The sequence below is a fragment of the Protobothrops mucrosquamatus genome, unplaced genomic scaffold, assembly GCF_001527695.2.
Source record: "Protobothrops mucrosquamatus isolate PMUCROS unplaced genomic scaffold, P.Mucros_1.0 scaffold48, whole genome shotgun sequence".
Classification (NCBI taxonomy): Eukaryota; Metazoa; Chordata; class Lepidosauria; order Squamata; family Viperidae; genus Protobothrops; species Protobothrops mucrosquamatus.
The window spans coordinates 380,346-447,376 of record NW_015386430.1 but is presented as its reverse complement, the minus strand read 5'-3'; the positions used below and the strand labels follow the sequence as shown (position 1 = coordinate 447,376).

General features: G+C 36.0%; 1 protein-coding gene across 1 annotated transcript; it reads left to right on the top strand.

The window, feature by feature from the left end:
* The first annotated feature begins 6,298 nt into the window (after nt 1–6,298).
* Nucleotides 6,299–61,214, top strand: TRANK1 (tetratricopeptide repeat and ankyrin repeat containing 1). The gene is made up of 25 exons (XM_029283291.1): nt 6,299–6,313; nt 9,495–9,647; nt 11,576–11,705; nt 12,712–12,871; nt 15,137–15,255; nt 21,261–21,344; nt 22,069–22,207; nt 22,950–23,081; nt 24,531–24,701; nt 25,264–25,425; nt 32,607–32,861; nt 34,828–35,004; nt 36,016–38,889; nt 40,373–40,572; nt 41,085–41,222; nt 45,570–45,716; nt 47,709–47,865; nt 49,428–49,516; nt 50,847–50,950; nt 52,005–52,137; nt 52,610–52,755; nt 54,120–57,088; nt 58,406–58,504; nt 59,834–59,939; nt 61,038–61,214. The coding sequence occupies exons 2-25, from the start codon at nt 9,496–9,498 to the stop codon at nt 61,039–61,041; spliced, it is 8,847 nt and encodes a 2,948-aa protein (XP_029139124.1). The 5' UTR covers nt 6,299–6,313; nt 9,495; the 3' UTR covers nt 61,042–61,214.
* The last annotated feature ends 5,817 nt before the right edge of the window (nt 61,215–67,031 follow it).

Genomic DNA, 67,031 nt, shown 5'->3' with positions numbered 1-67,031 from the left:
GCGGGATTGGCCTAGGGAATTTTAGTGGGGTTTTTAAGGGAAATTTTAATTATTAGGCCATTACAAATATTTCCTTTTAATTTGGTTTTAAATTGATATTTATTGTAATATTGGTTTTATAAGGCTGTCAGCCGCCCTGAGTCCGGTAAGGAGAAGGGCGGGATACAAATCAAATAAATAAATAAATAAATAAATAAAACCTGAAATTAAGGAGAAACTTCCTAACAGTGAGAACAATTAACCAGTGAAACTGCTTGCCTTCAGAAATTGTGGGTGCTTTAAGAAGAGACTGGACAGTATGGAATGGTATAGGATCACCTGCTTGAATAGGGTGTTAGACTAGAAGACCTCCAAGGTCCCTTCCAACTCTTTTTTTCTATTTTGTTATATTTTTGACTATACAGTTAATCCTCAACTTATAACTAAAATTGAGCCCAACATTTCTGTTGCTAAATGAGACATTTGTTAAGTGAGTTTTGCCCCATTTTATGACCTTTCTTGCCCCAGTTATTAAGTAAATCACTGCAATTGTTAAGTTAGTAACATGGTTGTTAAGTAAATCTGGCTTCCCCATTGACTTTGCTTGTCAGAAGATTGCAAAAGGCAATCATTTGACCTCAGGACACTGCAACTGTCATAAACATGAGTCAGATGCCAATTTTGATCACGTGATCATGAGGATGCTGTCACGGTCATAAGTGTGAAAAATAGTCATAAGTAACTTTTTTCAGTGCTGTTGTAACTTTGAATGCTCATTAAATGAATTGTTGTAAGTTGAGGACTACTTGTATGCTTTGTAACCCAAAATGTTTTACCATATGTTTACTAGAAAAAGCATACTTTTTATAGGTGCTTATACTTCTAAAGCCAGAAATATAAACTCAGCTCTCTAAATCAGCCAGAACAGCGCGATTTAAATAATTCCAAAGAGTACAAATTTATCAGGTAGGGGTACAATTTCTGACTGCATAAAGACTATCTGTTATTATAGCCTGACCTACCACCAAATATAGAAATCTGATGAATAGTAAACTATTCACAAAGAGGCAAAAAGGTGAAAAGCATTGGGGAAAAATCATACAGAGTACAAATGTAAACAAGAAACAGCCATATAAACATGCATATTTTTCTCTGTCATTTTTAGTAACAAAAAAAACCACTATGAAAGTTTATGAATCATTGGTTTAATTTCAAATGTGGATTTATTGACATTAAATTAGGTTTCAGTTTCCTCAGTGGTTTTAGTTTAAATGCACAAAGGGTTATGTACACTTTACTGAAGTCACAATGGCCTTGGAACTGTAAAGTACTGTGCAGAACTAGCAATTAGACTAAAGGTTGTTTCTTTTATTTATTTATTTGTTCAACAGAACCAAGAAACAGGGGAATTCTGGGAGTTGAAGTCCACAAGTCATAAAAGAGCCAAGGTTCCCCACCCCTGGACTATATAGCACCTCAGTCTTCCACTGAATTCAACAAAAACCTGCTTTAATGTGGTATTAAAACAGATACACCTTAAGAAATCTCAATGAACCCTTTCCTCAATAAGTATCATGGGACAGCGCAGATAGACCATTATTTTCAACATAATAGCTGAGAACTGTATCTTCACCTCCCCAAATTGTCATTATTAAATAGTATCATGAATGAGAGACAGAAAAATGTTTTATTAATATACTGTTCTAGATCAAACTCTTGATGAAATAAAGGAAAAAAACCTCTTACAGTTTCATGTCTCAATCATAGCTGGCAATTTAATTGCTACTCTAAACTTATCAAGATATAATAAACAGATCCTCAAGTTACCACCACACAGAACCTAAATCTACAAAACCAAAGAAAATTTGAAAATAACCAGCCTTTTCCAGTGTCATCATTGTGTTACTGGATAGCAATTTGCAATCCCTCTGAAAGGCCAGAAGGATGAAATGTGGTCCCTGACCCCTTAAACATTGTCCAATCCTACTATAATAGGATTTCTCTTTTTTTGGTTTAATGTAATAAACCCAGATATTATATCAGATACTGGATTGGTCACCATGCTAGACTTCATGTCAGGGATGCCAACTAATCTCTGAATTTGTATACAATTTATCTAGGTTTGATACTAATTATACTTGTTTACCATGTCAGTGAAATCTGGGGTATAAGAAGTCTAATTCTTTTTATTTGTTTTGCCATCATGGATGTCATCATACAGTTGACTAAAAGGCTATTGCCCACAAATAAAATTTGGGTATCTACCCCTTCATCCCAATTGGTGGCAAGGCCTTAGCTGATCTTGATTAACCTTAAAATCTGAGTAGGCTGAGACATAATCAATACATGGAAGGGTTAGAGTTAGGGTTAGGAAAGTCTAATATTGTTAGTCAAACTGAGATGGGGGAAAAAACAGAGAACCTGTTTCCCTCCCCTTCCCATCACCAGGATCTTTGTCCTCCCAGAGCACAATCACCCAAATATGTAACAGTACACAGTATAACAACTATAGAAGTTTATTGAATCAGAGTCTGAATACAATCTTCCCTTTAATGTATTTTTCAACACAGCATAAGAAATTAGAGGTAGATCGCTGATCATGACAATTTTCCCAACTAACGCATCTAAAAGGTTACCTAAATTGGTAATTCAAACTGTCCTATAGCCCCTTAATTCTTATTTTATAACCTAAACCTGTTGCACTTTGACCAGATAGTTTTCATCAGTTTTATCATGGAATATTACTATTTAGAAGAGAATTTCAGGAGAATTTTAGGTGACTTTTGATCATAGAAGTTTAGGACCAGACTCTTGATACACTCATACATCAGTCATGCTTTAAATTATTAAATAATTTATATTTATTTAAATAATTTATATTTATTTAAATATAAATATTTAATATTTAAATATTACATATATATTAAATGTATATTTTCATAGTGCCATCCATATCTCAACAGCCATTCTGGGTGGCTAATATAAAATAAATCTCAACAGAAAACAACCAATTAACAATAAACAGCTAAGGCTAACAGTAATTACTACATTGCAATTCGTTTCACTGGCTTTGTTAAATCTCCCAAACCTATATCTGGAAAACAGCATGCTTTTAAGACTTTCTGGAATAATAGTTGAGTCAGGATCAGCCAGATCTTAGGTGATGTGATACAGAGGGCAAGTGCTGCCACAGAAAATTCTTATTTTCTTGATCCCAGCAGACTAAGTCCCGATTGATGGGACATGCAATATCATTGTAAGAGAAAGGGGAAGAAGTGCTCCACAGTTAAATGAAATAAGGATGAGGCCTATAACTCTACAACATCTGCAACCATGAGACCAACCAGTGCCATGCATACCTATCAAAATAAGTCAACAGATATTATACATGTGGGAAGTCAGAGCCCCAGAGAAGGAAATATTAAAAGGGCAGAAATATATATTTCCTCAAAAGTATTTTAAAAAGCAGAAACCAACTTTGGCTCCAAATCTCTCTGCCCCAAGCAAACCTAGCCCCATACAGATGCAGATGTAAAACCATCAGAAAGAGAAAATCTGCATGCCCCACCCAAACTCTAGGAGTCATTAGCCCCATCACCTGGGAAGCAGGATATGATAATAGGATTAAACCACAGATATCAAGGCCTAGAAAAACACTCAGAAATAGCCTCAAAGTTCATGCCACAGGAACATGAAACTATTCCAAACAGGCTAGAGGGGGGGTATAAAAACCTTCTACCCATGTGCTCAGTTTTTTTCTTCTCCTCTGCTCCTTCTTGCAAGGACCATCTTTCTTCTGCAATAAACTGTAACCTTCTTCCCAAAGCAGTCACCATGTTTGCTTATTTATTCCCGGCTTGGATGAACCAGGATGAAGACTTTACTTCTATCATACACCAGTGCTATAGTGATTCTGTAACCTCACTCAGCCATCAGTGTAGTTACCAGTATGTAAAATTTGCCCAGGTTACTATTATTTTTGCACAATGGGACTATAAATTCCAGTACGGAAATGACTGGTTTGGATCTAACCCATTGGTTCTCTCCACATCATATGGCTTATGATGAGCATATAACTCAAGGCTTATTCAAGTTTGCTGGCTTCCAACTACCACTCAACTTGAGACATTTATTAGGATAGATTTTCCCAACAGATTAGGCTGATAGTTATGATTGATTCATTTGTGTTTTGTGTAAACCCAGCCTATATAAACATCCAATCTGTCAAAGAAAAAATACATTTAGGATAGAAAGTTCTTTTCCCTTTTGTATTCCTTTGTGAAAGCAATGAAAGGGCATCAGGCTGGAAAAAGGAAGTTTGGGTTAGTTTCGTTTTTGCAAAGAAAACGCCACTTGACTTGCAGCAACGGCAGGCGAGTGCAGCAATTGATTGGAAAAGACCCGCCTGCTTCCTCAAAATGACGTTGCTATGAGTGGGGCGGCCAAGGTCAGCAGCTGGTCCTTTAATGCGCGGAAGGGAAACCTGCGCGCTTTTGGCAGTAAGTCGATGTGGAGGACGGACAGCAGCTGATTAGGGACGGCGGCTTATGCCGCGCACTTGCGGATACCTGCTCTGTATGCTGCCTCTGCGGGCAGCTTTGGTGGGGTGCTTTCAGGTAAGAAGGTTGGAGGGAGTGGATGAAGACGCTGACCCGTGTCTGGTTAGGGTCCTTAGGGAGCAGGAAACGGCAGGTAGGTTGTGCGTGTTCTTTGTAGGGGAATTCTGGCGTTTACTTTTGCTGCCTTTCTTCTTTCTTTAAAGTTTGCTGTATTAAGCGCCTCTTATTGAGAGTGGAATGCGCATTTCTGCGTTCAGTAGAGGAAGTTTGATTAAACTTGTGGAATTTACAGCTGACGCGTCTAGAATCGAGTACTGGATGCAGTGGCCACCGAAAACTATCCTGGGATTCTCTGGAGTTTTAGCTCCGCTGAGCGCAGTAATGGGGTGGGATGAGTTTCTGGAGAAAGGTGTTTAAGATAGAGTTGTATGAGGTGTATTGTCTGCTCGTGGGGTACAACTGTCTTTGAACAGATGTACCCGAATAGAGCAAAACTCCTGCGTGGGGACCAAGGATTTTCCGCGGTGTGCGGGAGAAATTTGACCAGTACAAAGCGAGTAGAGTTGCTTTTTACACAGTTTAAAAGACGGCAAATAGCACAGTGCTTTCTACAGCGAGTGGAATTGAATAGGCGTTTTGCTTTCGAACAGAAAGATACGCCCAGAAGGAAAGACAGCGGAATATTTAGCACTTACCAAGAAAAACTTCGTGGGTGACTTTTGAAAAATATGGCGTTATGTCTGCTTTTCAAACTATCCTCTTCAGAAATGTAATAATTATGGTAGGTGGGGAACCGTTAGCTTGATTGCTTTGGAAAACGTGAGTTGCAAAACCCCGATCCAAGTTTGCAGACAAGCAAATAACGAGTTCTGTAAAAATTAAAAGCTTTTCTCTTTTTGCCCGTATCCGTGTCAGACTAATTACCAAGCAAGTGACTTATGTGCACACTTTCAAGTGGCCTTGGATTTGCCATTTTGGAGAATAATTGGGTTATGCCCAATATTGAGAGCCAGTGTGTGGTTGGTTTGATTGTGGTTTAATAAAAAACGAATGTAGCATAACCTTTGCTGAGCCGGACTTTTTTTTGTTCAGACACATAACTGGTAATCTTTTATTTTATTTCTGTGACTATTTGGTATTTTAATCAAATTTAATATGAGTTTATCTCAAGCCTTCATATAATAGCCTTTTGTCGTTCTTCTAGATGTGACTTTTATTCTGCCTCGTTCTAGGAACATTACCACTTTATTTAATTTGTCAGTGTTATATCTCAATTTTTCAAAGATTTTGGTTTGAATTGCATACAGAGAATTATGCTTTCATTTATTTGTACAACCATCATCTTGTGGGTTGTTGGGCTATAAAGAAAATGACTAGTGCAAAGTCATCCAGTGACTCTATAACTGCAGAGAATCTGAATCTGAGTGTCTCAATTTGTAAGTTTTCTTTTAATTTGAATCATTATACTGTCCTTAAGAGGAAAATCCATATATGCACATATACATACCTGCATAAATACATGCATACCCTAAACTTAATGTTTTAATTATGCCACTAATGTACATTTGTAATAACATATATATATATATATTATTTTTGTGCCTTTTATTTTTAACCACAGAAAATCATTCAAGAAGGGAAAGCTAGTGCAACTGTGTATTGTTTTTTGAATGATGGTAATAGCAATACCTGGAAGAAAAATTGGCAGAGAAATCTGATCCCTATTCCCTTCTCAAGATCAAACATCATGATGTAGAAAGCCTATATAAATCTTGGTCTGTATTTAATAATGTACTTAGTATTGAAATGATAGTGACCTGGTTGCAACTGATATATAAGATTAGAAAAATGTTGGAATTTTGGGAAGCAACTCTAAAAATGTACACTGTTCACCTTCAAAACTAAGCTAAGTGTTAAGAACTTCTTTTCTAAAGGAAATTTCAAACCAAATGTTGAGTTTAACTTGGGATATATCATTTATAATTTGTAATATCAAAATAAAACCTATACTTGTTTTTTGTACAAAATTATAGTATTAATAATTATATTTGTAGTTCTTATTCAGAAGTGACAGGTGTTCTTTACATTATTTCAAACTGTAATTATTTGTTGCTTATAATTAATGCAATGAAGCCAAACAGTGTAAGTAATATTATCTAGAGTTGGATATTATCTAAAATGTCATAGAAGCCATAACTTGTACAGTTTTAAAAATTGATTGTCATGCTATAAAAACAAGAGCATTTAAAAATTTTTATACTCTTTCATTTTTAGTATTGACTGTGATAGCAGCAGGGCTTTTTTTTGTCATAGAACGCCCAGAACGTTCTAAACTAAGGTTCTAAACTAAGGTTTACAAATGATCGCATAAATCCAAGGACAAGGAGGAATTGTAGAATAAGAAAGTGAGCAATGTGTATCATATCAAAACTATATCATTTATTTGTTTATTAAATTTATGTAGTCACTCATCTCACTTCTGTGACTCTGGCAGCTTAAAAAGTTTTTTTAAAAAACCATCCCCAATTAAAAAAATAGCCAAAAAAGCTCCCTATTATATCAAGAGTAATTAAAGTATTAAACAACTATACTTAAAACAACAATAAACTTGCTTTAAGCTGCTGCCCAAAATCAGTATACAGTTATTGTATAGGCACAGCATTCAACTTCATGAAAATCTCTACTTCAAGAAAGATTGATTAACATGATTTACATCAGATAATACTTTTTTCTAATCATAGAAACCTGTTCCTTAACTTTTGCGGACTGAATTTGAGCAAACTAAATGAATCTATGATCCAAAATATAAAGAAAAACTATTATGCACAAGATTATTAATATATTAATTTCAACATTTAAAAGATTGTATGTTATCAATATTTTTACATTATTCCAAAGTGTTCTTCCTTTGCTCCTTAGGACATTTTAAACAAATCTATATATTTATAAGCAACCCATATATCAACAATTTATTGCTGTAAATATGTAGATTCCCTTTCTTAGCATTTAATTATTTCACTTAGTTCCAGTGCCTGAAAAAAACACCATAATTCCTCATTTATTGGTAGATTCCAAATATTAGGGATGTAATCAAGGAAAAAAACAACCATTTAAAATATACACTTTATAGCTAGAGTCATAGGACTGTTCTTCTTGATAATCAGCTCAATGTGTAAAATATTAGGGTTAGTTGCTGAATAATTACAAGTAAAAGACTACCTACTTACGCATGGTTTAAGGACTGAACATATCATATCAATCCCAAACAAAACTTCATAGAAGCCAAAATAAACAGCTTCAGAAATGTCCAAGTAATCATACCAAAGAGTTATTCAGCCTCTAATGGAGTTTATACTGCTGGATTTTATTATTTTGACTAACAATAGAAGATCAGCTAAAAATTTACATTATCACAAGCTTAATAGGCCTTATTATTATTAGTTAAATGCACTATGTATATGAACTTCTTTTTCCAGCTATTAAAATTAGAAGCCAAATTTTGAAGATTCCCTTGTATTTTAAAATCTGTGTTGCTTTTGTGATGTGAGCAGAATTTTCCTTGTGTAGATTTTACCTTACAACTTTATCTGGCACAGAATGTTTTTTACTGCTTTTTATTAAAATACATATTAAAATTGAGAAAAATAGCTTTGAATAGCTGAAATTTGATCAAAGGAAGCAATTCTGTGAATGTATTCAAATAGTATCCAATAATATCAGTGGATTATCTTATTGTTTAAAAATATGGAAAAAGAGATTAGCAGGACTCTATTTTTGTTAGCTTTCTTTTCAGCAAAGGTCCTTAAATTATTTATATTTAGACAAACTAGTGAAAAAATAGCTGTTCCTAGCCCAAGCCATCTGATGGCTTTGTAAGTAATATGGCCAGTTATTTTATCTTTTAATTAAATGCTGAAAATACTGGTATTTTGTAAAATCTCAAAACATTTGAGTACGTTTGGTTATATGTTTGTGTGGACTTCAGTTTTATTATAAGGAGTAATAGGGTTAGGGTTATAATAGGGTTAGGTTATCCTATTACTGAAGCATGACTTTAGGTTTTATAATTTATTCCATTTATATGGCCAGCCATCTCAAATTAGTGACATTGGATGGCTAACAATATTTAAACATTAAAAAAAAACAGAAAAACAAAGGCAACATATAAACAGCAGCTGGAATAAAAGATGCAACACTCAAGAGACTTATCAATTCAGAATATGTCTCCCTCTCTATATTTTTGAATGGGCTCCTATGTTAACATCTCCCAAAGATACTGTTAATTTTTATGTAGAGATTCACATGTGGCAGTAGTTTGATTTGGTTTTTTTAGATCAGTGTGTGAACTAAGTCCTCATTTGTTATAAAATTGCATTATTGTAGTATATGATAAAAGTTAGCTTATTATGATTTCTTCAGCAAAGTATGCAATGTGTAAACTAAGTCTTCCTTTGTAAAAATGTTTTAATATAGTGCATAATAAGACACAACTTATGGTTCCTTCAGCAAAGTATAATTAAATAAACTATGGCCTAAAACAATGTGAATAGTCAGCACATTTAGAGATAAGTCATTTAGTGACTGTATCTTTTGTAGAAATCTGTCTGTCTGCCTGCCTGCCTGCCTACCTACCTATGCCTTCTGAATAAATCAAAACTTATTTTATTTTTGAATTCAAAAATTGTCCTTATTTAAATAGACTTTTTCACATAGTTTTCAGGAGCAAATGCAATTATACTTTGATTTCAAAAGAAATTAGTTATCTAGTGCACTGATTACTGGATTCGTATTACTATTCAGTCTTATTAGGAAAGCATTGCTTTTATGTTGTATCTGGCAAATTATGTCTATATTCTGGTGCCTGTGTTGGTAATGGAATCACTTGTTAAATATAAGTGTGATGCTTATAAAAGGCTACTTCTTAACTGAAAATTGTCTTTTCCCCCTCTTTATCAGAATGGATTCTCTCAGCCCTGGAGATCCCCTCACTTATGCAGAATATCTGAAAGCTCAAGGAAATCATGATTTCAAAAGTGGAAAGTATTGCCTTGCCATCAGAAAATATGATGAAGCAATAAACATAATACTTCATTTCTTCAGTGCCACGGGGTATTTTTTTTTCTTTAAATAATTAACAGTTCTGTGCTGAGTCCTTGAGCTGATATCTCTTTTATTAATAAAATTGTATATTAGAGAGTTATTCAGATGATTGCTGTTAACTGTTTAGCTATTTGACATTTTTTACATAATCACAATAAGGTTAGATTATCCTTTTGAAAACACTCTTACCAATATATAGAAGAATTAATTAATGCATTTGTCCATTTGATATAAGCAAATCACAAGACGATTGCCAGTTGTGTAATTCCTTGAAGAGTTTTAGGCAAAGTATTTAGAAATCAGAATAGTGTCTTCTAGAAGACATTTTAGCAGGTTATGTAAGCAGGTTATATGAAATAAAATTTATTTTCTTTATTTAGATAGTTCAATATTAAAAGAAATTGCTGGAGGGCAAGTGGCATGATCCTTCTATATTATTGCCCAGGAAACTACAGAATCAGTCCATGTTAACAACAGGAGTTGACTTGAAGGAATCTTTGCTCTGTGTGTGTGTGTGTGTGTGTGTGTGTGTGTATGTGTATGTGTATGTGTATGTGTATGTGTGAACACCTGCCTGGCTAATGATTTGTATGTCCTTACACAGCATCCCACTGGAAAGCAAGGTTAACTCCCTCCTACAATGAAAGAGATAATACATGGTGCTTTAAGTGTTTGGAATTTGCTTTATGGTTATCCAAAAAAGGGGCCTTAAAGGGGCATTAGCTGAAGATTTATTTTTTCACCCATTTTGCTGAATTTGTAGTGCTGTTTTTCTTATTTGTAGTTTCTGTTACAACACTTGCTATTCTGTAAAATAATATTAGTTATAATTCTGTATATTCCCATTTTGGAATTCTTTTTTAATAATGAAAAAGTCAGGTAATATAATTTATAAATATATAATTACTTTGGTCATTCTTTGGAAATAAATCAAGTACTTTATTAAGATCTTAGACCAGAATGTATCTAGAAAGATTTTTCCAGTTGTTTGAGTTTTATGAGGCTCTATTTGAAATACATAAGGAAGATATAAAATAATTCTACTGTTTTCTTAGATTTTTTTTATGTAGAGAGTCTGGGATGCCTATGGAAAACAAATTTCCATAGTTTTTTGCAGAGCTTGTGCAGTAAGTGACTGGGCAAAAGATTTTGAACTTTGAACTTGGAAAGAAAGGCATTATAAAGATAGCACACAAAGCCTTATTTATTTTAAATGTATTACATTTAAATTATTCTTTACTCCAAAGTAAGGAGATGGAATCCGCTTCTGAGAAGTGATTTGACAGACCCTTGCAGTAGTGACTTTGTCTGCCATTTAATTTGCTGCATAGTCTGGGATGCCTCTGATGACCAATTCCCAAAGCTCTGCTTTCACAGTGACTACCATTAGAAGGGTTCTGGTATTTTACATGTATACCCTCAATTGTATATCTTCTGATACAAAGACTTGCTTCTGATGGTGCAACTTTTCCCTTCCTGGGAAAACATTTTTCCTTTATTAGATAGTCCAAGTAAATTCAAAGATTTTTTTAGAACTGAATTGATGCTCAGAGAAGTGTAATCAGTAAACTTAGTACATCCCATTTAAATGAAATATGTTATATCAGTTTATACAAATTAGTATCATATATATGTATATGGACATCCATATATATGAAAGCAACATTTATTTGCCAAATTACCTGATTGACCTTTTGACTCCATGAACCTATTTATTTATTAAATTTTAAATACAGCCCATATCATTCTCATAGTGACTTATATAGCTGAAGACATAAAAGCAGTTAATTTCCCCCCTCTTTCTTACAACAAAAATGTCTTCTAGATAGATGTGTTTTTTCCATTCCACACAATTATTGAGTGCTGTATAAACTATTACATAAAACAGTTTCCTCAAAGCAGTTGCATTTAAAATCTTCTCCCATCTCCCCTTTTAGGGTTTCGTGCAATCGAGACATAGCAGTATTGTTCTGCAACAGATCAAATGCTTTTTACAATTTGGGTAAATGGCATGAGGCGTATCACTCTGCAGAAGACTGCCTGAAATGGGATGCAACTTATATTAAGGTATATTTTAAAATCAGTGCTGAATGTTTCTTTTAAAAAGTCCAGTGTTTGAATATTGGAATAGTAAGCATTTTACAGCATATTTTGTTCTGTTTTAAAATAAAATATAAGAATAGATGAATTTCTATGATGTTTGACAAAATGGAATAAGTAAGGAGGAATTTGTGATATGTATTGGTATCTTGGATCTTAAAATAACTGGTTAAAGTAGCCTTTGACTTACAACCAGTTGCTTAACAACCATTTGGAGTTCCAACAGATCTATCTGAGAGGTGACCCAGCTTTGAAGTTCCGCCCGGTCACTTGGCTGCACTTTGGGCACTTACATTTGGGCTGCATTTACAGCTTTATACAACATCCTGCAGTCCCTTCATAGCAGTTTTGTAAAAAACTGGCATTTTCTTAACAGTTTTCGGAAAACTATGCCCACAGTGAATCATTAGTTCACTCATTGGCTTCAATGTTGGCTTAACAATTGCTGTAAAAAATGTTGCAAAATTTTAAAATTTGGTTGGTCACATGGCTGACCTCTTTACAACGATCACAAGTTACAATTGTGATGGGCAGGCTCCATTATAGTTGTAACTCTAGGGCTACCTTTAAACAGAGCTGGCACACTTTCTCATATAATTCAGAACACAGAAACTTCATAGTGGAGTTTCTTTATAACTCAAACTACTAATTATAAGGTTTAAAAATATCATAATGATACATGTGCATGTGCTACAGTATCTAAAGTTTGGCATGGGTCTGAAAATTTACAATATTATCTTGAAATTGTAGAATTGTTTTGAACAATGTAAGTTATAGAAAGTGACTTTTGACTTAACTATCTTTAACTATAGTATTTCAGTTTTACAAGCTATTGATTGGCCAAGAGCTTGTTTTTGTTATTAGTGTAATACATTGATGTGGTTTATGGGAAATTGTTCTTCCTAAATTGTTCGGATCTGTGTTACTAAAGACGAATGCTGACTTTTGAATTCTCCTTTTCCTTTCTTTCTAGGGATACTACAGAACAGGTTACTCTCTGATTAAATTGTCAAAATCCCTAAAAGCAGCAGAAAGGTTTTACCAAGGTTTGACTGTTCTCCAGACTTCATCAGATCAAATTCCAATCAATCAAATTTCTGATTTGATAATCGGTACTTTCTCAGCTATTAACAGTAAGTAATAGGAAGAATATTTTCTTTTGAGAAATGATAAAAATATCAGCTTTGGAAGGGAAAAGGTATAATAGATATTGCCTTTATTGTTAATAACAATCTAACTTTTATAATACAGCTTTGTGTCTATTCATGGAGAATAGTATGCCTTTTTTTTTAAAAAGCATACTTTATACTTTTATGCAAAACTCAAATATCCATACCAAAACTCACATATCCAGATATGGAATCTGCAGCGTTTTAGTCCAGAATGCACCAAACATCACATGTGCAATAGCACTTCCTGTTGTAGAAAATATGTTTCCATACTAACAAACAATCCCTGAAATAGCAGAATTGGCATGTTTTGGTGGGGGAAAAAAGCAGACATTATATTGGAACTTTCTGTCTCCCATACAGTGATTTTCACACACTTTTCATTTGATAATTCCGTTTCCATTGCTTTGTGAGTAACTATTTGCCTCACTTTGATTAGAAATCAAATCCTAGGTCTCAGGTTGACTGTTTACTTGACTATTTCAATCTTCTGGCTAGGGATCTATGTGCAGAAATGCTTTTTTAGGATCTGGATCAGAGAGGCTTCGTCACTCTGATCTAGCACTTCGAAAGATGCACCATTTTAATTAATAGTTTGCTTCAAAAGCTTCAGACAGCTCCTTTGAAACTTACACAGTCCTAATATTTTACCTGATCCTAGATGAGCTACCATGCAGTAGTAATTTCAAGGATGTGTATCTGCATTGGAAAGTTTTTTCAAATAGGTGACTTTGTAGATGGTTCAACTTTACATTTGGTGCATACTTAGAAATGCTGTACATTATGTACATAAGCTATATATGAAATGGAAAAACATATTTTTGCTGCTTAAGGTACTGGAGATTATATGAGCCCTAAACTCATATTTTCCATGAGTTAGTTCTGTCTCTTTTATAACTGAAGTGTTGAATGAAGTTATAGAATTGATACCATTTATGTTCATTTAAGTCCTGGACTTAAAACTGGTTGTTACCATTCAAAGTTACAACAGACTTTAATTACAACCTGTCATTAAAGTTACAACTCCTGATAATACCCTCCTTCCCACAGTCATATGGTGGCATTTGGGGCAATTGGTATCTAGGTCGCAACAAAAACAACAAAAAATGTCCATTGGATATGCTGGATTTGCTTAGCAACCAGGTGGTTTGCTTAACGGTTACATGGTTTGCTTAATGGTCATGTGGTTCACTTAATGATTACATGGTGCACTGAATAGCCATGTGGTTAACTTAACCAAATGATTAACTTAATCACCACAGAGACTTGCTTCATGACTATCATAAAAATGGTCATAAAATCAAATTCAGTCATGTGGTGCCTCAACGTATAATCGCAATGACTACTATCAAAATTCTGGGCTCCATTGTAGTCATAAGTCAAGGACTATATATAATCATGTTTTCATTGCTCTCCTACTTCAGTAATTTCTTATGATTAGAACAACAACAGACACAAACTGCAATAGATCTTGTTTCTCTATCATTGCTTGTTTCCTTGTTTGTAGCTATTTCTGTATGAGAAACATTGAACATATAACTGCCATTGTATGTTATAGTCCTTCGATCGTCACATTCCACTTTATTCTGCTATTTGTAAAGAGAATTGAAATATTAACAATTGTAACAATTAAGCAGATTTTGTTTCTGCATTAATCTATTCTACGATTAGGCCTAGTGTGAAGACACTCGCCTCCCACTCGGAGGATTGAGAGTTCAATCCTAGGTAGTGGCAGATGTTTCTTGGTGCACAAAGAAAATATCTGTTGTGAACTCCATGTAGACCAGTGTTTCTCAACCTTGACCATTTTAAGGCATGTGGACTTCAACTCCCAGAATTCCACAGCCAGCAATGCTGGCTGTGGAATTCTGGGAGTTGAAGTCCACATGCCTTAAAATGCTCAAGGTTGAGAAACACTGATGTAGACACTCAAGAAGGGCATCCGGCCAGTAAATACTCAAGTCTATTCAGTTGTTCTAACTCCACACTGCATTAAGGGATTACTTAAAAAAACCACCCAAAAAACCCACAATTTACCATGAGAATAGCAACATAAAGATTATTAGACAAAATGTGCAATCCTGTCTAAAGTCTAGCTTGTTCATACAGTATAACTTTTTTATCCTTAGTTTTTAGCATTTTCCTTCTCTCTAAATAAAACCTAAATCTACCACTTGTTTAGGTTATGCTTTTGATATGTTTAAACTTCTTTTATTTCATTTTCCATAGATGAAAGGACTATTAACCAGAAAATGGTATCTATTTGTAAAAACATTATGGATACTTTTGTCAGTCCACTGCTTTGGCAACAAGTAATTGAAAAGCTGGTAAGAAAACGTTTATGGCAGGTAGGTATATTTCTGTTGAACTATTGATATTCTTCCTTTCTCAAGTTCATGCTAAAGTGTTTCCATACATTTTCTAATCTTCAGTATAAATACTCAACCAATGTTTTATTTATTACTTGTCAAATTTATATACCCACCCATCCCACAAACAAGTTACTCTAGGTACCATACAGCAGTCCTTAAAAACCAAATTAATAAATAGTAAAACAGTTGTCGTCATCATCATCATCATCTTCATCGTTATTATTGTTTAAGTTTTAATCTTCGATTTACAGACTGGGACTGTTAAAACCGTAACAGTTTATGTTCTAACTATTAAGGTAATATCTAAGTATATAGGCAGTTCCAAATAAGATAGTTTTTTTTGCAAAGTCAGAATATTCAGGTCTGATAAGTTCAAAATTTCCATGTATCTAGGCAGCCCTTTGGGTATTGCTTCAAGGGCTCGTATTACTATTGGTACAACCATTGATTTCTTCTTCCACAATCGCTCAACTTCAATTTGCAAATCGCAGTATTTTGTTATTTTTTCCTCTGGTTGTTTCTTTTCACTTCATGCATCACCTGGTATTGCAATATCAATGAATCAGACTTTTTTCTTTTCCACAATAGGGATGTCAGACATGTTGTGGGTCAGATGTCTGTTTCTTTGGATTCAAAATTCCCACAAGATCTTAATCTATTCATTTTTAAGAACTGCCAATTTGGTGTTCCCAGTAATTTTTGCTGCATTCAAACCCAAACTTCTGGCAAAGCTTCCAATATAATTTTGGCAACTTAATCATTATATTGTAGATAATCAGTTTCTGAGGTTTTGCTGCTGCCACTGATAAGGTGATCCACTGTTTCATCTTCCTCTTGCATAGGTGGTATTTGCTTACTGATGTTGAATTTTTGCTTTCATGGAATTTGTCTGCAGGGCTTGTTCTTGGACAGCCAAAATGAAACCTTCAGTTTCTTTCTTCAGCACCTCTTATCTCAAATATCTCCATGTAGCTTTGTATCTACCTTTCCTTCAATGTCCTTCAGTTATTGACTGTGCATAGGCTTCTTTTTCCAGTTAGAGACTTGATGCTCAATTGTTTCTTTTTGATATTCTGCTTTCAATTTCTTTGTTTTCAAGAGGTTTCCCTTGTTCACCTCCCTCAGCAGAGGCTCTTTTGTTTTTTTATGTAGTCATTTAAGCTATGTTTTTCCTCTTCCACAGTTTGTTTTACCTATAAAAGTCCTCTGCCCTCCCGAGATCTAGGCAAGTACAATCAATCAATATCACTTTTTGGGTGCTGAGCATGGTGCATTGTCATTAGTTTTCTTGTCTTTTGAAACAAGTTATCAAGTTCTAACTGAGTCCAATCAATTATTCCAGCTGAGTATCATATTACAGGTACTGCCCAAGTGTTAATTACTTTTATAGTATTTCCTCCACTTAGCTTTGATCTCAAGATTTTCCGGACTCACTATGTATTTTGTTGAAGTAGCTTCCTTGACTTGGTTGTGCAATAGGTCAGAGGCTTCCAAAACTCCTCAGTAATTGTACCCTTCTTCTGGTATTTCTGCTTTTATCAACTCTTCATTATCAAGTTCAAATTCATCATTTTCAACAATTTTTCTTGCCTTAATAGCAATTGTTGCACATTTGTCAATGCCAAATTGCATTTTAATGTTTCTACTAAATTCCTCAGTGCTTTTCAGCAGTGAGCTCAATTCAGCTTTTGTGTTTTAAATCATCCATGTAGAGGAGACGGGAAATTTTCAACCCTTTGTTAGCCAATTCATAGCCACAGTTTGTTTTGTTCAAAATGCTTGTTAGTGATGCCATCGGAAGTTCAAATAACAGAGATGACAATGAGTTGCCTTGGAAGATTTCTTGTTTGATTTCAATTTCACCAAGTTCTTTTCCATAGGCTATCAACTCAGTTTACCATAGCTTTATGGAAGTCTTCAGGAATTTCTGGATGTTGCTGCTAATTCCAAAAATGTCTAAATATTTCTTAATCCAGCTGTGTGGAACAGAATCAGATGCTTTCTTATAACCAATCCAGGCATGAACAAATTTGTTTGTCTTTTCTTTGATTCTTCAAAACCAGTTTATCAATTATCAGTTGGTCTTTGGTTCCTCTTGAATTTTTGCAACACCCATTCTGTTCTATAGGCAGCAAATCCTTGTTTTCTAGATATCCATAAATTTGTTTGCAATAATGCCTGTAAGTAATTTGTATATTGTTGGCAGGCAAGTGATTGGCCTGTAATTTTCAGGTTTATTTCCCTTTTCTGCATCCTTCTGAATCAAAACTGTTCTTCCAGTTGTTGGCCATTTTTCACTTTCTGGTGTTTCCAGAACCCGATTTATCTGGTTTGCTAATCTTTTGTTACATGAGCATCTTCCATTCTAGTCACTTTTACAATGTTTTCAACCTGCTTGATCCACTTTGCATTCCCATTGTGCTTCTTGCTGTTTCCCCACAAGTTCTTCCAAAATTTCAGGGTATTTTCTTTGTTAGGTTTTTCAATTGTGGTAGCACCATGTCCACTTTCAAGGGTCTTATAGAAATGATGCTGGTTCACTTGAAATTGTGAATTTTGCTGAAACTGCATTATTCAGTTATCATTCAGTTATTTTCTCTGCAATAGCTACAACTCTTTGTTTAAGCTCTTCAACCATAACTGCAATTTCTTTGTTTTCTAGGTCATATCTTGTTGTCAGGCTAATTCTTTATTTATTCTTCAGGTTTCCTTCCTCAAATTCTTCAAATTACTTAAGTCCAATGGAATGCTCTTTATTTTTAACCCCAGATGGATTTTCCACTTTGGTTTTCCCTTCTTAATTGCTTTATTCTTTACAATTTTCAACTCTAATTCTTCGGTAGTAACATAAGCTGCTGCATACATTCGCTGGTTTGTTTGAGGTAATGTTTCTGTTGGAATAGTCTGTGCAGCTTCATTCACATTCTTCAATAATTTAGCCAACTTCTCTTACTAACTTGATTTAATTTTGGCAATAGAATTCTTTCCATGCTTTCCATCTGAGTCTTAATTTTTTCAGCTAGTTCGGCTTTGTCTGTTGGTTCTTCAAGATCTAATCCAGCTCTTGCTTCTTGTTCATCATCCACTTTTATGATTTCCTTCCTCTTCTCCACTACTTGTTGCTCCACTTCTAAATTATCTCTATTATCAGTTATACTTTGAGCTGCTTTGCTTGCAATCTCTTGTAATTCTGCATTAGTGAAGAATAACACGCCTCTGGTCCATAAGTCTTTGTTCATTGATTTCCATATCCAGATGATTCTCTTTCCAAACTTGAAAATGCACTTTTGAATTCCACATTTTGTTGGCTCGTATCTATAATAAGATTCCATAATTGAGTAATTTTCTTCCTTTGTCCAGATTTTTAGTTTTTTTCATTCGTCTTCTAGTTACCTGTCAACTCCATGCCCTGGTTGGCTAGCAGAGGGAGCTAAGCCCTGTGGCATATTTTCCTCTGAACACCCAGGAGCCATAGTATCCAATGTGAGTCTGGTTGAGCCAGGCAACACTTGATCCGGCATAGAATTGACTTGACATGTTTTCATCATAGTTAAATGGGTTTAGAGCAAATTTAGTCTGGCTCTTCAACAGAGCACACCATGACTATTATGTTTATTATTAATGCTATGGCTAAACATTAAACATTAAAAAGCTATAAAATACAAAGCTAAAAAAAGAAGAAATATTAGGCAAGGAGATGTTAATAATAGGAAAGCCACCCCAATAATTCTCCACTCTCTTGGGTTCTCCAGACCTTGAAAACCTTTAGAAGGTCAAATGTGAAGAAGCCAGCCTTACTTTGGGAGAAAGAATATTCCGTAAAGCAGGCACCACAATGGCTTGCTCTCTAGTTTAGTCCATTTTTATATAATTTGCAACTGTTCAGTTTTCTCCACTAAGCACAACCACTTAGACCTTCGGTACATTCATACTTTTCATTGTGTAATACAGTCTAATCATCATTCAAGTTTCCAGGCAACCATATTGCACTGTCTCCCTACAAAGTATGTAAAAATTTATATGCCCAGTATAGCTGTAATGTCACCATAAAATTTTTTGGGAATTACCTAGAAATACATTTTATGTATTTATGCCCCTTGAATAAATAAATACTTGATTGAAAAACTCCTGTCTTACACTTTAGTATTTATTGAATGCTAAGCATTCTGTTTATTCTGATGCACATTTTCCTCTGTTATTCACAATTGTTCTATTTGCCCATAATTTCCCAGCTCCATAAATATGCAAAATATTAATAAATCAGGCCTTTATAATATTCTGCCTCTAAATAAGCACACACATATAAACTACCTTTATCATTTATATATTTCTCACTGATCTCTACAGAGCAAAAAAATACTTATATTCTGCTTGTCAAAAAGTATTCCTAAAATGTAGTTTTGTTCCTCTTGTATGTGAATCACATTGATGTGGAGACGCAATTGCCACTGTCCTATAAATTTTTGCTTTCATAATAATCATGATACTCTAAATCACACCAAATCATACTTTCTGTTGTCTGAGCCCTTTCATTAAACTCACACCTGCATTTACTTACATATATTCATCAACTCTATTCATTCTGATCAGGCTGCGTTCAATCAGATCATATCCTTCCCATTTCTTCTTATATCACAAACAATATACTTGTTTTTATTTTATTTATTAATTCAATATGTTTAAGTTTGTACATCTCTTACATTCCAAGTTAAAAACATAGTTGATTTCAATAACCTTAATGACCTTATCATCTATCATGTTTTTAGTCAATTGAAGCCTTTCTATAACACTTTAGAAAGTTAACAAAGGATAGAAAGAGTTACCAGCTTTGGTCATACCATGTGTCATGTAGAATGTTTTTGCTAATGGTTCAGTTCCAATTAGTTTTGGCATATTTTGTCTAGTATGATTTACTGTAAGCTTAGTTAAAGCCATTTGAATTTTAAGCCTGGTCATAACATTGCTCTTTAAGGCAAGCTAGGATCTTTAATCAAGAAACTACTTTGCAAATTAATATTTTGCTCTGACAATGCAGCAACTAAGAAGTATACAGTGTACTGATACTCAAGATGTAATGTATATCATATTCTAAGGCAGGGCTTTTCAACCTTTTCACCCATTGTACCACTTTTAGGATATGGCAATATCCGAGTACCATCAGTCGCCTAGCAAGGTGTCAAAAACTTGATGACCAAAAAAAAAAAAAAAGGAAAAAAGTGATAAAGTACAGGTAGTCTTCAACTTACAACAGTTCGCATTGTAACTGTTTGAAGTTACAATGGCACTGAAAAAAGTGCCCCCCAAGCCACAGCCAAGCAAGACACCTGCCTGCCCACCCGGCGGAGTTCTTCCTCCTGTCCGAGGTTTTCATTGTTGTGAGCATTTCTGTTGAGAATTGACAGCGGGGGTGGGGTGGGGGTGTTTGGTTTTTATTCCTCCCATCTGCTGGGTGGTTGCAGCAGGTTTTGGTCACTTCACATGACCCTGGGACACTGTGACTGTCATAAATATGAATCAGTTGCCAAGCATCTGAATGTAAATCACAAGACCCTGGAAATGCTGCAACATTCCAGCTGATCAGTGCTTCTTCTGGGCTTAGCAGAAGCACCAGGATCAGCACCGAGCTCCAACTGGAGCCTGGCGCTGATCCTGGTGCTTCCGCTGAGCCCTGACAGCCCTGCAGCTCCAGCCATCTCTCGCTCAGGCTTGTGCGGTGCTGCCACCGGTTCAGCTCATTCCCCTCCCCCGTTACCACTTTTCTAGGATGGTCGCGTACCACCTGTCAGATGCCAATGTACCACAGGTGATACCTGTACCACTGGTTGAAAAGCCCTGTTCTAAGATACATAATAGCCTTGCAGAATTCTGATGGGTTCTGGGAACACTGGCATTTTAGAGAACAGGGAAAGAAACCTGTCTTTTTAATACAATTGGATGCTAATGTATAAATACCAAAAATTCACAAATTTGTTTTCTCCTAGTCCTGTCTGTGGCTGGCTACTGAGCAAGAAAAATTGCCAAGAAATCTGCAAGTTACTGATTTATCGCTGAAAGACCTCTTTGAGGTTAGTGTAACTCTTTCATCAGAAATTTTTATCTGGGCCAGAATGAGTAAAAGATAGTCCAATCCAGAAAGACAATCCAATCCGGAAATACTGGCATGCAGACTAGATCATTCCCTTACACTAGCATTTCAGTGTAACAATCAGCATTTGTGGACAGGAGCCAAAGGAGGGATTTTGCACTAGGTTTGAAGAAGTGGTTATCTTATTCTTTCTCCCTTTGTGAACAAGTGATATTTCACAATAGTTCTTGATTTACAACTGCAGTTGGGACCGGAATTATGATCATAAGTTATGATCATCATAAGTCAAGAGACCACATGGCCAGACCTGGTTTTATGACCATTTTTATGATGGTCATTAAATGAATCACATGGTCATAAGTCTGAATCAGTTGTTAAGCAAATCATGTAGTTATAAGTGCAAATCTATTTTCCTGAATTGGTGTATTTTATCCAAATTGCAGCCATGTGATTGTAAGACACTGCAACCAGTCATACAGGTGAATGCCCAAAATATGGTCCTGTGATTGCGGGGGGGGGGGACTGCGCAAGATTTTATGAGAGCCAAAAGCATTCTACAGTCTGTGAATCACCCTTTGCGAAACCATTGTAACTCTGAACGGTTGCTAAACAACTGATAGTTGGTCAAGGATTACTTGTATACTGGTGAATATAAAGTCTCTGTTGTTTATCGTTTCTGCTTCTTTCTGCTTCTCTCCAACCAGAAGCATATTTTTGAGGCCCACTTTGAAAATATACGAAGATTATCCATATTAGTGGAGTGGTTGCTCTCTATTGGAACAAAAGTAGAAAGCATTGGAGACTATCCTCTTCATGCTGTCATCATGTTTTGCATCAAAGCAAGTAAGTTCTTCTTCTTTTAGGGAGGAAAATAAAACATAACCATAAGTGATAATACATATCTTCTTAATGTGAATTTGTAATTAAAATGACTACCGTTTGATTAGAATGATGTATTGAGAATTGTATATTGCAGTTTTAAGCTTCATCTACAAGATGTGATGACAAATGTCTGGATGAGAAACATAAGTGGGTGGCAATTCTAAGTACAGAAGGTTCCACGGTATAAAACTATTTGCTAGGTTACTATGCTAGAACATCCCAAAGTGCTTTTCAAAAAGCAATTGGACTTTCTTGGTTTTTTCCTTGAAAATGTTTCACTTCTCATTCAATTATTCAATTCAACTGAAGAAGCTTCTTGCATGAAAAATAAAATGTTTTCATGAAAAAAACAAAGCTGCCTTTTGAAAAGCACCTTTGGGACAACGATAACCTGGATGATTGAGAATCTCCACAGACTTTATGCTAGTCAAATCTTTAGGAACATGAATGGAAGCGCCATAGATTTTGGACAATTCCCAGGAGACATGCTATATAATGGTCTGGACTTGACTTTTGTTGTATGAATTTAGAAGGATGGTGATTTCTATTCTGCAACCTTCTCTATTTGGCATAAAATAGGTTAATCCAAATAGGGGAAAAAAGTATAAGAAAAATACTTACTTATCATATGCAGATATTCTGTAAGTTTTGTTGGACATTTTTCCTTCTTTAAATGTGTACGCTTCTCCATTTAAATATTTAGATGAAAACAGTCTTTTCAAATGGTTACTGAATTATAAGCCTGAATTGAAGAGCCTTATTAACCAACAAAATGAAGATGGGTCCACAGTTCTTCATCTAGTAGCATCTCAGACTAGTAGATATTCATGGAAAAGTAAGTTTAAATGCACAGCTTGGAATATTCCTGCACTGTAACTCTGTTGCTTTCTGTGAAATAACACTATTTCCGTTTTTAGCCTTCTTGTCCCCAAATCCAAGATAAGAAACAGTATTTGTGGAAAAAAAATTGTCTCTAAGAAGCAGTCTTTTTCTTGTTTATTATTCTTTCAAGTCATGGGATCCTAAAAAGAATCATTTTATCTGTTCCTAAGTGGAAAGGAAAAAATAAATAACCAATAAGCATTGATTGAGGATTTTCTGATAAGCTAATTGCTGAAATAAATCTGGCCCTAGCCTGCTCAGAAAATTTATATATAAATGTACTAAAAGGCCAATCCCATTTTTTTTAGAGTAAAAGTTACCAAGAAATATTTGAGAGTCATGGGTCACTAAGGCAATGTTTAGAAGCAAATGGCAAGCAATTTGGACATGTAATATAATTTATATAAAACAAACTGTCTGTGAGGCCCAACTTGTGTCTGACCTTTGGTATACGTATATGATTTTATATTTTCTTCTGGCAGTACTGTATAGGAATATGTTCATTCATTTATTTTTAAGTGAAAATTAGATCAATCTAGTTATCTCTAAACGTGTGGACCCCTTCTCATTTCTGAGTGAACACAATCTTTGTAAGAAGAAATTTTGTAGCATTATAGGATTGCACTTGGAACAAACACTGAGTTACAACAATATGGTGAATAAATATGTCGTTACACTTTCAACACTGATTTTATTCACCTGGTTTCTCAATTCTGTAATAGTTACTTCAATTATTATTGTTCCATTTCTTTTTTAATGTTGATATAGCATTTTTCAGTGGGTTTAAATGTATGGTTTCTTGCACCTGGCATACACACTTTTGGGACTGAGATAATTATAGAATTATAATTATAGAAATAAATATCTTTGAAGAGATGAGCTTTGCATCATTTGTGCTGGGAGGAAAAGCACTAGCCCTGTTTGCACATTATGCTAAAACTATAATGAAATTCTTTGGCTTTGTAAACTATGTCTATTTGTGTTGTGTAAACTGAGTCGTTTTGGGTTTATTCAGTAGTCCATGGTTAAAAGAACCATACCACAATGCAGTGTATAAATAACTGGATTTATGTAATGTTTGAATTCATAATGAATTGGTTTGGTTTTAGTTTGTTGGAAGTGATGTAAACATAATTACAATTTTATTTTGTTATTTCCCATGAATTTTCTGAGATTTCTAAAATAAACAGTTTGCTGAAAAGTGTATGTCTGTTCCTGTTACTTATTCAACAAATGCCAAAAGTGAATTTTATATATTCCCTTATGGAGCTTTCTACAAGTTATAATTAACACTTGCAACATATTAGAGTAGATAAGAGGCTTGTGTCATGAAATGCAGATGTAATGCTGAGATAACATATTGTTGAATACTTATTACCAGTGCAACTTGTCTTTGTATTAGATCAAAAGGAATATATCATGATGCTTCTAAATGCTGGGGCAGATCCAAATATCTCTGATGCGCAATCAAGATCACCTCTGGATATCTTGAAAAAAACCAGGAAGTTCATAGCTGTAGATCTAATCAACAGCTACTCAACTAGCAGCAAATTACACCTGGAGGAATTACCAGGTACTTCCCAGATGGGCCTACTCAATCTAAGAAACAGTTTAACATTTTTAAGAATTTGAAAATCAATTGCTGCTAGTTTCCTGCAGTTGTCATTTAGGATTGTATTGGCTGTATTTTTTTTCCTCTTTTTTCTGGAGCAGTATAACTGCTATAGCATTATTGCTGTCAGCATCAGGGAGGGTATGAGTAAGGGCGATTGGACAACTAGATTTGAAACTTATGGATTCTAGTATCACTCATTTTTAAGTACTTTGAGTACAGCATTATAGAAAAGCACAAACATTTTTAAAGAAACTGCACAGCATAACTACAAAAACAAAGTCAGGTTTTCAACCTGGAAATATAAGTAAAACATAAAAGAGAAACTCAAACTGATTCCACCTTAATTCTCTGGGATATAAGACAGAGGGAAGGAAAAACACAGTTTTTCAAGATTCTATTATTATAGTTTATATCAATAATGTAGAGTGGGTTTTTTGACCTGGGCTACCTTGAATAGCTGACAAATCATGAGCTTGTCGCTCTTCTTAATAGTAACTTTTTCCTGTGCTTTCTAATGCAGGAGAGATTGGAAGTGAAGCATCTGTAGATCTAATTAATTCACTTCAAGAGGCTTTTGAACAATTTGTGGAGTTTTGCTGCTTAGTACAAGAGGAATACAGTCCCAAGATGTTGAAACATGACAAAATCCAAAGGCTTTTGAAGCTGTTGTCTGCAGTATCGGGTACAGTATGTGTTCTACTTCCCAAATGCATGGATACCGTTAGCATGTTCAGAGTGTCCTCTGCAATGCAAGGATAATTTTGAGTTTTTTTCAAGAATACATATGATTGCAAAGACTGATGCTGAAGTTGACATTATTATTAATATAAATTTATTAGCTAATCAACTCCAATGGACTCTTAATTAGCCCATGTAGATAATTGCTTGAGCTGTACATTTTCATAACACTTCATATTTGTTAACCACTTATGCTTAGCATCCAAACAGCATAACATTATCTAGGTAATCTTAGTAGCTTTTATCATATCTATATCATATCTGGAGAACTCTTACTTGAAGATTGTAAAATAGAAGCCTCTTTAGTTGAAATAATATAAGGGTTCACTAATGTGATCATGCCTACGAGTGAATCACTCTGGCAAAATGGTTAGTTTTAGGATTTAAGACCCATTTATCCCTTTGAAAGTGCTGTGTAATATTTATATTCTTCTTCTTCTTGTGCCATATCCGCTATCGGACGTTGGCGATCATGATCGCGATCCTGTTTTTATCAGCAGCCGCACGAAAAAGTGCTGCTAGGTTTTGTCCAAACCAGTCCCTTAGATTTTGAAGCCAAGATGTTCTTGTTCTGCCTGGACCTCATTTGCCTTCAATCTTTCCCTGGAGGATTAAATGGAGTATGCCGTATTTTTCTGGGTGTCGCATCACATGTCCAAAATATTCTAATTTTTGTTTTTTAAATGTTTTGATGATTTCCCTTGACTTTCCCAGGCGGCTTATCACCTCCTCATTTCTGATTTTGTCAACCCAGCTTATACGTAACAGCCACCTGTAAATCCACATTTCAAATGCTTTTAGTCTCTTCAGGTGGCTTTCTGTCAGAGACCAACTCTCTACTCCATAGAGCAGGATAGAAAAAATATAGCATCTGACAAGCCTTATTTTCAGTCTTAGGCTTATGTCGTGACTACAGAAGACCTTTTTCATTTTGAAAAATGCTGTTCGAGCTTTCTCTATCCTTGTCTTTACTTCAGTGGTCATGTCCCAGCAAGCAAAAATGGTGTCAATTTGCTTTTGGGAAGATCTCTTTAAACTCTTCTAAGTACTACCAACCATTTGTTAAATAGGCTCATCACAAGTGTTCATTTTGTTTGTGAACAACTCTTTGATAGCAAGCATTAAGGATAGCAGGGTCCAAAGGTACTGTAACCTTCTCATCTTCCTCCAATCCTTGTGAAGACTTTATCTCTTTGAAAAATCAATGAAATTTTCTGTCGGCCAAAGAGATCCTTAGTCTCTGAACTCACATTATAGGGGTAGAGAGTAAAAAGATAACCCTGGTGGAGATACATACATGGAGATTCTCAATCATCCAGGTCATGCCTGTCCCAAAGGAGCTTTTTCAAAAGGCAACTGGTCTTTCTCATTTTTTTTTCCTTGGAAATAATTTCATTTCTCATCCAAGAAGAACTGGAGAAGCTTCTTGAATGAGAAGTGAAAGGTTTTCAAGAAACAAAGAAAGGAAGTTCAGTTGCCTTTTAAAAAAGCATCTTTGGGGCTTGATGGAGATACGCAGGAATATTACCAAGGCAAAAGGATTGAATCATTTATATAGTCCAGACCAGCAAGACAACATTCTGAAGTAGCTAAGGCAGACACCTCCCTGAGTAGTAAACTATAAGGAGGAAGATGCACAACACAATCGGACTTGCAACATTCTATTGTTATAGCTAAAAGTAGGTTTAGCTCTCTTATGGAATTGATTATTTGGTCTGATCTACCTATTGAGGCTAATAATAGAGGAAATCATCCATAGGTTCAAAGTTTTCTAAAAGCTTTGTCTCATGAGCACAATTAAAAAAATGAAGAAGATGAAAGATTGTTATGTCTCCTGAATTTCTGGTCCAGAAGCCTTGAAGTCTTCTTCACAGTGGTCTTTAAATTTGGAGCCATTGATGCCAATCCTACCATTAATGGTGTTCAGTCCTCATTGACTTTTCTTTAGATTCAGTAACCAATGTCTGGAGAAGGTATTTAGGCTGGAACACCCTTGAATATGTGCTTTTAAAGTCTGGGAGAGGGGAAACTGAGATTTTCTCTTCACTTGTATCAGGCTCATCAAGAATTCAGCTGGTCACTTGATTTCTATTTCGCTTTTGAAAGCATCTCTGTTTTCAATTGATTTGAAGCTTTTTTAAGGGCAGATCAATCTTTTCATAGTGCCAATCATTGGATCCCTATTTTCTAGAAAAACTGAAGGCATACTGAAGTGATCATAAAATGTGTTGATCCACATTCGTCTCATACTTGTTGATTATATTTATAAGCTGTTTGACTTACAAATTATTCTAGGTAGTACTGTATACAATTTCAAAGCACTTCAGTACAATCTAAAAAACAGAGGCAATAGCTCCAGAGAATAAAAAATGGAAACCTAATAAAATTCCCAGAAGGCACATATTCCTAACACAGCAGCTGGAGAAACAGCCAACAATTCTTCAAGACCAATTTGAAAGAGGGCAGAGTGTTTCTGTTCCCCAAATGTCCCTTGGACTGATAATTTGACAAGAAAGCTTTTACAAGCATCATTTTTTGTCCACAGGAGTTTTCTCTAAAAGAATCTTGCATCTGAGTTCTAACTTCCTGCCTAAACATCACTGACTTCCCTTGAGTTAGGACTATATCTTCTAAAGTCCTTGATCTCAAGTTTTTGTCCAGTGGAAAACCTGCCCTGGTCACTCCTTTGGAGAACTTGTGCTAATTTTTTCAGTCTGATGATTATGCCTCTGATGTCTCCTGGTCAATTTGACATCTCTGCTACTGTTGCTGCATGGTTGAGAACCAAATGCCCAGCTCTCCTTTTGAAGGGCTTTATTCCTACAATAAACAAATAATAAAATCTTTTGGCATTGCTTTACCAGTATTCACCTCAGTGCTGCTAGTCTTGTTAAAAATAATGTAAGAGATTGCATCCAGGCTACTACGATAATTCTTTTTTCTAAGAACTTGGTATTCTCATGGAAACAACAAAGAGGAGATAAAAATCTTTGTTGCAAATACAAGTAAACTTAGCTATGATCAACATCAGTTTCTACAAAACTCATATATTTATGCCACAAGTTTGAAATCCTAAACCTCTTTCTTTCACTTTTCAGTTAGTTGCACCGGGGCCATATTTACAACTATACTGTATTTATAATATATTTAGCCTACAGCTTTGGTCCTGCATAGTATGGCATTACTTATTTCCCATTTTGATCAGCTGTAAGTCTGACCATGAGGCTTAGAACCAGTTTTCATTCCACGGACTTCTTAGTTTGTCAAGAAGGGAGGTTCTAAATCTATTGCTTAATTCTGTTAATAGCAGAGAGAGCACAAAGACCTTCATCAGCATTCTACGCCTGTCCCAAGGTGGTCAGAAAATAAATCTCAGATGCAAGTTCAATATTTTGGTAGTGCAGTCTCCCTCCCTCCCTCTATATTGCCAGTTATCAAGTATAGTTAAAAAAAATGTCAGAAAGATATTTCTACTTGAATATCATCTGCTAGAGGGCAAGAGGCAAATAGTCTCTAGATTTTTTTAGACAGACATAATATGATTTGCTATGCTGGAGTATGATTTAAGTTGAAGTCTGGCATTTCCCTGAGTTGCCATATCCAGCTCTGGGGTGTGGGATATAGCCAAAGAACTGGGGTGTGGGATTTAGTTATAGAACTGAAGGCTTCCTTTTTAGTGAGAATGGATTATTCAGCAATGACTGATACCATTCTGGACTATTACAACCATATTTCATTTCCTACCAAAACCATCTATGGTCCCAGGGACTGCCAATCTTTCAGATTAAAAGAACCATATGATTCTGTGATTACCTACATGCCTGAGCCATAGCCTTAAGATGTCAAACATTTGACCTTGGTGGTTCCAATACTGGTTAATCAGGGACACTCTAGCTGATATTCAAAGTTCATGGACTAATGTAGGTAATGATCTTTGGATTGCTTTGTTATTTCTCAGGGTAAATATATTAAATTCTTAGATAATCCTCGCCTAACAGTTTGTGGCTTTTAAGAAATCTCCAGAGCTATATGAGGAGTACAGAGTTACACAAGATGGGATCTTCACTGTCTCAATCATGTTGGAGGCTTTCTCACTTTAGAATGATATTAGCAATAGTACTTAGGCTTATATACTGCTCCATAGTGCTCTACAGCATTGTCTGTGGTTTACAAATGTCAGCCTATTGCCTCCCAGCAACCTGGGTCCTCATTTTACCAATCTCGGAAGGATGGAAGGCTGAGTCAACCTTGAACAATACTGCACCATTGTGGCTCCCATCAGTTTTCTTGTTTATTGATTGCTCCCATCAGTTTTGCTTGTTGAAGTAGAAATTGTTGTAGATTTGCAGCATACAAAGTTTCACATAGCTGTATTTCCTTATCTTTTTTTCCTTTTCCATTTAGTAATATTTTCTAACTGTATGGGATCTATCTTTCTCTACCTCCAAAGTATTATTTTGTTGCCTTATTAAGCAACCGACTTTATTTTCGTGCCAGGCTATTTTATTACATAGGTCAAGTTCTTTTGCTTCTGTATTATTATCTTGGTCTCCAAATCAGCTACAAGAAACCTTTGTACCTTCTTTTGCAGGTTATCAATATCTTTTTTATTTAGGTTTTATTTAGGATCTTCTTGTTATCTGTTATAGTCTGAAATTCCCCAGTGTTACAGAGATTTGAGGCAATGATCTATTCCATTAGTTATCAGGAATATTACAATTTCTTTATTTTTTTTTTCTTAATTTGCCTTAATTTCTTAAAAGCTATCATATTATGTATTTGAGTATAACTGTAATTTCCTTCCACATTCAATATCTGGATTTTAATTCTTAGAGAAAAAATGATGGAGTAGGTAGTTATAATTTATTCTTTTAAAAATGTTTGATTTTGTTTACTTTCTGTGACATTGATTTAACACTTTAGGGAGATAGGGACTAGGCTAATCTTCTAGTAACTGTGTCTCTATGCTACATAGCCAGCAGTTTTTCCAATTTGAATTTCTGATTATTAGAACAGCAGCAAAAAATGTGAGAGCCCTTTCACACACTAAGGGTAAGGTGAGATGTGCCTTAGATTAGGAGTCCCCAACCCCCGGTCCGTGGATCGGTACTGGACCGCAGCATGCCCACAACCGGTCCACACAAACAAGCAAAGTCCTGTCTGTGGGATGCAGGCAGCACACAAAACCACGCACTCTCCGGTCCACAGAAAAACCTTTCTCCACAGAACCAGTCCCTGGTACCCAAAATGTTAGGTTACCTTCTGCCCTAAATGATGTGATATTAGTAGGAATTACCAAGCATACGGTGATAGTGAGACAAGTATAGGATGATCAGGAGACTTTCAGGATAGCAGATTTGGGACCTTGTGCTTTCCATCTTGTAGGCTTCAGCATTATTGTAAATAATGCTTATTTTTGGCTCATATACTTTATTTGTACTCTTCACATACTAATCAAACAAATCTGTCTTTGCTGTTTTAACTATTTTCACAACATAATCCAGTCCTATCTATCTTACAAATAGGATTCCACTTTTCCCATTTTCAGGTATCAGTGGAATATTTATGGCATAAAACTGCTTTCAGCTAGTTTTAAGCTTTATTCCCACACTTCTTCCATATTTATTGTATATAGTTGTATTGTTGTTTTCATCAAGAAAGGATAGAGGAGAATTAGAACTAGAGTATTAGTCAGTTGAATAGTTACACCATGGGTATCAAACTCACCATGTCACATGACATGTCATGACGTATTGCGACTTTTTTTGCATTGCTGGAGCTGGGGTGGGCATGGCCTCCATATGATGCAACTGGCCCATGGGCTGGAAGTTTGATACCCCTGAGTTAGACACAATTTTAGGAGAAATCTCTATGTTTGCAAAGGTGATTTGCCATTTTCTGGTGACTTTTGCTTTGAGTTGGGATTCTGAAAGAAAATACCCAGTAAATAATTTCATCTAAGCTATCTATCTCTTGTAGTGTTCACAGATAGTTTTATGATTCCCATTCTTTGTCTCTACTTGTTGGGCTTATTTGTATATAGGTGATTCTTTCCTGGCGTTACTCTGTAGATCTAAGTTTCATGTATGCTGTTTATTATAGCAGTTATTTTGCTATAGTTATTGTATAGAGTAGGCCTCTAGAAATGAGAGAACGTTCTCTGTCACATCCCATTCATGGAATTCCTTCCATAGAGGATCAACTAATCCCATGTTGGCATCATTCAGCATCAACTGAAGACATTTTTATTTTCCTTAGTTTTTTAATTGACTTTTAATCATATTTCAATTCAAGTTATTCCATTTTTTTAATGACTGCTTTGTATTTGCATAATTTATATTGTGTTTTAATTTTGTTTTGATTGCATTGTATACATTATACTCAAATTGTATTTTTAATGTTCTTATTGTAAACAATCCAGAAAGCTTCAGTTGTTGGACACTTTTTAATAATAAATTTAATAATAAATTTTAATAATAAATTAATAAACATAATATTAAAAAAACTTTTGCTTCAACTATATTAACACTACATTCTCCAAGTCTGATTGGACCTGAAACTTTGGTTAAAAGGGGAAACAGGAAACATTTATTTAAAAGCCCAGTCCTAGGCAATGAAGCTTCTGTATTCTACCTTAGATTCCAGAGCAGAGTTAAACAGACAGTAGCGCCTTATTTCCAGTTCCAAATTTTCACTAGCATGAATCAGCTACATCTTGGAATTCAGATAGAGGAGGTAGGAGATGATGAAGATCCCAAGAACAGGTTTATGGGCTGATACATTTGAAACAGATACAACATCCAGCTATATTATGAAAGTGTATACTGAGCTAAACTTAAAGCTGACAGGAAAAGATAAATTGTTACTAAGGCTGACTTGTCTTCATTCGTGAAGGGAATCATGATTACATCTTCACTGTATTATTTGAACAAGTTATAGGGCTTCTGCTTTCATTGAAAAATGCTGTTCCGCAATGCATGGTAGGAATCATTAAATAAATAGCATTAAAGCTGCAACAACCCAGGATCACTATATGTGGACTAAATAGAGAATGTATATATTATGCAAGTGAGATCAAATTATCTGTGCCTGATAGTTCCTTTTTTAAACTTTAATTTATTTCAGAGATTCCTGAAAACCTTGCCTGTGAGATTTCTCCTATTTGTGCCAATGGCTTTATAAAGTTATTGTTGGAGAAGCATATGTGGCATGAAGTTTTGTTACTGTTGACCAGAAAGGCCACAGGGGAAATGACACCGGGAGATAGATTACTTAAGAACTGTTCTCTCTCAGACGTGGACATTGGAACTGTCTTGAAAAACATAAATAAGAATCATAAGCATCGAGTACAGCTCATAAGATGCTTGATAGAAAGAGGAGGTGAGCTTTTAATATATTGAAAATCTAGATTTGCATGTGAAGAAAAATAAAAAAAAAATTTTTTTAAACGATTTGATATTTTCATTTATGTATGTTGAAAAATTCTTGGTATTTTTCTTTAGAACTCCATATAATCAGGAATTGCCAAATAAAATAGTTAAGATAAAATATTTTATTTAAGGTCATACAATCAAACTAAGTTGAGTTGTATTACAGTGAGCAATTAGTATTGTTAAGAATGGATGACTTGATACTGGTAGTTAAAAGTTTTGAAAATGAAGTTAAACTAATGAGAGAAGATTACTGAGAGCACTTAATTCTAATGAATAAGATTAATCCCAAAGGAGGAATATCAGCTTTTTTCAATCTTTCCTCTTCCTCTCCATCTTTCCCATCTCCCCCAATGTTTCCTTTTCCTCTTAAGATAGAGAATAATCTTTCTTCCCTACTTGTTGTTATTATTCAAAACTTATTGTTTTGAAATTCCTTTGACACCATACCTGTACTCAGAATCAGCTGCAAGGTAGTGTATCAGCTTCTACTGTAAGTATTATTTTATAGAATTACCAGCTCTGAATTACAAAAATCTAGGCAATAACTAAATGGTAACAAAGAGTTGTGCAAAATCTGAATTCTTGCTGCCACCTAGTGGTTTTCAGTTTTGCAGCTAAGATCTGGTAGCTTTTATCTTCTGCTTGAAAAGTAACTAGGTTCTTCTGGGGAACAATCGAATTTTTTTTTACAGCTCTGTTATTTAAACTTGAGTGTGTTAGCCTAAATGTATTGGTAGCAGTTCACACTGTTGAATGTTTCCTGTCTTCATTTCAAACTTGAGTGTTAGCCTAAATGCATTGGTAGCAGTTCACACTGTTGAATGTTTCATGTCTTCTGGTTTTTGTTTTTGTTTTGCTGAAGATTTTTTTCTTAACCAGCTGAAATAATGATCTGAATTTATTTTCAGATCTCTCTGGCATTATAATGCTATGTATTATAAATAAACCAGAATAAAAAGATTTTGAGAATCTAGAAAGAGTGCAGAAAAGAGCAACAAATATGATTAGGGGGCTGGAGGCTAGCAGTCTTCCAATATTTGAGGGGTTGCCACAAAGAAGGGGGAGGTCAACCTATTCTCCAAAGCACCAGAAGGCAGGACAGGAAACTATTCAAGGAGAGAAGCAACTAAGGAGAAACCTCCTAACAGAGAGGACAATTAACCAGTGGAACAGTTTGCCACCAGAAGTTGTGGATGCTCCATCACTGGAGGTTTTCAAGAAGAGACTGGACAACATTTATCCAGAATGGTATAGGGCTTCCTGCTTGAGCAGGGGATTGGACTAGAAGGCCTCTAAGGTCTCTTCCAGCTCTGAATCTGTGATTCTATTACAATCAGTGGAATGACTTGCCACTGAGAGAGTGGGAGAGATTGCCAGTGCTGCCATGTTGCCTCCAGTCTTGCTATCCCGCGTGGGGGGGGTCTGTCCCAGTGAAAGGAAAGCCTCGTGGTTGCGAGGCTGGTGGTGCTGGTGGGGATGGTGCAACCTGGTTGCGTCCATCAAAGTCAGAACACGCTCAGACTAAGATTCACCACCTCTGCCCCGCTCCCCGGGTATGCGCACAGGAGACGGCCAGCACCAGCGTCCTGGGTGAAGTCAGCCTGCAGGACAAGATAGCCAGCAGGGACGCCGTACTCCGCTTGCGTGCACACCCAGGAAACAGAGCGGGGCTTCCCCGTGGATTTAAGGCTGAGTGCGTCTGGCTTTGATGGACGCAACCAGGTTGTAGATCAGGGCCTGGTCAGCCTGGGCTGGGCTGAGGTACGGCGGACCAGTCCTTTGCTCTTTCCAGAGCAGGTCCCTGGGCCGGACGGAACCACATATTGGGCCGGATGCGGCCCGCGGGCCTTATGTTTGACATATCTGTGTTATTCTGTTATATCATATATATGTTTATGGTATTTCTTATGCAGCCCCACCTGAAGGGATTGGAACTACTCAGGAGAAACCGCTTCTGGAATGTTTAAAAAAGAATGATTTTGAATTGGCATATTTGTTCCTGAAATCTGGCGCAGATCCTAGTTGTTTATCCATTTGGAGAAATGACACGCCTTTACATTCTGCATTGTCAATTTATCTTGATAAAAAAGGTGAGATTTTGCCTTGAGTCAAAAGAGATGGATTAGGTAACTATCAAACATATGTAACATCATCCTGTTACCATCCCCTTCATCATTCCCATCAAGATATCTCATATGACCTGTAGGAAGGGAATGTCAAAATTCTGCATTTCAATAATAAAACAATTGGCTTGCCTATAGAAGTTTCCAGGTTACCTCTCTCTCTTTTGTGTAACAAGGGGATGATAGGCAGCAGGGAGAAATATGTCTATGGAGAGTCTGGTTCATAATACTTTGGTTTATATTCCTCATAGTTTAAAGTAATTTTCCTTTCCTGGCATATTTCATATGCATTCCGTAACCCTCTCATACCCTTTGGTGCTATGTGGGGATTAAAAGATAAAAGATATTATAGTGCCATCTCCTGTGTTCTATAAATTTAATCAATCTTTTAGGAGATAGAAATTTTCCATTTCTTTTATGCCATGGTAAAATGGAAAGAAGCATCTAGAACAGGAAATAAGGCCAAATCCCATCATATAAATTGCTTGTATTTTAAGGAAGTGGGAAGCATTAATTCATATTGATTAATATTTCATGCTGATAAACATTTGTGTGAAGCATCTATTCTAATTTGTTTTCCCTCATGCTACCTGCTGCCTAAAATCTATCCCAGATTTTGGGTAGAGGAGAGATTTCAGAATAGTATGTATACCAGAAGAAGCTGTAAGACAAAAAGAATATAAAAAAAGATTTATTGCAAATTTCTAAAATGCTATTTAGCTAAATACTATGAAGCTTGAGTTTTGTTTGTTATTGTTCCTTAATCCTTATCCTGGAATAAAATCTTTGATTAGACTGGATAGTTCTAGTTGAATCCTGTAGCTAACTTAGAGGAGAGAACAGGTTATATAAGTAGTGAACTACTTTAAAAGAAATAGTTACGAACTATTGAGCATTGCATAGAAGAGAAAATAATTCTCATTTAAATATACTGTAAAAATAATAATTTAAAAAATGCTTGCCTTTTTTTTTCTCTAGATGATGCTGGGATCAGTATCCTGAGTCATCTTCTAAAATTGTACAAGTCAAATCCATCCACATTTTCACATCTTAATCCAAATACCCAAAACAAAAACGGGGACACAATATTGCACATTGTCTTTCAGAAAAATCTGACAAAGCAGATTACAAAAGTTCTAGGCTTGCTAGCAAAATTTGATATTAACTTTAATTTGAAAAATAATTTAGGCAGAGATATACGGTACAAAATAAAAAAGAATGACCCAATGCTTATTGCTTGGAATGACGCTCTAAGTGAAAACAAGAAAAGATACCGATATGATGCAATGGGACAAAAATCCACTGCAGGTTTAAACAGGTCACAAACAAAAAATTCTGCCCATTCTTCAATCACATTATCAAATGCGACATCTATAGAAATATCATTAATCAAGGAACCAAATGCAGATACAGAAAAAGAACATGATTCATTCAAGGATAGGCTACTGACACAGAAAGAATGTATTCTGCAGGAAATCACATTGCTAATGCAAAAAGTTGAATTTGGTGAATTTTCAGGAAAAATTGATTCAGAGACATTTGAGAAACCTAAGGAGTTATCTTCAGTAGCAAAAACTGAAATCAAGGAGATCAAACATAAAAAGTCCTGTGGCCAGCAGAAGATAGCTTACAGTAAAAAGGATGCTTGCCTGAGTAAAAATGACTTGAAGGAAAAAGCCCAGAAAGAACCCAGGGAATGCAAACAGGAAGGGGAAGAACCTATTCAGGACGATGATCAGTTCCAGGATGTAGAGATGTACATTCAGGACTTTGATAACATGACATGGGAAATTGAGTGTACATCTGAAATGCTAAAGAAGCTGAATGACAAAAGCATGCCTCGCCAAATAAAAAACAGAGTAATGTTTGTTATTCAGCAACTGGGAAATGGAGAATGGACTCAAAGTCTTCAAAAGCATCTGAAACATTTGAAAGGTGACATTCAGCTCTATGAAGCAAAGTTGTCCAAGGGGTCAAGGATGCTGTGGGAGTTGGCAGTAGATTTTTCTCCTCGTTGCAGTGAAAGACAAATTAAAATAACAGAAAATGATGCTTGCAGCTCAGCAGAAAAAAATGGAAGAGTTTATACAGAAATAATTCGCCTGTGGGATATTGTTCTTGATCATGACAAACTCAGCCGTGCCATTGACATTGTTTGCATTGCATACAATCGTGGGCTGGATTGTATCCTGAGAAAAAAACTGAAAGGTATAAATATAGGCTCCATATCTTCTAATCTGAAAACACAAAAGCGTATTCCTCTCATTTATGTGGAAGTCACCAAAACAGAAAAAGTGAAAGATCATGCACTTCTTGAATATTTCCACCCAGCAAGTACAGTTGAAACTGAGTACAATGTAATGAAGTTTCATAGTTTCAGTACTAACATGGCATTTAACATCCTAAATGATGTAACTTCTACTGTTGAATATCCCTTTAGAGTTGGTGAATTAGAATATGCAGTTATTGACTTGAACCTCAAACCGTTGGAGCCAATAATCTTGATTGGGCGGAGTGGAACAGGAAAAACTACATGTTGTCTATATAGACTTTGGAAAAAATTCAGTTCCTATTGGGAGAAAGCAGAGTTAGCAGGAGGCCCATTGTTAGTCAGACAGACGTGGCACAGATTAAAATACAGTACACGTCTGGGAAATGAGAACGTAGCAGACATAAATCATGATAAAAGTGAACTCGGTAGTGATCCTGATCATTTGACAGACTTGAAAACCTCTTTCAATATGCATAGTGCTAAAAAAGAAAATGAAGTTGAGTGTGACACTTTGACTTCAGTGGACTCAATGAATTCACTATGTGAATGCGATGAGGGTGAGAAACCTGTTGAGGAAGAATCTGTCAAACTAGTGCACCTGCATCAAATCTTTTTAACTAAAAATCATGTTCTGTGCCAAGAAGTTAAGAGAAACTTCACTGAGCTTAGTAAGTCTTCCAAGGCAACCTGTCACTTCAAGCCACTTGAATCGAATATCTACAGGCTTCAGGATATCAAAAATGAAAATTTTCCACTCTTCCTTACCACCAAACAGTTGTTGCTCTTACTGGATGCCTCTGTGCCTGAGCCATTTTTCCCCAGAAATGAGGATGGAAGCCTTAAACATATTGTTGATGGATGGTCTACTACAGAAGACTTGGCAATCATAAACTGGCAAGAAGAAGATGAAGACATTGATGGGGAAATAGATTATGATGAAGATGAAAAGGCTACAGAAAGTTATACAAAAGAGTGTGACCCTCGAATCTTTGTGACTTATAACATATTTGCTGATGAAATTTGGCCTAAAATGGTCAAAAGCAAATGTGCCTATAACCCAGCATTGATTTGGAAAGAAATAAAATCATTTCTGAAAGGCTCTTTTGAAGCTCTGAACAGCTACCAAGGCATACTGACGATGGAAGAATATAAAAATCTAGGACGAAAAAGGTCCCCAGATTTCAAAGAAGACCGTGGTGAAATCTACCGACTTTTTTGCCTGTATCAGCAAATAAAATCACAGGGAAATTACTTTGATGAAGAAGACTTACTGTATAAGTTGTCTCAGCAGCTTTCAAAACTTGGTGAATTGCCATGGTGCATCCATGAACTTTATGGGGATGAAATTCAGGATTTCACTCAGGCAGAAATAATGTTGCTAATGAATTGCATTGAGGATCCTAATGCAATGTTCTTGACTGGTGATACTGCTCAGGGCATTATGAAAGGAGTAGCTTTTCGTTTCAGTGATTTGAAATCACTTTTTCACTATGCCAGCCTAAGTTCTAGTGACAAGCAGTATTTGGTTAGAAAGCCAAGAAGGATATATGAGCTTTATCAGAATTACAGATCTCATTCAGGTATCATACTTTTATTGTTATCTTATTATTTGATATACACATGTCTGTATTTATGGTATGGTAATGGGGTGAGTTGGAGAGACAAAGGCCTGAAAAATTTAGTTATGGTTTTGGAGGAAAAAATAATAATTTAGACTCAGCTTACAATGGCAATTGGAGCTGCAATTGCCATTGCTAAGCAATGCAGTTGTAAAACATAATGTCATGTGATTGCACTGCTAGCAACAGCATTCTAGAATAGCAGTCATTAAGTGAAGATACATGGGGGGGGGGTACGTGAGGATCTTATGTAACCACAACTTCCAACTTCCTGCCAGCTTCCCCATTGACTTTGCTTGTGGAAGCTAGTAGGGAATATTAGAAATCATGAACACATAACCATGGCTTGCTAGAATCATAATTGAAAGCTGGGTTCTGAGCACCTGGATTGCAGTCATGACCATGGAAGGTGTAGTGGCTAAAATACTGAAGCATAGTTTAAGTATCACTCATACAGTGAATTCATAATTTTGAATGGTGCTGAATGAATGGTCATAATCTGAGAAGAATCTAGGACAGCTCATTGTAGCTAATTCACCGTGGCCAACTCACCACAGCCATCTCGCCATGGGACAACTCACCGTGGCCAACTCACCATGGAACAACTTGCCGTGGCACAAGACTTAACATTAATACCAAGAAATGGTGAAATAGAATCATTAAAGAAAGGATGCCAAAGGACATTCAAAAGGGAAAGGTGAATGACAAAAATTAAAATAATTCTTTAATTATTTTAAATAATTAAATTGAATTGTTGAATTGTCCTGTGATGAGTTGGCCATGGCAAATTGTCTTGTGGCAAGCTGGCCACGGCAAATTGGCTGTGGTGACTTGGCGACAGGAAGTTGTCTCATTCTGACCTGAGGATACCTGTATTGAAAATGTATGTTCTTTTATTTCTTAAAATCAGATCTGCCTGCAGTTTTAAGATACTAGTTTTATAGACTGAAGTAACAGTTTGTACATTATTACAAACTTAATAATGTACAAACTCTGTACTATGGACTTCTTGAGTGAAATGTAGAAATTCCCAGGTTTATCTTTTAATATCTCCAGTTTAAATGTCTGAGGCTCTAAAAAGCTCCTTCCTATGAGAATAGCTATCAGCAGTTTGTACAGACTAAAGGTCTAACTTACTGCTGTCTTAAGACTTCAGAGCAGCTGAGTGACAGCACCAATTCAGATATTCCCCATTTCTTTGCACTGATATACTCATGGGATCCATGTAATTATAGAAACATTTAGAAATATGGAAAAGAAATATGCAACTCAACACTTTATAGACTGTAGTCCTAAGATTTTCTTTCCTGTTCTGTTTGTGCTTTTAAAATCAGATATTTACCAATTTGTCAAAATTGCTTTCCATTACTGGTTTTTGTTTTTTTTCCTACATGAGAGAGACTGCGTTGATGTGCTAATTCTGCCTGCTGCTCTTTGTTTGCAGGGATTCTTAATTTAGCCTCAGGAGTTGTTGATCTGCTTCAGTGGTATTTCCCAGAATCTTTTGATCGTCTTCCTAGAGATAGAGGTCTCTTTGATGGACCTAAGCCTACTGTGTTGGAATCTTGCAGTGTTAGTGATCTGGCAATTTTGCTAAAAGGCAATAAAAGAAAAACACAGCCAATAGAATTTGGAGCCCACCAGGTAAGCCTTTGGTGGGGCAGGAAGCATAGGAAATTCTTTAGGTAATTTCTGATTTAATACATATAACAACCATTCACTTTTTTTCCTGTCATCTCTAATATTATCATTACTTTGTAAATTACAACGTTCAGATAGTAATTTCATTAATACCAGTTTAGATCTTTTTCAAGCAAAATGAAATACTTGGGATTTTATTATTAATGAAAAAAATGTTTTTTTTATTACAGTTTACCTCCTGTAAACTAGATAACTGTAGTGTACAAAATGCACCTTGTCATACAGTTATAGTTTGAAGGTCAGAATATTAAAGGAATGGAAGCCAATAAAAATGTGATCGTAATTTCAGTTTCTGCATTCAACCTCGCATAACTTGCATGAACAGTATTTATGGTATTTATGTCACTTGATTGATCTGGTTCTTTATTGTCTGCTTAATAAGTACAACAAATTAGTTTTTTGTCCATCTGATTTTGTCCATTCTTTGACACTCTTTTTTCCCTATTTTGGTATAGGCAATACTGGTAGCTAGTGAAAGGACCAAGAAAAATATCCCCGAGGAGCTTAACTTGGCCCTTGTGCTAACAATCTATGAAGCAAAAGGCTTGGAATTTGATGATGTGCTCCTTTACAACTTTTTTACAGATTCAGAGGTAGGTAAATTACTGAGAATCTGGAGATATCTAATTTTCTTTTACATAGTATAGAAACAGTACTGTCTTAATACTATCACATTCTAGTTTGATTTTTGTGACATGCTACTATTTTACACTTCTTAACTATTATAACTTTCTTGAATTGGAAGGCTTAGGATAGTATAGAGATGTGACCTCATACCTCTTGTTTTGGATACTTTGGATACATTAATAAGGGAATAAGCACTTATCATTTGAGACAGAAATAGTATTTATTTCTTCATTTTGCAAATTTGTATACTATCCGCACCCAGTGGATCTAATACAGCCTGTCAAAATATAATAAAAAATAGTAATAAAATCCAACATAATTTAAAAAAAACCATAAAGCTCTAAAAGTCAGACATGAAAAGATGCACACTTAGTTTTCTTATAAAATATAATAAGTCAGCAGCCTATCTGATTTCTCATGGTAGTTTCTGTAACTCAAATCTGCCACAGAAAAATAAAATTAATTATTGATCTGTGGCAGTCTTTGTATAATATGAATATGTGAAAAATCCAGCAGACAATTGGGACTTGAACTACTATTCATAAAGTTTTCTAACCTGTAGTAATCATCTGGAATTGGATTTACAATTAATATGTTTTTTCTTTTTTATAGTAATTTTATTAAATATTACAATTAAAAAGATAAAAACTAATATTAACTAAAAATAAGAAGAAATAATGCAGAAAAGAAGAGAAAAATAGAAACAAAAACAAAAGGAAAAATAAGAATACAGTAAAGAAAAAAGGAATGACTTCCTACTTTACAAATATAAACAATTTTAATAACTTATCACCTTCCTTTAAAATATAATAAATATTTCCAGTCTTATCTATAAATACATCCTTAAAGACTCATAATTCAGTCTGATCAGCAAAGTCTTTTAAGGTAAATCAGAAATAACAATACAGTATATCTATTTTTACTGTGATCAAATAAATAAATTAACTTTATATTTCTTTCTTTTATTTTTATTGTGATCCTTAATCCCTTCAAATAATGTCTTAGGAGTTGATTACTTTTGATTTTATCTTTGTCCCTTCTCACAAAATCCTTCAAAACTTTTACAAGTCTCTTGCGAATCCAGTATAGGAAAGCTATCCAGGTGAGTAAATGCAGTGTTTTTTTTAACACAGGTAATGTGATCTTTTTAGAAGGGCTGTTCACCTTCTCTGCTGCCAATTACAGTTTTGATTTTTCTTTAAAGATTATCTCAGTAACAATTTATTATAATAATCCAGTCTTGAGGACATCAATGCTGATGTAGTTCCCATCTTCAAAAAAGGGGAAAAAATGGATCCAGGAAATTACAGACCTATCAGCCTGACCTCAATACCTGAGAAGATTCTGGAAAAGATAATCAATCAGCGAACACCTACAAGCAAACCAAATCATTACTAAAAGCCAACACGGGTTTGTCAAAAATAGATCATGCCAGACAAACCTTATTGTATTCTTTGACCAAGTGACAAAATTAGTGGACCAGAGGAATGCTGTGGATATAATTTACTTGGACTTCAGTAAGGTATTTGACAAAGTAGATCACAACCTACTACTTGATAAGATAGAAAAATGTGGGTTAGACAGCATCACCACCAGATGGATCCGTAGCTGGCTGACCGACCCTACTCAGCGTGTGGTCCTCAATGGAACCACATCTACATGGATGAAGTGTCTAGTGGGGTGCCCCAAGGCTCTGTTCTGGGCCCAGTGCTCTTCAACATCTTCATTAATGATTTGGACGAGGGGATAGATGGGGAACTCATCAAATTTGCAGACGACACCAAGCTGTCTGTTCTGGGCCCAGTGCTCTTCAACATCTTCATCAATGATTTGGACGAGGGGATAGATGGGGAACTCATCAAATTTGCAGATGACACCAAGCTGGCAGGAATAGCCAACACTCCAGAAGACAGGCTTAGGATACAGGAGGATCTGGACAGACTTGAACACTAGGCGCTATCTAACAAAATGAAATTCAATGGTGAAAAAGTAAGGTTCTACAGTTAGGCAAGAAAAACCAAATATATAGGTATAGTATAGGAGGTACCTTGCTCAATAGTAGTAACTGTGAGAGGGATCTCGGAGTCCTAGTGGACAATCACTTAAATATGAGCCAGCAGTGTGCTGCAGCTGCCACAAAAGCCAACGCAGTGCTAGGCTGCATTAACAGAGGGATAGAATCAAGATCACACGAAGTATTAATACCACTCTACAATGCCTTGGTAAGGCCACACTTGGAATACTGCATCAAGGTTTGGTCACCACGATATAAAAAAAATGTTGAGACTCTAGAAAGAGTACAGAGAAGAGCAACAAAGATGATTAGGGGACTGGAGGTTAAAACATATAAGGAAAGGTTGATGGAATTGGGTATGTCCAGTTTAATGAAGAGAAGGACGAGGGGAGACATCATAGCAGGGCTGCCACAGAGAAGAGGGAGTCAAGCTATTTTCCAAAGTGCCTGAAGGCAGGACAAGAAGCAACGGATGGAAACTAATCAAGGAGAGAAGCAACCTAGAACTAAGGAGAAACTTCCTGACAGTTAGAACAATTAACCAGTGGAACAACCTGCCTCCAGAAGTGGTGAATGCTCTAACACTGGAAGTTTTTAAGAAGAAACTGGACAGCTATTTGTCCGAAATGGTATAGTGTTACCTTTCTGAGCAGGGGGTTGGACTAGATGACCTCCAAGGTCCCTTCCAACTTTATTATTATTATTATTATTATTATTATTATTATTATTATTATTATTATTATTATTATTATTATTATTATTATTATTATTATTATTATTATTATTAATGCATATGTTCTTCAGAAAGGAATGTAATTGGTTTTATAGTCAAAGATGATAAAAGTCCTTCACACCAAAGTACGTTGTAAGTGTGGTTACATAAAACTCCAGATTGTCAACTCTGCTTTTTAGGAGTTTGTAGCTCTATACAAAACAGTAATATTATCTTTATCCTCAAGTCCATCCTTTTAATACTACTACTACTACTACTACTACTACTACTACTACTACTACTACTACTAGTAATAGTAATAGTAATAATAGTAATAAAGTTGGAAGGGACCTTGGAGATCATTGAGTCCAACCCCCTGCTCAGGCAGGAAACCCTACACTATTTCGGACAAATGGCCGCAGCAATATTACCTGCAACCAGATTCAGTTTTAGTTCGTTGTTCCTCATATAATCTTTTACTACCAAGTATTGAGTTTCACTAGCATTTGGCAACTATCTCCAAATCACGAGTGATCGTTCTCAAAAGTTTCATATAAACATTAAATAACCTGGAAGACAGGATACAATATTACAAAAATCTTTAGGGTAATTCTGAAAAACTGGAATTGTCTTCTGAAACTATATCTGGTAAAACTCAGAAAGAATTATTGAAAAGCAGTGTTTCTAACTTCTAATTCCCAAAACGCTTCATCAAGATACTGTGATCTGTGGTATCAAAACATCTAGAAGGTTAACAGGAAAGCACATTCTTTGTTTGTCTAAGTACAGATTGCCCATCAGGAGAAGAGGGCTATGTCTATACCAAATCTAAGTTTAAACTCAGACTGTGAAAGATGTAGAAAGGATCTCCTCTAAGAACACCTGGAGCTATAGCCTTCACAATCTTTCTACCAGAGGACAAAAAAGACTTTATTTAAACTTTTTTATCCTGATTTTATATTTTTTATAAATAACTCAAAGCAGAAGACTGTTCCTTCATCCTCTTATTTTCCCCACAATGACTTTCTGAGGTGTGTTGAGCTGATTGGCCTTAACCATCCAGCCAGTTTTCATGCCTAAAGTGGGATTAGAACTCACAATCTCCTGGTTTCTAGCCTGGTGCCTTAACTACTAGAGCAAAATGCACTAGATCAAAATACAGAAAGCATACTATTCCAATGATAGTTTTAAAAATATTAATAATCAATAAATGGTTCTTTCAACTTTAATCCCTTGTAGTATGTTCTTCATTTTATTATGTAAAAATTATGTCAGAATCAGTGGGTGAATTTTAATAATCATATACAATAGATCTTTTTAAGGGTGTTCTGCTACAGAGACTAGACAACATTATCTACATTTGGAAAGAAATTAAATAGTTTATACATCTCTTCAAAACTAGTGGCATAGAAGAAATAGAAATAGAAAAATATTGCTGATTAATTTCTATTTATTAAATGGTTTTAATAGAATAGCTATCTTTCAATTGTTTGGGATCCTTTCTAAAATTAATTTGTTCCAAACATTTGTGAGCAGTTGTGCCATCATTGTTTAATTTTTTTAAAAAAATACTCCTTATATTTTTAGGCTTACAAAGAATGGAAAGTAATTTCTTCTTTTATACCTCACACTGATTTGCCTGATCAAGAAACCAAGCCAATAATCGAAGTACCCTTGGAGAAAGATGTTGTTGCAAAAAGAAGACATTCAGTTCTAAATCCAGAAATGTATAAGGTGATTGTCAGATAAAACATCTAAATGTTCAGAATATTCCATATCATGCTGATACACAAAGTAAAGTATGGACTTGGTCAGGGGTAGGCAAGCTTGGCTCTTTTATGACTCGTGGACTTCAATTCCCAGAATTCCTGAGCCAGCTGTGCTGGCTCAGGAATTCTGGGAGTTGAAGTCCACGAGTCATAAAAGAGCCAAGGTTGCTTACCCCTGGACTAGGTGTAAGCATAATTGTATGGATTAGCTAGTTAAAAATGTACTCAATATTTATCATCAGATGATTCCTCATCAGATGGAAGAGACATGTTAAACAGTATTTTATTGTTCAGTATGTATTTATTAATTATTTGGATGGAGAAGTAGAGGAAGCTGCTTATCAGTTCTGCAACTGATATAAAATTGGATAGAATAGCTAATTACCCTGAAAGATAGAAGTAAAAATTAAAATGACCATAATTTGGAGAAATTGGTTGAAAATAACAGTTTGAAATGTAACAGAAGCAAATGCAAATGTATTTTGTGCAGGAAACAGAAATCAAATATAATCATATCATGCTGCTGATTTGTTAACAGTAATTGTAAAAAATAACTTTTTTCAACACTGGTGTAATTTTGAATGGTTATAAGTCAGTGGTGGCAAACCTTTTAGAGACCGAGTGCCTAAACTACAACCCAAATCCCACTTATGTATCGCCGGGTGCTGGGTGGGCGTGGCTATGGTGGAAATGGTAGACTAGGTAGGCGTGGCCATGGTGGGCGTGGCCAACTTGATGTTACTCTGGCGGGTGGGGCAGTGGGCAGGAAGACATCTTGCTCAGTGGATAGGGGGGCATGGGGGAGGCTGCTGAGCCCAGCAGCTCTTCCGAGGAGGGGCTGTGCTGGGATTGGGGCTCCTCGTGCCTTCCGCTGCCCGCCTGTGCTCTTCTGCCGAAGATGTTGCGGCTCTGCTTGCCTGGCAGGGCAGGGGCACGCTCGTGCATGGGGACACACATAGGGCTGCTGCCTCGCTTTCCGTGCCTGCTTCCACCGAAAGTTGCTCCCTTTATAGCCTCTTGCCTATTCCAAGACTGCACATGTGCGGAGAGCTGTGCATGTGCAGCTCTGTGGAAAGCTGCACATGCGCAGAGAGGAGGAGGGAGCAGCTCGGCCCAGCAACGGCTCCCGTGCCACCAGAGACAGCTCCTCGTGCCGCCTCTGGCACGCATGCCATAGGTTTGCCACCACGGTTATAAGTTAAAGATTACTTGTAATGCCCCTTGCAGTGCACATCCATTTTTTAAATTGGTATCTTTTGTATATCAAATCAACTTATAGTTAGGGTTCAAATAGTTAATCTTCAATTTTAGGGATGGGGTTGAGTTAATTCATTGAAATTAAAGAATAAATATATAAAGCTGAAATCTGTTGTGACTGAACTCTGAATGAAACACAGGAATGCAAAAAAAGATTCTAAGGAGAGTCTCTGAATAGTCAAGAAGATGAATATAAAGTATTATTTTATTTATTTGTTTATCTAGGATGTTTTAGTTTGTTCTTTAAGAAAATGTTCATTGTATTCTTAGGTTATAGTATAAAATAACCTGATATATAAAAGAAAGGGATGTAAACAGAGCAAAAGAGAAAATACATTGCCAACTTTTAAAGTCAACAATGCTCTTACTATCAACTGGCATGAAAATAATGGCATAATGGAACAGTCCTTAGTATGAGTCAAACAAAAGTCAAACTTTTGTGTGGAAATAATTCCTGTTTACATCCTCTGTTTTGCAGTTTATATAATGGTAACTGATGAGTAAAGATAAGTACAGTGAAATAGTATTTTGATAATATATTAGAATTTAGCTGATATTTGTTCCTTGCATTGAAAATTGTGTCATAAACACACATAACACACGTAATTTCTTGTTGCTTAAAGCTTAAAACATTGCGGTGCCCATCTTAAAGTGCCCCCACAGAGAATTAATCCTTGAACTGGAATCATTCTTTTTCTAGATGCTTAATGGAGAGCTAAAGCAGTTGTATACTGCTATCACAAGAGCCAGAGTAAATCTGTGGATTTTTGATGAAAACTGTGATAGGCGGGCCCCTGCATTTCAATATTTTATCAAACGAGAATTTGTTCAGGTTGTCAAAAAGGATGAAAATAAAAGTAAGTTCTATATAACTGTTTCACAAAACTCTGCACTAGCTTGTCCTTGAAATATACTTTGTTTTTGCCAAAAATATGCAATCACTCTTGTCAATTGTATTTAAATGTGTCACACTGAAGGTCAGTTCACTTATTTCTTTGCCGATGGCTGACTCAGTAAGTGAAAACTTCTAGTTAGTTGTGATTAATCTCAGAGGCTAAGCAGTCTTGGTCTCACTTAATACTTGAACAGGCAGTTATTCAGGAATTCCAGATTGTTGGATAGATTGCAAAGTTGAAGAAAAGCAATCTGAAAAAAGTACTGGGAAGTCATCAAGAGTCAAACTTAGCTCAAAATTGTATTTATCCTAAGTTAAGGTTAGTCTAATGATTTTCAAAGAATTTAACTTAATAATTTCAGTTTTATGTTAGGTTTTTGTGCATTTACAAGAAAACTTTGAAACCAACCTCACTAACTGCATCCCAAATGAGGAGGAATCCCAAACGTCTGTTAGGAAGCACTGATTAAGGAAGGGTGAAGCTAGGCCTGTAGTCTCTTGCAATTCCCCCAAGCTCTGAGAATGAACACACCATCAAAATTTACAAATAAAATGCCTGATATTTCATGAAGTCCACAAAAAGTAAAAAAAAAAATGTAGCATGATTTGGGGCTGTTTTTCATGTTGGAGAGGTCTTAATGTTTGCCTCTTATTGCCATTCTCGCTTCAAAACCTTTTGAAAACCAGATTTGCAGTGAAGACCCACAGCAGACGTGGGCATTTTATGGCCTATGGGCCACATCTGGCCCCAGCTGTTCTGTCCAGCCCATGGCATTAGCAGTGGGGGGCCAGGGCATTGGGAGCAGGGAGGACATCGGTGTGAGTTGGTGTCAGTAGGAGGGGGGAGCAGGGTGATGGCCTCCACAACTCCATATGCATATGATTTGTATAAGACATATATGTATAAATGAAAACTGTAAAGACCCATATTCTTGCCTTGAATTCCACAACCTGAGGCAAAGGACATACAACAATTAACATTTTCAGTGCCAAAATAATTGATATTTAAACCTTTTCCAAAATCAAATCTTAAGAGCTGCAGAATTCATTTTTGGAAAACAATTAATCAGATGAAGACTAGGCAGCATTTTTAGTAGAAGACCTTCTTTGTTATAATATAATATGAATATATTCACAGAAGATAAATTCTTGGAACCCTCTCTTATACCCAGTTTATGGATTAAGGATTAAAGTTAAGAATATAAATAAAAGTATTCCTCATCCAAGTTGAGATTTCTATTACGAATGAAGGTGAATATATGTGTCCCAGGACAATGTTGTAGGATCCAATCTGGGTCGGTCACCAGGACACAGAGGATTTGTCTCCGTGCTGGAGCCATTTTCAGGCTTCTATTCTTTATGTAGTCAAGGTTGAGGGATATCTAATTTAACTGAAATACGCCAGATAGTATATACAGAGTAGTATATACAGTTAGTATATATACAATTAGTACATACAGAGTAAACTCATTAATTCTTTTCCTCATGTTTAAACAATTCTTCTATCTGTACCTTTCTTTTTAGAATTTGAGGATAGTATGTTTGTTAAAACATCAACTCCAGAAGAATGGATTGCACAAGGAGAATATTATGCTAGACATCAGTGTTGGAAGGTAAATTCAGAGGCGTCTTTAAAAGACTTTCAGTGAATTGAAAGGAATAACACTAAGTTGAATTCAGACCTTTTTAAATACATAAACTCAATAATGATGGTTAGAGTCTTTGAAACTTCCATGAACGTTTTTCACCATATATTTCGAGGGTGTCCTCTTGGTTTTTTTGCCATCGGGGGTCAGTGGGTCCATCTCATTGCCATTTTGGGGATTCAATTGTTCACCATGCAGAGAATATTATCTGCAAGTTGGAGTCTTTTGCATATGATAGTGTTGTATAATTTACAGGAGAAACTCCTTTGGAGCACTTCTTTGTTAACAGCATGGTCAAAACAGGGAATCTTTAAGATTCGGTGAAGGCATCTTTGTTGGAAGACATCAGATCTCTTGTTAATACTTGCTGGCACCTTCCAAATCTCACTGGCATAAATGATATATATACTGTAGCTTAAGAAAAAACAAATTGAAAGATATGATTCAGCTCCTTGCAAGCACAAAAGAAATTGATTTAAATACTGAATATTTCCCTGTATCCATGGGATACAGAAGGAAGCAATACCAAATCATTTCCATTGTCTTGCCAAGAAAAATATATCCAAGAAACCACCAGGAGTTGAATCACCTTGAAGGTTAATCACTCTTTTTAATTATTAAAACCGTTAGAAGTGATTAAAACCGTTAGAAGTGTTGAACTGTTGAAGAAGCTCTTTGGGAAATATTTTTGAAAAGGATTACAGACTATTGCCTTTATATTTAGTTTATTTAGACAATATTAATAATTCATCATCTGTATCTATATGTCTTTCTGCCCATTCATCCATCATGGATGGAACTCTATATATTCAAGTTTAGAGAATTTATATTAAAATACAGCAATTAACCATCTCATAGTTTGAACTCCCTTACAAGTTGCTCGTCTTATCATCAGTCTCCATTATTTGCTTCTTTCTTGGCAAGCATCACATATTCCTAAGAGATTCCCCACTTTTCCAAGGCATATCCTGATTTCTCAATGAGCAAGATTTTTGTCATTACTCCGCTATGTAAGCAGTGGAGACTGATTATTTTCTCTCCAGAAATATAGTATCTAATGTTAGTGGTCTAGTGAGAGAATCAGAACAGATGAATTTTCCTCCTTAGTAAATAAACTGGTCAACTAGGTTCATTCGCACAAATCATTGGGTGGTAGAGTTTGTCCAGGAGATATATATAGAAGGAAAATGGATGTGGGAATGTACAGGTTTCTTAGAAAGATGCTACTTCATAGCTGCTTGAGCTACATCAGAAGATTGAAATTTGTTATATCTTTATATTGCTATTTTAATTTCAGGTTGCTGCAAAATGCTATCAACAGGGAGGAGCACACGAGAAAGAGAAACTGGCTTTGGCACATGATACTGTGCTTACAGTTCAGTCAAAGAAAATCAACCCGAAGTAAGTGTTTTTTAAAAAAGAAAAAATGTTGCAGAGTTTTATATGAAGTCTTACCTAATTTGTTAAGGGGGTGTGTGTGTCTTTGTGCAATACTGGATTTATAAGAAGTGTATTGATTATTCCTCAAAAATCACATATATTTATTTATTCAGCATCTTCCTTACTGTCTCTTTCCCTCGTCAGACTTTTACTGCCAGTCTATTCATCACTGGAGTTTCATATAGCCTATTTTCACTTAAGACAAAAGAGTTTTAAATGTTCCCTTCTCTCATGAATAAAATAAGTAATGTTGGCTCTAAGTAGATAGATAAAAGGGACAGAACAGAGCAGAGATTTCTGTTTGCTAGATGACAGAATTCTTGAGACAGCAAAAACCTTTAACTGCAGAATGGAAATCTTGTGGGAACGCAGACTAGCATTGAACAGCAAAAGTTTTTGCAATATTATATCTTTGAGATTAGGTAGTGGACATAAGTAATGTGAGACATAGGATTTCCATGAGCTGCCAGATAATATTGAGGGTAAAGTCATGAAGATGTGAAAATTGGGATGATTGGTGGGGTTTGACGTATATCAGTACAGTTCAAATAGATAATAAAACACTGCACATAAATGGTTTAATGAAATAAAAATAAGCCCATCACACAGCTTGTTATTGTCTGTTTTATTGATATGTAGTATCTGATCTCAAGGAATAGGGTTTTTTCCTCTTTTCATCTTTCCTGTTTATCAAAGGCAATACATCCACTGCCTTCGTGGCTGAGGATTACAGGTAGAAGTTAAAGATATTCAACCTCTTTCTTCGTTTTCTGATATTTCAGGAATTTTTCATTTCTGAAGATGATACCTGTTGGTAAGAAAAGAGATCCTATATCTGATTTATCCAACTAGCCATAGGATTGGAGGCAAAGTACATTCTTAACCAATGTGAAAATGAACTATAAGGGCCTCTTTATTTCAACCAAGGAATTAAATCTCACTGAGGGAATAAAATGAATTCATTCGTTGGTTGGCACTCTAATTTTAAAATGTTTATTTTGGTTTTCATTAATAGAGAGAAGCAAATGGAATACCTAAATCTGGCTAAAACCTACCTGGAATGTTTTGAGCCAAATTTGGCACTCAAATGCCTGTTTCATGCAAAAGAATACCAGCTGTGTGCAAAAATTTATGAAAAATGTGGAAAGGTAAATGCAAATGCTCCTCTGATTTCTGAATTAAAAATTAGGAGTTGGATGCCCAGATAGGATTTATATTTCTTGACTGTTCTCTTAGAAGATAATAAGAAATCCAGACCAATAAATGAAGGCAGGTATATTTTTATATCTAGTGAAAAGAAAATGCATTTTGGTTCATTGTAACAGAACCACTGTTTTGTTTCTTACTTTCTGCCTTTAAATCTGCTCTTCAGGATTCCAAATTCTCCAGGTCAGATTTGAGGGGAAGTGTGCTAAGAACAGGAGAGAGAGGTTTGATTTTTTTAATGGGTGGTAAACAATCATAAGAACAGCACAAACAAGCCATGACACTTCTTATTCAGGAAGAGTGTTCCTCTAAATGTTTAATTATTATTTTTTCTCTGCTTCATAATAGTAAACCTAGTTCATTTTTTATTGCTAACAATTCCGTATACCTAAAACATACATTATTATCATACAGATAAAACAGGCAGCATATTTGTATAAGAGATGCCAGTGCTACAAGGATGCATCCAGATGTTTTGAACAGATTCAGGAGTTTGATCTAGCACTTAAAATGTGTTGCTGTGAAGAACGGTATGAAGAGGCAGCAAAATCTGTTGAAAGGTCTGTATTTGTGCAAACTAGTTAACTGCAGCATATATTTCCACTTTTTGAAAAGTGTGTAGTTCTGAAATTCTTGGGTTCAAAATTAGGACTGCTATATTTGGCCTGTAAAACTTCAGGTGTAGTTTCATTTATTATTAATAATAATAATAATAATAATAATAATAATAATAATAATAATAATAATAATAATAATAATAATAATAATAATAATAAAGATGGATGGGACCGTGGAGGTCATTGAGTCCAACCCCTTGCTCAGGCAGGAAACTCTACACCATTTCGGACAAATGGCTATCTAGTCTCTTCTTAAAAACTTCCAGTGTTGGAGCATTCACCGCTTCTGGAGGCAGGTTGTTCCACTGGTTAATTGTTCTAATTGTCAGGAAGTTTCTCCTTAGTTCTAGGTTGCTCCTCTCCTTTATTAATTTCCATCATAGAGTGTTTGTTTTCACTTCAGCTCTTAATTTCAATTCCATATTTATATAAAACATTCTATAATTGAAGCCTATTCATTTTATTATATGCTTTCTCCACATCAATTGGCATACAGCTAATTTTATCACATTTGTTCATTCCTGAATGACTGGATAAAGAGCAGAAATCTGGTTTGCACCCATTTGTACCTAACATGAATTTCATATCATTTCACACATGTTGCTTATTATCAATCTCACTCTTTAAGATATGCCAAACATAGTCACAAATTTATTAACATACTGTTTTCTAAAATATAATTTCCAGTATTTATTTACTTCAGTTCTTTTCAAATAATTTTTATTTTTAATTCTGTGCATTCTACTGGAGACCCCTTGCACAGTCCTTTTCTCTGTGTTTCTGTCTGTCTATCTGTCTATCTGTCTATCTAATTTTCATAAAAATCATTTTATCTTCCCCTTTTCACCTTAGCTGTTCCATGTCTTTTTTGGACTACATGGTTTTAAATTGTTTTTTCTTTTTACATATCGTATAGTATCTTTTTCTCATTCTCATTTTTTACAGCAACCATTCTCTTACATGCATTTCATTCTCATCCATGGCCTTCTTCACTTCATCATTTAAACAAGCATGTTTGTCTTTTGTTACTTTTCATACAGGATTCATATTTTTTCCTTTGCAACGTTTCCTTTATTTCTTTTCTTTCTTATACCCTTTTTTCCGAAGTTCCACTCATGACATTATTCAATACATAGAGAACCATTAACACTTCAAGGCATGTACATAATGCAACTCTTTTAAAATGAGCTGCTTTTTAATATGTGAAACTATGTTATTTCTTCTCTCTCTTTCCCAGTTGTGCTAAAATTTGTGTAATTAGTTCAGTTTTGTGACTGACCTTCATGAATAATGTTAATCTCTTTCAGATATGAAGAAATATTACAAAAAGGAAATTGGGCAGATTTCAAACTGTCATACACAGCAGACCAGTTTTATTTGGAAGCTGCTGCAAAATACTCTCGAACAAATAAAACCAGTAAAATGATGGAGATGCTCTCTCACCTGGATGCGGAAGACCAGCTTGCATTCTTGAAAGCACACAAACATATTGAGAAAGCAGCTGATCTGTTGAAAGCAGAAGGCAGAGATGAGGAAGCTGCAAAACTTATGAAACAGCATGGTTTTTTCTTGGAAGCAGCAAAACTTACTAATCAAATGGACTTCCAAGCATCCTGTTTACTTGGTGCAGCCCGCCTTAGTGTAGCAGGCTTTATTAAGCTTGCAGATGTAAAAGCCATTTTGAGTGATGCTTTAGAACTGTTTGAGCAAACAAACCAGAAATTGGGAAGTGCCGAGGCCACCTATTTGATGGGTGTTATAACAAAAGACTTTGCTAAATTGAAGGTAGCCTTTGATATGTTTTTACATGTGAATCACTGTGCTGGGGCTGTAGAAGCTTTGTTTCAAGCCACAAAGTGTGTAGCAGAAAATGGAGCCATCTTGCAGATGACTGTTTGTGGGACTGAGGCAATTCTGAAGCTGGTCAAAGCTTTCCAAAAAGCAGGCAATAATGCAGAAAGAGAAATGGTGAAATCATGTTTCGAATATTTTGGGATTATGCCAATAGATGGAAATTTTTGGCAAGTCTTCCCTAAAGAAGCAGGATGTATTCTAGAACTTTTGCCTGAAGACAATACAGTAACAGAAAATAAACAAAGTGACCAGTTCAAGCTTAGCTTGAAAGAAGTAAAAAGTGTGCTGAATCAGCATTTATTAAATAGGCTAATTGCCATTATTCGCTATTTATTTGAACTGAGTTTTCCCGGAATTTGCATGAAATTCATTGCAGGCTTGCAGTGCAAGGATAAAACCTGTAAAGATTTTCATAAAGTTTTGGCACATGATGAATTAAAATCTGTATTTCAATGTAAAATGCACTTGGCTTCAATCAATGGGCTGTTGCTAGAAGCAGAGCAATTGTTCTCAAAACATTTGTTTCACAATTCCAATGGCATCAATGAACTGCTGACAGCTGATAAATATGCATTGTGCAGGTCTCTCATTAATACTCTGTTTCCTAAATGCTTTCATTTGGGAATGGTTTCTGAGAATCCGTTGGACTGTAAAGAAATCCTGAATTATGGAATTACTAATTCTTGCAATATAGTGCTGAGAGAATACATCAGGTTTGAGTTTAAAAATGAAACTGTCAGAAATAGAAGAGAATCCACCGATCTGTGGCTAAGAGTAATGCAAGTCTTTGCTTTGACGTCTAGTTATCCTGCAGAGTTTGAGAGCCTTCTTTGTAAAGAAGAAGATGACTATAGCAAAGAATTAGAAGGCAGCGGGAAAAAGAAATTCAAAGGAATAGAAGGCAAATTTGGTATGTTGATGACTGACAGATACACAGAAAATGCTGTAAGCACCCACTTGTGTTTCATTCGACTGCTGCAGAATTCAATGGATCAGCTCTACATTCATAGAAATCCTGAGCAATGTAAATGGCTGTTTTACCGTTTCATGAATGTCTTGGTGAAGAAATGCATTCATCCTTTGATTCCAAGCATAGGTAATACAGTGACTTTGCTGGAATTTCAATTTGTTTTTGGTTGTGCCACTCTCATGCGTCTCTGTGAAAACATGACTCTTTGTCTGCCCAGGAGCTACATTGCCCTGTTTCACTACTGGGACTTTTTATTTACAAGGGGAGTTCAACAAAAAGACGTATTTTCTGTTATACAAGAATATAAGCCAGAGAATCCAAAGCAAGCTATATGGAAATTTAAATTTCACCTCATGTATATAGCCAATGTTTTGTGTGGATATGAACATGAAAATTTCAATGTTCTCAGGGATGCTTTTTGTAATCCTGATTTCATCATGTCAGGGGAAGCAGAGCGAACAGTGGTGCTTTGCTTGGTGATGTTAATAAATGCTGATCAAGTGCTTGGTAGGAAGCATAAAGATGCATTAGCTGAGCAATTTCCTTCTATCAAGGAATACCTTGCAGAAATGAAAAAACAGTACCCATCTGAAATACCTGAAAGATTGTTCAAGATGGTGGATTTCATGATTGAAGCATCTGAGGTTAAAGAAGTTGTTGAAGGACTCAAGGAGCTGCTGTTTTGCCGAGACAAAGAATTTTTAGCTGATTGTTCTTGGAGGTGGGATTCTAAAGGAGTCAAAGGCATCTATTATGAAGTTGCTGACTTGGACAGATTTGCATATCACAGGCAGGCAGATTATTTTGAAGATTTAGAAATTGATCTTAATAAAGACATTGATGTTGAAGACACAGAAGACCCATTAGCCATTATAGCATCAAAACGGCATCAGAAAACTTCTGCCAAGAAAAGGTTACAATCCCTTTTCCTGTTTGTGCGTTGTTGTGTTAGATGGAAAAGGATTCCACGTCCAAAGCCAGACTCCTTGGAAATGGTATTAGGGATCTTTAAAAGAGCAGATATTGACTCAACACAATGTGATCTTTGTGGAGTCAAATTTCCCTCAAATCCTGCAAACTTTGTTTCTCTGGTAGAACATACAGAAGAATCCAAAGAGATAGTATCTCCAACAGAAACTGATAGGGAGGAGATGATGGAAATAAATCAAAAAGTTGCTACTGGAACAACTTTTGAAAACCATGTTATCTTGGATGAGCATAAAAATAAAGAAAAATTGTATTGGAGATACTATGATTTTTTCAAAAATGAGATGGAACCATCAATATGTAGAGGGATGAATATAGTGGAAATGATCAGAGACAAAGCCTGCATCAGAGGTGACTTTGCATCCAAGGAACATTCAGAAGTAGTACAAAGGAAAATCCAAAGTATTATTAAGAAGATTTCTGATACTGTGGAAGATATCTACAAGAGAAAAGCATGGGCTGATGGTAAGCATTTTAATTGTTTCTATTTCTCTCAGCAAAAATTTTTTTCTTTCAGATTAAGAAATAAAAAAATTGCAATTTAAAATCCTTCGGCATTAAGGGATATAAATATTCTGACAGTTATAGGGAAACTCATTTTCACCCATTCCAGTAACTGGAGTTTCAAGTCAGATGGCTATTTAGCTGTAGGTAAACCACCACCATATGTAGATAGATTTTTCTTTCCATACTAATTGACTTCCACCACCCCAATCATGGTGTTCCCATGTATATCAGTTGTTGTAGAGATTTGAAATGAGTGACTTTTTTCAGCCAGTCCCCAGGAACCAGCCAGGCGGCAGAGACTTGCAACCTTCCTTGCTAACTTCCTCATTGACTTTCTGGGGAAGCCAGAAGAGAAGATGGCAAAGGGTGATGATTGTGGGGCACTTGGGAATTGTCAAGCACCCAGATTGTAATTTTGTGATCTCAGAGGTGCTACTTCCGCTGTAATTTTGGGCATTGTTTGTAAGCCCCTTTTCTTGTAATTTCAAACAGTTGCCAAACGAATTGTCATTTAGGAAGGAGTTCCTATATATTAAAATTTTAATACTATTATTATATTACATTTATATGCCACTTCTTTTAGGAGTTCAGAGTAGTTATAAAGGGGTTCCCACTTTTGGTTTCCACAACAACAACCTTGTAAGTAAATTGTAGTGAAAGATAGTGACTGGCTCAAAGTCAACTACAGCTAATCCTTGACTTACAACCATTTGTTTAGCAATTGCTCAAAGTTACAATAGCACTGAAAAAAGTGACTTACAATTTGGCTTTGCATTTATGATTGTTACAGATCCCCATAGTCACATGATCAAAATTAGGAAACTTGATAGTATTTGCAATGGTTGCAGTGTCCCACAATCATGTGATCCCTATTTATGACTTTCCCAGCCACTTCTGACAAGCAAAATCTATTGGGAGGGGAAGAAGCTGAATTCATTTAATGACCACTTAATTCATTTATCTTCAGCGATTTGCTTAACAACTGCAGCGATTTGCTTAACAATTGTGGCAAAAAAAGTCATAAAATTGGGCACAACTCACTTAACAATTGCCTTGCTTTGCAATGGAAATTCTGGTTCCAATTGTGGCCGTAAGTCGAGGATTACCCATAGTAAATGTCAGTGACAAATTAAAATGGAACCTAGATCTCTTGGATCTGAGCTCACTATCTTAATAATATCTGAAAAGCCATTCTTCATCTTTGCTATATATGTCACATTTTAATATTCTTGTTATTCCCATTGTTTTAATTTGTTGCACTGATTTGTACTTTAGCTAAGAAAATCATTTCTGAGTTGGCTACCAGTCTGAATTCTAATTTAGACAACGCCATAAAGTTGCTGGAGAAAATGGAATCCTATACAAGGGAAGAAGGTATGTTTTTTGTTTTAAATGGCATGTGCACATCTGTGCTTGCAGTCCTAATGGAAGTGCTACCTGTGCATGCACAGACAATTTGAGAAAGATTTTCAAACAGCAACATAAATCCAGCACTTGTATCTGCCTAAGTGCTTTGAGGATGGTTGTTTTGTGAGCATTGTTCTTCTGAAAAGTCCTACCGTATAATATTAAATTTGTTCAAGTAGAAACGTTTTCTTTTATTGATTACCCTAAACAAACTTGTTAAGTATTATGTTTTTTTGTGTCTGGTATATATTAATATAGTGGTCTTGTTTTACACTATTTTTGATTAAACGTTTTGGTCAGTCATACAGTTTTTCCATTTCTTGTATTAACCTATCAGTGGAAATCCATCATGGATCAGCCATTAACTTTTTCTGTAGATCTTAGGGAAGCAGCCATTCTGCTGTGTGGCCTTCCTTGATAGTGGAGACTGCATGGTGCTATTCCAGACTTGGATGCCATTTTGGCCGCTATGAATTGTGACAGTTCTGAAACAATACTATGCAGCCTCCACTATACTGTCATATGGAGACCAGAAATTGTATTCGGGAAGGGGAGATGTCAATTCACCTGACAGCCTCCCTTATACAGTGGAGGCCATGTGGCACCATTCTGGAACTGGGCACCATTTTGGAATGAATTGTAGACACTTCCAGAATGGCACCTGCTTTCGGGATGCAGCCTCCATTATGTGGTAGGCCATGTGGGGGAGTAAGTAGTAAGTGACTAATCCATGATGAAGTGGGTGAATGGAGAGGAGGGTATGGGACCCAGCGAAGCAGGAAAACAGGCCCAAGGCCTGTGTGGACTCAGTGGGATTGGAGGAGGGGGAGATAAACTGGGGGGCCACTGCAGAGTCCTTGCTGTTGGTCATAAGGCTGAACGAATTGCCAAACACCCATGTTTTCTTAAAGTGACTGTGGGGCACTGCAGCATCCATAACCTTGGGCAGGCTTTGTAAGTCACTTTGTTCAACTCTGTCATAATTTCACTAAACAAGCAGTGGTAAGTCGAGGATTACCCTTTTGTACAATGAAAACCACTCATTCCTGAATGAAGCCATTTAGAAGTGCTAGTTTTACTTCATTTGTTAATGTTTAATGAATATGTCTTGGAAAAAGGGTGACTGGCAGAATGAAGATAGAAGCTATCAATTCTATTATAATTTCAAACATCATTGTATTATTGCAAAGGGTTCCTCTCCTTTAGCTACAGCCAGATATTGATATATGATAACGAGCATATGGTTTTTGAGGAGAGATGACAACTTGAACAATTTCTTCTCTTCTTTTAAATTAGACTTTGATAATCACAAAATGGACATTGAAGTAGAAGAAGAGATAACTTTCAAAGAACTGCATGCCAAAAAACCTTCAAAACACAATAGAAAGAAAAATAAAAGGAAGTAAGTTTTAAAATGCCATGGTATTATTTTTCCTTAATTTCCTTAATTAAGTTTTGATCCTCTTATCACTTTCCATCTGTAAATTTTCCTACCCACTCCAATGTACTGAATCATGTTTGCTTCTTTAAGAGGAAAAAAAAAATCCCCGCTTCTATGTGGTCCTCAGTTTCCAACTATATCTGGTCCCTGCAGCTGCTATTTATTTACCAGTGCTGCAGGTTTACAATTCTGTCCACAGCTTTCATAACTATATCCCAAAGGTATTTCTTCACGAGGCAACTGGATTTTTTTGTTTTTCTTTGAAATGGCTTCTCATCTAAGAAGCTTTTTCAGCTCTGACTGGATGGTGGGGAATGGAAGGATTTATACTCCTTGCAGATAGCTGGTCATTTGCATTCTTTTAGAGAGTGATTGAGACCACTGGAGGTTTATCGGTGTCATCAGGGTCACCTGAATAATGCAAAAGGGTGTGGAACTTTCTTGGAACTGCTGAAAGGATTGTGTTGTAGACTGGAGATAAATGATGTTGTATCCCTCCCCCTCTGTTGAGAGAGGTCCACACCCATTTGTACTACAACATCATTTATTTCCAGTCTACAACACAGTCCTTTCAGCAGTTCCAAGAAAGCTCGACACCCATTTGCATTATTCAGGTGACCCTGATGACACAGATAAACTTCCAGGTGGTCTCAACCACTCTCTAAAACAGGCATGTCAAACTTGCGACATCACGTGATGTATCATGACTTTTTCCCCATTGCAGGCAATGGGATAGGCACGGTTTCAGCGTGACGCAATTGGCCTGTGGGCCGGTAGTTTGTCATACCTGCTCTAAAAGAATGCAAAATGATCAGCTGTCTGCAAGGAGTATAAATCCTTCCATTCCCCACCATCAGAGCTGAAGAAGTTCTTGGATGAGAAGTGAAACGTTTTCAAAGAAGAAAAAAAAAGTCCAGTTGCCTCGTGAAAAAGCACCTTTGGGATAATTATGACCTGGATGGCTAAGAATTTACATAGACTTTTATAAGTATATATTTCTGTATTTTGTTCTGCACAAAAATCTTTTTTTTAAAAAAACTTTTATTTTCTCCCTATCAGCTGAGCGATAAAAAGGACTCTGCAAGAAGCTAAGTTTTGAGAACTTAAAAAACTGCATACTCATGTTAAAGCCACTGTGAATCCATAGGATACTACATTAAAGATAATGTACTATTATTTAACACACCTGTATAACCTCCTCAAAATGTTAAATGCCTTATATGCATTTTAACTGAATCATTTTTCTACAATTAAAGTTTAAAAATAAAGAGTGGCATTGTCTTTTTTAAAAAATATTCTTGATCGTATGAACTGAATGTGTTTAAGTAATTGTAAATGATAATGGTACATCTTTCCCTGTAGTGGAGAAGGGTAAGTGATAGTGGCTTGCTGCTCCCACTCATTACAGTAGGTAAGGCTTTTGAAAGAAATCTGTCCACTCCTCCAGGCATATGACTTGGGGGAAGATAAGCTTGGTTATTATTGGGAGTTAATAGTTTATCATTGGATATGGGGGAGGGAAGGTTTATGTTTGAGAGGGTGGGAGGTTGGTTAGTTTTTAATTTTGTAAACTGCCCTGAATCACTTCTGTGAGATGGGAGGCCAGGTAAATTAAATAGTAAGTAGAACTACAGTGGTATCTTGGTATTTGTCATTAATTGGGAGGTGCAATGAGTATCAAAAATGATGAGTACTAAACAAATTTTCCCATAAGGAATAATGTATGTAAATTTAATGCATTCCCATACAAAAGACAATGCATATTTTAAGGCAATATGCAAAAAGAAAGGGTTGTATATCATAACTTTACATGGGAAATAAACCTAAAAATTAACAAATACTTAGATTAGATTAAAACTTCACTTTACCTGCACTAATAAGAAAAAAATGCACAAACATACACAAAATGATCAGAGAAGCTAAGACTGCAAGGGGATGTACTCAGGGCAAGCGTTATCGCATGACTAAAGCATCACCCTTTGGACTGGAAAGGGTAGCAAGGCAACCGACACTGACAGGTTCTAGTTTGTGCATTGAGTACTGAACAAATGACAAGTACTGGGACAAAATATTTCTTATCAAAATTGTGTTGATACCAAATTGATGAGTTTCAAAGCAGTTGAATACGGAGGTACCACTTTACTATGAACCTTTTTTCCTGCCTCAAGGTACTCCAGCTGTACCATCATTAGCTCTCTCTAGGAACCAGATCTCTAACTCTGCAAATAGGCATTTCTTTATAGAGAACTGAGGATCCCGCTAAGAAAACCATGGAGATTGGCTGCAGTGGGTGACTTGTTATTCCATCATCCATCATTGAAAGGGCTTTTCTACATCTAGAATTCCTTATCTGGAGCAGACAGTCAACTACAAATAAGTTCCCTTTTTCCAATACGACAGCCCCAGTTTTCTAGGTATTTCCTCCCCACCAGTCATCAGCTTGGAAAGAATTGGTGGGAACTGCCATTTTGACCTTTTCATGTAGGATCAGCTAGTGGTCCAAATTGGAGCATTCTATTTCAATTGACATTTGTAAAAACTCTTGAACCTCCTATCTTATTTCCTGGATCCTTTTTTTATTATCAAGGGGAAGATTCACACAATGGCTGCTTTTGTGCCAGGAGTTCCTGAGGACTATCATAAAACAACAGAAGCATTTTTCAGGGTTTTCATTCTGCAGCTGTTAGTTCTTGTAATTTTGCATCTCTCCCCAATATCTGACAGGGAGTATGGAGTTACCTTATTTTCCGGTGTATAAGATGACTTTCTAAACCCTGAAAATCTTCTCAAAAGTCAGGGGTCGTCTTATACGCCCAGTCATCTTATACGCCGGAAAATACGGGTATTTTATTTTATTCCTTTATATAAGCTGAGGATGCGATGGGGGCGGCGGCCGGGAGCCGCTGCCTCCTGTCCTGCTCCCCCTCCCCACCCATTCGGCTGAGGACACGGCGGCCAGGCTGGGGGCAGCGTGGACTCCCGACGATGCTGCAGTGGCTGCTGCCGTGCCGCCGCTGCCGCCACTAGAGCTGCTGCCTCCCGTCCTGCTCCCCCTCCCCACCCGTTCGGCGCCGTCTGCCTTTCATTCTCTCTCTCTCTCTCCTAACCTGGAGGGAGAGGGAGAGAGAGAAAGAGGAAAGAAAGAGGAAAGAAAGAGGAAAGAGGAAGAGAAGAGAGAGAAAGAGGAAAGAGAAAGAGAGAGACAGGAAAGAGAAAGAGGAAAGAAAGAGAAGAGAAAGAGAAAGAGAGAGGAAAGAGGGAAAGAGAAAGAGGAAAGAGAAAGGAAAGAGAAGAGAAAGAGAGGAAAGAGAGAAAGTTAGAGGAAAGAAAGGAAGAGAAAGAGAAAGACAGAAAGAGAAAAGAGAAAGGAAAGAAAGAAAGAAGAGAGGAAAGAGAAAGAGGAAAGAAAGAAAGAGAAGAGAGGAAAGAGAAAGAGATAAAGAGGGAGAGGAAAGGGGGAGAGGAAAGAAAAAGGAAAGGGAGAGAAGGAGAGGAAAGAAAGAAAGGGAGAGGAAAGAGAAAATGAGGAAAGAAAAAAGATTGAGAAAAGGAAAGAGAAAGGAAAGAAGAGAAAGAGGAAAGAAAGAGAGGAAAGAGAAAGAGGAAAGAAAGGAAAGAGAAAGAGGAAAGAGAGAGACAGAGAAAGGAAAGAGAGAAAGTTAGAGGAAAGAGAAAGGAAAGAGAAAGAAAGAGAGAGGAAAGAAAGGAAAGAGAGAGAGAGGAAAGAGAGACCCTTTTGACATCTAAAATGAAGATAACATTGCATATATCCTTTTTTATCTTTATTTTATATATACACACGCAAACATACACACACACACACACATATCATAAAGGTAAAAAAGGATATATGCAGTCTTATCTTCATTTTAGATATCAAAAGGGTTTTGCGGCTCCCAGTGTTTTGGGTTGCTTACCCCTGATATAGCCCAAACTCTATATTTTAACTGGAAAAGTTGGGGGTCATCTTATACGCCCAGTCGTCTTATACGCCGGAAAATACGGTATATTTCACACTACCTTCATTAATTAACTCTAAACTTTCTAGAATGTAGCCTAATCTATATTTTTGAAAGATAATCTGCAGATTTTTGGAACCAAATAATCCCTTAATACCCAACTTTTTTTCCCTGTGGGTTTTAATTCTTAGCCCACTTTTCCAGAGATCTCAATAAAACTCTTAACTTCTAGATAAAAATCTCCAGGTATAAATAAAGCACAATACATTTCTGCAAAATGTTTTAGATTTGTTAAAGGTTGCTTGGTAGCTTCTCCAGATGCAGCTCTGTTGGCTAGAATCATTTTTAATAATGACAGTGTAAACCTGAACTCCAGGACCATGAGAACAGTTGCAATCCTCCTATGCTGGGCCTGCAAAGCTTTAATTATGGAATTATCCCCGTCCATCCACCTGGGGGGTTCTTAGCTTTCTTATTGAGGATATTTCCCTTTAGCCTAACTCTAGGGGAACATAAATGCAGGTGTTTTGAATTTTTCTGGCTAAAGTGCACAATTACAAAACCAATAAAACCTGTGCAAAATGCTACCTTGCATGACATATGATAGAGTAATTGGAACTTGACTCCAATACTTGCTCATTCCAGGAATCCTTGATAGACAGGTGACTGTAACTCAGTTTAAAAAGGGGATTTAAAAATTATTCTATACCAAAGAGGGTTATTTTTCCAACAAATAAAGAAAGCAATACTCTAATTCAGGGGTGTCAAATTGCCGGCCCGCGGGCCAGTTTCATCACACCGGAGCCGTGCGCACCCCATTGCCAGCAATGGCGAAAAAGTTCCGATACGTCGTGCGAGTTTGACATGCCTGCTCTAATTTAAGCATCCAGCTCCTTTCCAAAAAGAATGTTATAAAAAAGAAAGTTAAATATTTATATTACCTAGTTCTCAATGAATTAAAGACATTTCATCTAAAATGAAATTAAAGATATTTCAACTAAAAGTAAAAATGATTTTCTTTCATGTAAATGTATGTTTGTTTGCTTATATCCCGCCTTTTATTATTTTTACAAATAACTCAAGATAGTGAGTATATCCAACATATTTTCCTCCTCCTATGTTCCTCACAACAATCTAGTGAGGTGGGTTGGGCTGAGAGAGAGTGACTGGCCCAAGATCATTCAGCTGCTTTCATGGCTAAGGCAAGATTAGAACTCACAGTCATTTGTTTTTTAGCCTGCTGCCTTCACCACTAGACTAAACTGGCTTTAATAAATTGAATATTAAAAATCAAATAACCCATAAGGATAAAGCCTTGTTGAAAAAGAATCTGTATGGCTTCTGGAAAAGTTATGATAAAACAAGATACAGTAATGGCAACCAAATTAATAGAAGGTACACTTGTCAGTACTAATGACAAGACAGCATATCTTAGAATCTAATTGCAAGCAGAAAATATAATTGTTAATATCACATTTTTGGCTTTTATCTATATCTAGTTGTTTGCTATGGGTACAGGATACTGAACTAGATGAATTTCTGGTCTGATTATGTTCTTAAGCAAAGAATTTGGGATCTCTTAGACCTACTAAGGGATATTTATTCTATAGTAGATTCTACCATTGTAGTTTTAAGATTACTTTAAACCCTTTTAATGAGATTTTAATTTTCACATATTAACTATATCCAGCCTTTTAGGAAGAAAGAATATATATTTTTCATCTTTTTGTATTTTTGTATTCTGTTGAGTGTTCCCTTAATCTTAGCTTCAGGCTAAATGTAACACTTACATAGCTTTTTTCAGAAATGCATCAATAAATAACTCTCCCTATTGTGACTTAATTATTCCAAGAGCTCAACAGAGGTCAGTGCAAGCTTCCTTTCAAGAATTATTTTCTGCTGTATATCTTTTCCCTGAGCAACCCTTGATAAACAACCAAAGGAACCACTAAGAATATATTTTATATACTACTGAGCGGAAAATAATGTTTGGGATAAGTGTGCTGAATTTCAACCAAATTTTTGAAGGTATTTTTAACTTTACATTTAATATGAACAATCAAGATTTTTATTTCTGCTCACAGAAATAAAAGCTATAGAAAATGAAAGCTGGGATAGCCAGCATCACCACCAGATGGATTTGTCACTGACTTACAAACCATACTCAACAAGTAGTCCTTAGTGGCACTATATCTACATGGAAGTAAGCAGTGGGGTACCACAAGGTTCTGTCTTAGGCTCAGTACTTTTCAATATCTTCATAAATGTCTTAGAAGAGGGAATAGAAGGGGAACTCAACAAAGTGGCAGGTGATATTAAGCTGGCAGGAATAGCCAATACCCCAGAAGACAACCTCAGAATCTAAAAAGATCTTTACAGACTCAAACAATGGGCCCTATCCAACAAAACGAAATTTAATATGGAGAAAAGCCAGGTCTTACACCTGGGCAGAAAAAAACCAAAGGTCCAAATACAGATTAGGTGAAACCTGGCTCAAAAACAGTAACTGTGAGAGGGACCTTGGAGTTCTGGTGGATGATCACTTAAACATGAGCCATCAGTGTATGGCAGCAGCCAAAAAAAGCTAATACAATCCTTGGTTGTATAAACAGGCGTAGAATCAAAATTACATGATGTATTAATACAGCTTTATAAAGTCTTAATAAGGCCACACCTGGAATACCACATCCAGTTTTGGTCACCACATTACAAAAAAGATGTTGAGATTTTGAAAAAGTGTAAAGAATAGCAACTAAGATGATTAAAGGCCTGGAGACTAAAACATATGAAGAACAATTGCAGGATTTGGATTTGGTTAACCTAGAGAAAAGGATTGGGGGGGGACATAATAGCAGTATTTCAGTATTTCAGAGGCTGCCACAAAGAAGGGGGAGATCAACCTATTCTTCAAAGCATCAGAGGGCAGGACAAGAAACAATGGATGGAAACTAATCAAGGAAAGAAGCAACCTGGAATTGTCAAGACAATTAACCAGTGGAACAGCTTGCCTTCAAATGTTGTGGGTGCTTCATCACTGGAAGTTTTTAACAAGAGACTGGAAAGTCACTTGTCTGAAATGGTATAGGATCTCCTG

What these genes read in the sequence shown, in the direction of transcription:
- TRANK1 (XM_029283291.1), top strand. Translation starts at nt 9,496, where the DNA reads ATGGATTCTCTCAGCCCTGGAGATCCCCTCACTTATGCAGAATATCTG. An exon ending in TACTTTCTCAGCTATTAACA is followed by an intron (nt 12,872 to 15,136) that starts GTAAGTAATAGG and finishes CATTTTCCATAG; the next exon opens with ATGAAAGGACTATTAACCAG. An exon ending in ATGCTTGATAGAAAGAGGAG is followed by an intron (nt 32,862 to 34,827) that starts GTGAGCTTTTAA and finishes TTTCTTATGCAG; the next exon opens with CCCCACCTGAAGGGATTGGA.